The 72,089-nt window shown below is 37.3% G+C and overlaps 1 protein-coding gene across 1 annotated transcript; it reads left to right on the top strand.

Annotated features, from left to right (window-relative positions):
• Positions 1 to 41,465: 41,465 nt before the first annotated feature.
• On the top strand, positions 41,466 to 62,098 carry LOC128663758 (phospholipid phosphatase 3). Its single transcript, XM_053718243.1, has 6 exons — positions 41,466 to 41,763; positions 46,546 to 46,703; positions 53,139 to 53,410; positions 54,122 to 54,179; positions 57,100 to 57,276; positions 61,087 to 62,098. Exons 1-6 carry the CDS (start codon positions 41,604 to 41,606, stop codon positions 61,180 to 61,182), a joined length of 921 nt encoding a protein of 306 aa, XP_053574218.1. The 5' UTR covers positions 41,466 to 41,603; the 3' UTR covers positions 61,183 to 62,098.
• Positions 62,099 to 72,089: the final 9,991 nt, after the last annotated feature.

Here is a 72,089-nt window from a genome sequence, read left to right as displayed (position 1 = left end):
TGTCCGGTTCGGCAGATTAGGGGTTAAAATATTGATTTTAGTGTTTGCGATGTGGGGGGGACGGCCTCGGTTTAGGGGTTAATAGGTAGTTTATGGGTGTTAGTGTACTTTTTAGCACTTTAGTTAAGAGTTTTATGCTACGGTGTTGTAGTGTAAAACTCTTAACTACTGACTTTTAAATCAGTCTTGACAGGAGAGGGTCTACCGCTCACTTTTGGTCAGACTCGTAATACCGGGCTATGCAAGTCCCATTGAAAGTATAGGATATGCAATTTACGTAAGTGGATTTGCGGTATTTCCGAGTCTGCCCAAAAAAGTGAGCGGTGAGCCTGTCATTTCAAGACTCGTAATACCAGCGGGCGTTAAAAAGCAGCGTTGGGACCTCTCAACGCTGCTTTTTAACCCTAACGCACAACTCGTAATCTAGCCGATATTTCTTTATTTTTCAAGGAGAATCTAAATACCAATTTTCACATATGTAACATCTTTGTTTTTTGAGATATAGGTATCCTCATAAATCAGCCTCCCCCCTTTTGAACCCCTTTAAGTGGATTTTTTGGAAATTTTAAAACACATATTTCTTTATTTTTAAATGTGAATCTAAATACCAATTGGCACGTCTGTAATATCTTTGTTTTTTGCAATATAGTTATCTTCTTAAATCAGCCCCCCCCTTTTCACCCCCCTTAAATGGATTTTCAGGAAATGTTAAAACACATATTTCTTTATTTTTCAAGGAGAATCTAAATACCAATTTTCACGTCTGTAACATCTTTGTTTTTTGAGATATAGGTATCCTCATAAATCCGTCCCCCCTTTTGACCCCCTAAAATTGATTTTAGGGAAATGGGAAAACAAATGTTTCTTTATTTTTCAAGGAGAATCTAAATACCAATTTTCAAGTCTGTAACATCTTTCGTTTTTGAGGTATAGGTATCCTCTGAAATCAGCTCCCCACTTTTAAAGCCCCTTAAGTGGATTTTGTGGAAATGGTAAAACAGGAGTTTCTTTAGTTTTTAAGAAGAATCGAAATACCAATTTTCATGTCTGTAACATTGTCGGTTTTGGAGATATAGGAATCCTCAGAAATCAGCCTCCCCCTTTTGAACTCCCTTAAGTGGATTTTGGGAAAATGGTAAAACATGTGTTTCTTTATTTTTCTGTATATATTTTCTAAATACAGATATAGGTAACCTCAAAAAAAAATGCACACCCCCCCTTTTTTCACCCTCTTAGGGAAGTAATTTCCAAAAATCCTTCCTTAGTGGGTGTCTATGTCATAAAAACAATGTTCCTTCCAAATTTCACGTTCCTAAGTTAAATGATATGAGCTGGGCATTGATGAGTCAGTCAGTATTTCTTTTATATATATACAGGTAGCCCTCAGTTTACGCCGGGGTAAGGTTCCAGAAGGAACGGATGTAAATTGAAACCGTTGTAAATTGAAACCCAGTTTATAATGTAAGTCACTGGGAAGTGAGGGAGATAGGTTCCAGGCACCTCTCAAAATTGTCATAAGTAACACCTAATACATTATTTTTAAACCTTTGAAATGAAGACTTTAAATGCTAAACAGCAGTATAAACCTAATAAAATAATCACACAACACAGACTTCACTTGCATTTTTTCGTAAAAGAGTTCTTTCTATGCATTCCAATCTGGACTGATTTATAGACAGGAAGATCTTGTTCCTTTGAAATCTGCTCGATAGCTCAGGTCTGGTTAAACTGATTAATTTCAGCTTGCTTGGCTTTGCTGCAACACAAGCGGACAGCTCCACCTACTGGCTATTTTAATAAATGCACTGCTTCTCAATGCTTTTCAATAGCAGTCACATGACTGGAAAAAAAGGTTGTTATTCTGAAACGGTGTAAATTGAACCGTTGTAAAACGAGGGCCACCTGTATATGAATAAACCTTAAAAAGCAAATTATCATACATTTTATACTCTGCAACTCTTAAAAAAAAGTAATTGGAAACACATTAAGGGAATAACAAGTTTATAGTATGCTCTCCCTTTAAGGGAAATAGAGTGGTGCTACAGGATTGTTGTAATTCTAGAATGACATGTTTAGTAAATTAATTTAAACTTATTTCATTTTGCATGCTAGACTTAAAGAGCTCAAAAAGAAATATTAGAGAGGCTAATTTGCTGTAATGAAGTATATGGGAAAAAATTAAGAGGGAGAAGGGTGATCTCAATTCACAAAGATTTTGAAGGGTGTGGGATTCAAGATGAAAGGATCTCATTGTGCTCTTATCGCAAGGTTCTCTGAATTCAGGGAGATTTAGCAATAAACTCTGCTGCCAAGATGCAAAACTTCCTTTTTCAAAGTAGTTGGTTTATGTGAATGGTGTATTTCACAAACAGCCCTTATTTAGCATGACAGGATACAGCAATGTTAAATGCTTCCTATTTAAGATAATGCATCAGACCACCACAATCATATAATAGTCAATTTGTATTCATTGTTAGTGGCAAATCATTTTATGAGATCTTTGTTAAATATAAGGGCATCTTTGACTGGTCAAATGGATTTAGTATGACTAATACCAGTACCACTATAATTCATTTTTATGGTCTCTTTAAGAAACAGTAATTGCGCCAAAGTGATTTTTTTTTCCGGATTAGAAAGTAATTTAGACACAAAACGACATGACTCTCAATATATTTTACTTGTTTTATAACCAATAAAAATATTCAGAGGGAGATTTATAACTAACTTGCCAACTCTATAAAGAATTACTATAGAACAAGTATAGGTGCTTAAAAAAGTCAGTCTGGTGTGATGTTAATGTTGCAGAGAATGGCCAGTAAATGTTTTTTTTTAATTATTATTATTATTATTATTATTATTATTATTATCAATGGGAGTGTGTCTATGTTTTTTAATTAAATTTTATTGCTTTTTGTTTTCTTTTTTCATTAGGTAGAGTTGTTTTTTTCTTTTGTTCATGACTGCATACTTAAAGGGACATTGTACACAACATTTTTCTTTGCATGATTGTTTTGTAGATACAATTATATAGCCCATCTAGGAGTGTTTTTTTTAAAAAAATAATAGTTTTTCTTACTTTTTAAGAACATTGTGCTGATTTTCAGATTCCTAACCAAGCCCCACAGTGCCCGATGTATACACGTGTTTGCAGACTCCTGCTGGCTCCTGTTTATATTATCTGTCTTTTCATATGCAGGGAGGGGGGGGGGGGTCTGTTCTTTTTGTTTTCCCAGCCTCTTTCAGTGGGCGTCCCAGACAAACCTCTTCAACAGTGCTAAACTGGGAGCTTTTAAGTAAGTTTTTAAAAGATTTTATACTGGATTTTTATATCAGTATCTTCTTTATAGTAGTGTCTATTACATGCAGTTATATGAAATTTGGTGTATACTGTCCCTTTAAAGCAGAATACTGAATATTCGGTAGCATTTACATTAGTTTTCTAATGTAAATGTTCCTTTACTGCAGGTGAAAAAGTGTTACCTGTAGTTCTATACCTACCCACAGCACACTGGGGGAGTTGTGTTAATCTTGACCCTGGCTCTGGTATCCGTCACGCTAAGCCTCCTATTAGTGCGGCCTTGGACTCTGTGAAAAAGGGTCAGGCTTACTGTGGCTCCCCCACCTGCTACTGGTAGGTATTTTACTTTTTAAAGCTAATTTAAAGGAAACTAATATATACTAATGAATAGTTAGTACATTCTTTCTGATATACGTTTTGTTTTCATCACGAAGATGCATTTGTAGCAAACGAATGCACATGTCTACTTTTTATTGTGCGTAGTGATGCTAATAAGGGCCATGTGTGCAATTAACCTGTTGTGCTCCAAAACTATAGAGCTATTTGTGTATGTCTATTTAAAGGTTTTGAATAGGGGCAATAATGATAAAGGGCTAGATTATGAGTGGAGCCCTAACTGCTGCGTGCAAGTGTTAAGGGGTATTATGAGTTGAAAGTAAACACACTCGCTTGAGTGCAATCAAATTCAGCGAGCATTGGGTTATCGTGACTTTTGAGCTCTGGTTAACTGAGTCAAAAAAGTTGCACAAAAAACATCAAAAATACAAATAACAGAACAGTTACATTCCTATAGCTATATATAGGTATATAGGTATAGATATGTATTTTAAATTAGAAGTATCAAATATATATAGAAATATATATTTAATAATAAAAAGTAAATTATTTTCTATGTGAAGAACATAGGAATGTATACTATGAATTTTGTGCATTGTGTTTCACAATTTAGGTCTTTACGCGGTTGGGTTAGTGCACATGAAAACTTACCAATCTTAAGGCAAATTATTGAAATATTACATATAAAATATTAAAAAATATTATTATAAATTATTCAAAATTATTAAACATACTGTAAAATATTCTAAATAATCCATAGAATGTATTTATACATTTTACACAGTATGTTTAATATTTTTTATTCTTTTTTTTAATATTTTATATGTAATATTTCGATAACACACCTTAAGATTACTAATTTTCATGTGCACTAAGCCTACTGCGTTAAGATCTATATTGCGATTTAAAAAAAATATATTTTATATGTAATATTTCAATAACGCGCCTTAAAGTTACTAAGTTTTCATGTGCGCTAACCAGACCGATTAAAGATCTAATCGCGAAACACAATGTGCAAAATGATACTGTTCATGTAAAATACATATCTATGCTCATATATCATGAGGCATATATGCACAGCCATCAATCAAAACGAAGAGAAGAAAACAAATTAGATAATAGATGTAAATTAGAAAGTTGTTTAACATTGCATGCTCTTTTGGATCATGATAGAAAAAAAATGGGGTTTGTATCCCTTTAAGTATTGAACCATTTTTCACTGAATCGATAACGAAAAAAGTGCTGCTAATATTTAATGGAAATGGTTGATTTTGATTGTGATTGAAAACAGCTTATTGGCAGCCATTTACATGACAATTATTATGAATTAATAGATTATGATCAGCCCAAAATGTCTTTTGGTGCTTATTTTTGTGGTTGTGACATTTCACAAAAAATAAGATGCCGTAGTAGAAATGAGGGTATCGAAAGCAGACAGGCATTTGAGAATAAAGCAGATGCAACGTAATTAAAGGTTTCGTTTGATTGATTAATCAGAGATATGTCTGATTGTCGGATACATTTGCATAGAAGAAATTCAGCCTGAGTGTGTGTTTTCCTTAAAGGGACAGGAAACCCCAACATTTTCTTTCATGACTTGGATAGAACATGCAATTGTAAACAACTTTCCAATTTACTTCTTTTATCAAATTTGCTTCATTCTCTTGTTATCCTTTGCTGAAGGAACAGCATTGTACTACTGGCAGCTAGCTGATCACATCTAGTTAGCCAATCCCAAGAGACAAATGTGTGCAGGCACCAATCAGCAGCTAGCTCCCACTTGTGTAGGATATGCATGTATTTTTTTTTCAACAAGGGATACCAAGAGAACGAAGCACATTAGAAAAATAAAAGTGAATTTAAAAGTGTCTTAAAATGACCTGCTCTATCTAAATCATGCAAGTTTAATTTTTACTTTCCTATCCTTTTAACCCCTTAACGACATACGTCGTACAGGGTACGTCTTGCACAAACTGGTCTTTAAAGACCAGCGACGTACCCTGTACGACTTTGGGGTTGAAAGCGTCTGGAAGCGATCATGCACGGGGAGGGAGTGGGTGGGAACCATTACACTATGGAACAGTTTGTGTAAATTTAGAGGGAGAGACTGGGAATAAAATGTTTATTATATATAATCAAAGTGATCTGGGAGGGGGTGGGGGTTTAGTCTTTGGGGGGGGAGCTACACTACAGAAAAGTGAGGGGAAAAATAAAAAATATATATTTTTTTGTAAACTGGGTACTGCCAGTACCCAAGATGGCTCCCAATAATGTAGAGGGGGAGGGTTAGAGAGCTGTTTGGGGGGATCAGGGAGGTTTGGGGCTAAGTGGGATCCTACACAGCAGCATATGTAAATATGCTAAATAAAAATAATAATAAAAAATAAAAGATACCCAATATTTTAGTACTAGTACTTAAGATGGCGGGGACAATTGTGGGGTGGGGGAGGGAAGAGAGCTGTTTGGGAGGGATCAGGGGTTCTGATGTTTCAGGTGGGAGGCTGAGCTCTACACTAAAGCTAAAATTAACCCTGCAAGCTCCCTACAAGATCCCTAATTAACCCCTTCACTGCTAGACATAATACATGTGTGATGTGCAGCGGCATTTAGCAGCCTTCTAATTACCAAAAAGCATCGCCAAAGCCATATATGTCTGCTATTTATGAACAAAGGGGATCCCAGAGAAGCATTTACAACCATTTGTGCCATAATTTCACAAGCTGTTTGTAAATAATTTCAGTGAGAAACCTAAAATTGCGAAAAAATTTAAGTTTTTTTTAAATTTGATCGCATTTGTCGGTAAAATGGTGGCATTAAATATACCAAAATGGGCCTAGATCAATACTTTGGGTTGTCTACTACACTACACTAAAGCTAAAATTAACTTTACAAGCTCCCTACATGTTCCCAAATTAACCCCTTCACTGCTTGGCATAAAACACGTGTGGTGCGCAGTGGCATTTAGCAGCCTTCTAATCAGTGGGGTCACTAGGGTTGGTGTCACCCGGTGCGGTAAGTTATGGTGTCACCCCCCAGTAAACAGACACACACAAAAACACAGCACACACACATACAAACACTCAGACACACTTAAAACACACTCAGATGCACACACAAACACTTGGAAACACACTCAGACACACACTGAGACACACACACAAAAACACTGAGACACACACACACAAAAACTCAGACACGCACACACAAAAACTCACACACACACATACAAAATATCTAAACTGCACTGCATTAAAGGGACAGTTCACCCAAACATTTTCTCCCCTTTAAATTGTTCCCAATGATTCATTTTACCTGCTGGATTGTTTTAAATTGTTTACAAGTAGCTCCTTTACCCCTATTTTGGCATTTGAAATAGCTGATTTATCCTGTGGTATCCCAACCTATACTGAAAGTTTCTATACTGGAGTAGATTCTATGGAATAGCCTAAATAAACACAGCCAGCAGAAGAGATTACACTCTCAGCGGGAGGCATGATAGTTAAGTAATAAAATGATAATTTTTCCATTCTTCTCTCTAAGTATTGAGCTTTGGTTTTCTAGACAAATATAAGATAAGGGAGCAAGTCTGTGTACATAAAAGTGATAACATAATGAGATCTGATATTACCTGAAGCTCAACCCATTGTAATAGGCTGTGGTTTAAAAGCACAAAACAGCTACTTCATATACGCAAATAAACCGAAAAATGCAATTTCTCATACATTTTATATTCTACAGCTGGTATAAGTCATTGAAAATACATTCATATAAAAACAATTTTACAGTATACTGTCCCTTTAATTATAAAGCTCATGCCTAGAGCTGCTCCCTGGCTCAGCAGAGCATCAAATGAAAGATAAACAGAGCACTCTAAAATAAATCACTGAAGAAAAGGTTTAGACGCGCAAACTATGAAAATTCTGCTCTCTGACTCTGTTCCAAGTGTGTCAGTGCACAGCCCCAGGCCGCGTGCCTACCGCTTCTTATGGCCAAGCACTTCTGCACTCCCAGACCCCCGCCCGCCCGCCCTCCCCTCCTACCTCTTCAGTGTGCACTTAGTGTACCGTAACCATACCGGTCTGGTGGGCATCTTTGATGGCTCCTTCACTTTAGAGACAGTGTCAGACAGTCATGCAGTTAGGTGCCAGGCATCCCCCTCACGATTTCCCAGTTCCCGTTTAGAGAGACAGCACAGCAGTGAGTGACTCCACTGCTCCACACGTCACTGAGCAGTGAGCACAGATAGGCAGGCAGGTTTAGGCTAGCAGCGCAACTTCGCAAGCCCCACGGCATGCCCACAACATTCATAGTGAAATTGGGCAGGGGAGGAGCAAAGTACAAACAAGCAAAAGCAGCCAGGAAAACTATTTGTTGAAACTGCAGCGCTGGCTCAAGGGGCAAAAAATTAAGTGTCTACAACTTCCCCTGTCCCACTAATGTTCACAAATGCCAGCCCCTCTAATAAAAAAATCTATGCATCTCAACATTGTATTTCTTTGAATTTCAATAAAATGTAAAAAAAAAAATATATAATTTTTTTTGTGGTGTCACTCCCTGGAGGGTGTCACCCAGGTCCGGCCCGCACCTCCCGCACCCCCTAGTGATGCCACTGCTTCTAATTACCAAAAAGCAACGCCAAAGCCATATAAGTCTGCTATTTCTGAACAAAGGGGATCCCAGAGAAGCATTTACAACCATTTATGCCATAATTACATAAGTTGTTTGTAAATAATTTCTGTGAGAAACCTAAAGTTTGAGAATAAATTTGTGAAAAAGTGAACAATTTTTTTTATTTGATCGCATTTGGCGGTGAAATGGTGGCATGAAATACACCAAAATGTGCCTAGATCAATACTTTGGGATGTCTTCTAAAACAATATATATACATGTCAAGGGATATTCAGGTATTCCTGACAGATATCAGGGTTCCAATGTAACTAGCGCTCATTTTGAAAAAAAGTGGTTTTGAAATAGCAAAGTGCTTCTTGTATTTATTGCCCTATAACTTGCAAAGAAAGCAAAGAACATGTTAACATTGGGTATTTCTAAACTCAGGACAACATTTAGAAACTATTTAGCATGGTTGTTTTTTGGTGGTTGTAGATGTGTAACAGATTTTGGGGGTCAAAGTTAGAAAAAGTGTGTTTTTTTCCATTTTTTTCTCATTTTATAATATTTTTAATAATAAATTATAAGATATGATGAAAATAATGGTATCTTTAGAAAGTCCATTTAGTGGCGAGAAAAACGGTGTATAATATGTGTGGGTACAGTAAATGAATAAGAGGAAAATTACAGCTAAACACAAACACTGCAGAAATGTAAAAATAGCCCTGGTCCTTCAGGGAAAGAAATTGAAAAATGGCCTTGTCCTTAAGGGTTTAAGATGACTAAGGTTGGGAAACTGGTATCACTTCATCAAGCCCATCCACCAGTTTTTGAACAATGAAGAGGAGAGGATGTTATCTCTTCTTTGGACCCTCCTTTCCCTGGCTTACCCCTGTAGTTCTACCTACTGCCGGGCTTTCCTTTCCCTTGTCCCATCATTCAGAGGTTTTTTGGATACCCCCCTGGCCTGCTACAGTGCCGGGAGTTCCAGAGTTACAGGGGCAGGTATCTCTTACCTCCCCTCAGGTGGTAGCAAATGTGGTGGTGTGGGATTCGGTGATGGTGTCGGGCCTGGTGTCATCGGAGGCCCTCTCGGACTTTAGTGAGGGCTTGTTTCTGCCCCATCCCTAATGGCGGCAGGGTAGGCCCTTGCAGCATGGCGGTGGTGGGTAGCAGTTTGTCACCCTCCAATTCTTTCTCCGCGTGTGACGTCACTTCCGTCATGGAGGGTGACGAGTGACATCACTTTATAGCTTGGCAGTGGCAGCGTAGGTGCAGCACAAGACATGTAGGATGGGAGCACCTTGCAGTGATACAGCAAGGAAAGCTTTAAAAGGTGCAACACAGATCCTTAGGAACAAGGCTAAGAGAAGTTCACAGGGCTCTGGGATTGTTAATGTGCCTGAATGGTCGTGTGGCAGTGCGGGTGTGTGCATTGTCTGGGACTGGGGACCCTAATTTTGCTTTCTCCATGAATGTGCAAAGTTCTGGGTCAATGGCTATGGGGATGCTTGAAGGTACTCCAGGGCAGTGTCCGGCGACTGCTCCTAGTGCTGTGAGTTATGGGTCTGGTTAAGGAGTGTTGCAGTTAGGGGATTCGGATGGTGAGTCACTGCTGGGTCTGGATGTGGAGCACCTACGAAGGTCTGGTGAGTAGGGTGTTGGTATACCTGGCAGTGGGCTGCAATACATCAGTAGTAAGACTCAGGGTGCTGCTACTAGTTTTATGGGTGCTCCCATATCTTTTTTGTCACCCTGCAGGTTCAAGGTGCAATAAGGACTCAATAAGCAGGGAGTAGCAATGTCACAGCAGGGATCTTCAGCCATGGCATCTACATCAACATCTGCAGATACCTCTGGTGGGCACATCTCCCATTTGATAGGGCATTGAGGAGCAGCTGGGACTGCAGGAGCATGTAGGCTAACACTTCAGTTACCTACACACATATTTGGGGACACAAGCAACAATTCTGAGTCAGATGGGGATCAAGTGCTAGGTTTAGGGAATAAAGGACAGAGGAGAATGTATAGGAAGCTGAAGTGCTTAGTGGCAATGCAGTCTGGGGGGTTGCTGTGGTAGTTTCTCCATGCACAGCTAGTACACCTGTGTCAAGGGCAGTTCACTCAGTTGCAGCGCCAGGTAGTGTAGGGATTAGCAGGGTGCAGATGCAATAAGTGCCTGACACCGCAGTGACGGAGCCTAAGGTTGCTGTTCTAAGGTATTTATAATAATAATAACTAGTGTTTATATAGCACCTTTCTCCCAGTGGGACTCAAAGCACTTTATCAGTGCTCACTCTCGGAATTAACTAAATTGGCAGCTGAATAGTAATAGTTGTTATTATAGTTGTATTTGTATCCTTGTTTTGTACATTCCCTGCATGCTCACTTTAAGAACATAAAACGGCCTGACATGTATGCGGAGTGGCGCAACTGTTTTAAGGTTTTTGCATTATGTTATTTGCAGCATAGGCCAGGTCAGTCCTTGGATATTTAAAAGTACATGGACACAATTGACTATATTTATAGTCACTATGTTGAAGGTACAAGGCAGAACTATGATATGGATTGTCAGCGCTGTCATGACAGTGGGGCGGGTAGAGGTTCTGGAAAAGGAGTGACTGCTGGGAAGGGCAATCACCCAGCTGAACCTGGACGCTCTTCGGATGTGGCTGGCAGCTTATCCGGATAGGGAATCATCAGAGTTGTTTGCACTGGAAATTCGGGATTGGCTTAGGATTCATGTGCAGGGTTAGTTGGTAAGTTATTTTGCCATAGAAATCTTAAATTAGACTTACAGCTCCCAAACGTAGTTAGTGAAAAGATGGCAAAAGAAATGGTGTTAGGGCGTATTGTGGGGCCTTTCAAGTTGATACCAGGTCTGGATTTGGTGGTCTCCCCACTGGGGGTAGTTTGAAAGAAGGAGCCTGCCAAGTTTTGCCTCATACACACCTGTCCTACCCATAAGGCTGGTTTATTAATGACGCAATTGAACCGGCGATTAGTTCTGTAAAGTATCAATCATTTGACCAGGCATTGGATTTGGTCAGGCAGGCAGGGCATTTCTGGTGAAACGACACTGTGTCAGTCTTTCTTTTGCTCCCGATTCACCTGTCATCCTATCAGTTTATGGGATTTAAATTTGAAGGTAGTTTCTATGTTGACAAGTGTTTTCCTGTGGGTTGCTTAGTTTCCTGTGCATACTTCAAGACTTTTAGCTCATTCTTGCACTGGACTGTTGCCACTGCAGCGGGTGGTGGCTTAATAGCTCACTTCTTGGATGATTTATTTTTGTTGGAGCTTCTGGTTCGAGAGAATGTGCTAGGCTGGTGGCCCTGATGCGGTCATTGATGCAGGATTTTAGGGTGCCCTTGGCAGAGGAGAAATCTCAGGGCCCTTGCACGAGACTGACCTTTTAGGGGTAGAAATTTATATGGTTGCTGGAAGCAGTTCCTGATGGGTAGGATATTTAACAGATGCCTGGATGGCCCTTTCAAAGGTGGTGGTAATCAATGTCATAGGGTGAGATAAATGCGGCTACTAGTGTGGCTGCATTAGGGTGGATGGCTTAGTCCATTAAGAAATTAGGTAGATGGAGATCGCAGCATTATAAGCTATATGTTCGCCCCTCAATTCAGAGTTAAGTGTTTAACTGTTATTGTGGTTGAGTTGGCATGATTTGGTTTGTTCAGTTCTAAGTTGTTGCATGCTTCCATTATTAAGTCTTATCATTAGTACATTTGTTTGTAGGATCTTCTGGGCCCCTCACTAGTATAAGGATAGTGGGACATTCCTTTGTGCATTAGGCATCCTTTCCTTCCTGTGGTGATCCTGTGGAAACAGAAAAGAGGCACCTCATAGAGCAATATTGTCTATCACTAGCACAAGAAAAGACAGACAAATGCCAACTCATATCAGTACAGGCACTCCCAGCACCATAAATAACGAGTCGAGACCTCTTAGTCGCCCAAAAGACTCATTTCCTATATTCAGCAGTTGATCAGGTGGTGTAGCGTCCAAAAATCAGGATTACTAGCTCCGAAGATGTCAGGAGATGTATCCCAGGTAAATACACCAATCAGCAGGAACAAAGTGGGGGGGTGTCAAAGACAAGGAATCACCTTGTACAGAAATATTCTCAGAGCAGGGGTAAATGGTTAAAACTGTTTATTTAAAACAAGTAAAAGACAGCAACGCGTTTCTCAGCCGACAGTGCCATTTCATCAGACTGTTAACATAAAATGATACCCCTAGCTCTATTTAAACCCCCTTAGACCAATCACTAATCAATCTAGCTACACACCCTTGGCGGATATCCCGACTCCAAGACTATGAAAAACAATTGTGATACATATACTGGTAGTCATGGCAACGATCTTAAAACTGCTGGAAAGTGCCAACATAATAGTAGATCTACTAGAATATATATATATATATATATATATATATATATATATATATATATATATATATATATATATACCAAAAAAATACAAACAAATACAAAGTACATATCATACATTTGTAGTATACCAACAGGAAATTTTGATATGCACATTAAACAAACAATACGGCAATAGAACATCAACATTGTAGCAAAACCCAAAAGCATGTGATATAATTGTGTCTATATTATAGATTGGGAAAGAACCGGCATAATCCCTTTGCTGATATAGTAATGTCAAAACAACTAATGGGGATATGTACAGAAATTTGTGACAATATAATAAGAATAAAGAAATCGATGTTTATACTGTAAGTTAAAACCCAAAGAGGATTTTAAAAGTTAACCATTAATTTAAATCATCAGAATATAGATTGTATCTATTCAACAATATACTAAGTTGGACGTTATATTAAAGAAAACATCTCTAACTGTGTGTTGAGGGCAACTATAAAAAATATATATGTATATATAATGATAATACTTCTACGTGATAATATCAATTGTGAATTGTGACCTTGGAGTGTTGGATGCCGCTAAAAAATAAAAAATCTAAATACTAAATAAATATAAAAAAGTGACAAAATATGTCTATAATAATAAATAATATCTATACATGTGGTGCAAATAACAATGACAACATATATGCCATAATGATATCATGGAATATGATAAAATAGTGAATGTTCACAATAGTCACATTATCACAATGTATGGTGAAACCCACTATCAATGTTACAATAGATCAAGGAACTATGTATATATACACAAACTGCTTTATATATCGGTACATACAAGTAGTAGGTCAGTGAAAGGCCGCCAGATCCACATTTATGTTAAGGCCAGATGGATACAAGGTCTGTAACTTGTGGATCCAGTAGGTCTCTCTCTGTCTGAGCCTAAACAATCGATTGTAAAGGTGAGATGCAGAATTAAGAGAAGCAAAATGTGTGCTCATATAGAACATCAAAAATGAACCTTCCAATCTTTTGTGACTAAGAAAACTTATCCCATAGTTTGTGGCATATCTTGTGCTTTCAATAATGTGATAAACCTTTTAACCCCTTAGTGACCAGAGCACTTTTCCATTTTCTGTCCGTTTGGGACCAAGGCTATTTTTACATTTCTGCAGTGTTTGTGTTTAGCTGAAATTTTCCTCTTACTCATTTACTGTACCCACACATATTATATACCGTTTTTCTCGCCATTAAATGGACTTTCTAAAAATACCATTATTTTCATCATATCTTATCATTTACTATAAAAAAAATTATAAAATATGAGGAAAAATGGAAAAAAACACACTTTTTCTAACTTTGAACCCCAAAATATGTTACATATCTACAACCACCAAAAAACACCCATGCTAAATAGTTTCTAAATTTTGTCCTGAGTTTAGAAATACCCAATGTTTACATCTTCTTTGCTTTTTTTGTAACTTATAGGGCCATAAATACAAGTAGCACTTTGCTATTTTCAAAACATTTTTTTTTCAAAATTAGCGCTAGTTACATTGGGACACTGATATCTTTCAGGAATCCCTGAATATCCATTGACATATATATATTTTTTTTTAGAAGACATCCCAAAGTATTGATCTAGGCCCATTTTGGTATATTTCATGCCACCATTTCACCGCCAAATGCGATCAAATACAAAAAATTGTTCACTTTTTCACAAATTTTTTCACAAACTTTCAGTTTCTCACTGAAATTATTTACAAACTGCTTGTGCAATTATGGCATAAATGGTTGTAAATTCTTCTCTGGGATCCCCTTTGTTCAGAAATAGCAGACATATATGGCTTTGGCATTGCTTTTTGGTAATTAGAAGGCCGCTAAATGCCACTGCGCACCACACGTGTATTATGCCCAGCAGTGAAGGGGTTAATTAGGGAGCATGTAAGGAGCTTTTTGGGGTATTTTTAGCTTTAGTGTAGTGTAGTAGACAACCCCAAGTATTGATCTAGGCCCATTTTGGTATATTTCATGCCACCATTTCACCGCCAAATGCGATCAAATTAAAAAAAACATTACATTTTTCACAATTTTAGGTTTGTCACTGAAATCATTTACAAACAGCTTGTGCAATTATGGCACAAATGGTTGTAAATGCTTCTCTGGGATCCCCTTTGTTCAGAAATAGCAGACATATATGACTTTGGCGTTGCTTTTTGGTAATTAGAATGCTGCTAAATGGCGCTGCGCATCACACGTGTATTATGGCTAGCAGTGAAGGGGTTAATTAGGTAGCTTGTAGGGAGCTTGCAGGGTTAATTTTAGCTTTAGTGTAGAGATCAGCCTCCCACCTGAAACATCAGACCCCCTGATCCCTCCCAAACATCTCTCTTCCCTCCCCTACCCCACAAATGTCCCCGCCATCTTAAGTACTGGCAGAAACTCTGCCAGTACTAAAATAAAAGGAAAATTTGTGCATTTTTGTGCATTTTGTTTTAGCATATTTACATATGCTTCTGTGTAGGATCCCCCTTAGCCCCCAACCTCACTGATCCCCCACCCAACAGCTCTCTAACCCTCCCCCTCTGACTTAATGTGCGCCATCTTGGGTACTGGCAGCTGTCTGCCAGTACCCATTTTAGTGAAAATATGTTTTTTTTATTAAAAAAATGTCCTTTTTCTGTAGTGTAGCTTCCCCCCCCCAATACCAACCCCCCACCCCTTCCAGATCGCTTAAATGCTTTTTTTTAAAAATGTTTATTTCATTTTTTAATACACTTTACTCTTTACTTTTTTTCTGTAGTGTAGCGGTTCCCACCCGCTCCCGCCCCGTGCACGCGCCCGCCCGCCACCCACCCTGCACGCGCGCGCGCCCCGGCGCGCCCCCCAAGGCTCCGCCCCCGATCCCGCCCCCCTCCACCTTCCAGATCTCACCGATGGCCGCCCACCCGCCTCCCAAGTCGGCTCCCACCCACCAACGATACCGGCCATCGATGTCCGGTGCAGAGAGGGCCACAGAGTGGCTCTCTCTGCATCGGATGGCCAGAAAGTGTTATTGCAGGATGCCTCGATGTCGAGGCATCACTGCAATAACCGGAAAGCAGCTGGAAGCGAGCAGGATCGCTTCCAGCTGCTTTCCAGACTGAGGACGTGCAGGGTACGTCCTCAGGCGTTAACTGCCTTTTTTTAGAGGACGTACCCTGCACGTCCTCGGTCATTAAGGGGTTAACCTGAATTTGTTGAATCCAGTACGTGGGTCACACGTGTAGGCGCCTCAGTACTAGATGGTCCAAACACAATCGGAATATGAAGAACAATTACAAATCACATAGTGTCCCCAGACACTGTCACGCCAAACATAATGGTGAATTACCATTGTTTTACAATTCTTCCAACCGGAAATTTTGATATGCACATTAATCAAACAATACGGCAATAGAACATCAACATTGTAGCAAAACCCAAAAGCATGTGATATAATTGTGTCTATATTATAGATTGGGAAAGACCCGGCATAATCCCTTTGCTGATATAGTAATGTCAAAACAACTAATGGGGATATGTACAGAAATTTGTGACAATATAATAAGAATAAAGAAATCGATGTTTATACTGTAAGTTAAAACTCAAAGGAGGATTATAAAAGTTAACCATTATTTTAAACCCTCAGAATATAGATTGTATCTATTCAACAATATACTAAGTTGGACGTTATATTAAAGAAAACATCTCTAACTGTGTGTTGAGGGCAACTATAAAAAATATATATGTTTATATAATGATAATACTTCTACGTGATAATATCAATTGTGAATTGGTTTACAATTCTTTCCATTTAACAAATACTAAAATCTCACCTTTACTATAATTTTTTTAGGCTCAGACAGAGAGAGACCTACTGGATCCACAAGTTAAGGACCTTGTATCCATCTGGCCTTAACATAAATGTGGTTCTGACGGCCTTTCATTGACCTACTACTTGTATATACCGATATATAAAGCAGTTTGTGTATATATACATAGTCCCTTGATCTATTGCAACATTGATAGTGAGTTTTACCATACATTGTGATAATGTGACTATTGTGAGCATTCACTTTTTTATCATATTCCATGATATCATTATGGCATATATGTTGTCATTGTTATTTGCACCACATCTATAGATATTATTTATTAATAGACCCGGCATATATACATATCTTGCCACTTTTTTATATTTATTTAGTATTTAGATTTTTTATTTTTTGGCGGCATCCAACATGCCAAAGTTACAATTCGCAATTGATATTATCACTTAGAATTATTATCATTATATATACATATATATTTTTTATAGTTGCTCTTAACACAGAGTTAGAGAATTTTTCTTTAATATAACGTCCAACTTAGTATATTGTTGAATAGATACGATCTATCTACTGAGTATTTAAATTAATGGTTACATTTTATAATCCTTCTTGAGTTTTAACTTACACTATAAACATTGATTTCTTTATTCTTATTATATTGTCACAAATTTCTGTACATATCCCTATTAGTCTTTTTGACATTACTTCCACTATCTAAGCAAAGGGATTATGCCGGGTCTTTCCCAATCTATAATATTGACACAATTATAGCACATGCTTTTGCTACAATGTTGATGTTCTATTGCCATATCGTTTGTTTAATGTGCATATCAAAATTTCCTGTATCAATCGGTTGGTATACTACAAATGTATGACATGTACTTCGTATTTATTTGTATTTTTTGGTATATATATTTTTTATAGTAGATCTACTATTATGTTAGCACTTTCCAGAAGTTTTAAGATGCCATGACTACCAGTATACATATCACGATTGTTTTTTATAGTCTTGGAGGCAGGCTATCCGTCAAGAGTGTGTAGCTAGATCAATCAGAGATTGGTCTAAGGGGGGTTTAAATAGAGCTAGGGGTATCATTTTATGTTAACAGCCTGATGAAATGGCACTGTCGGCTGAGAAACGCGTTGCTGTCTTTTACTTGTTTTAAATAAACAGATTTTACCATTTACACCTGGTCTGAGAATATTTCTGTACGAGGTGATTCCTTGTCTTTGACACGCCCCCACTTTGTTCCTGCTGATTATTGTCCTTATTAGAATTTTAGTAATTCCCCTAAAAAAAAGGGGATTTACGTTTGGGGACAGGTCAAAGTTTCCCAAAATATCCCAACAGGGTAGGCCTATGTATCCCTGGGGGGCAGTGCCTGATACCTGGTTAAATATCAAAGAAATATAAGGAAAGAAAAAGAGGTATCTTGTGGCACACTTAAATGGAAAACTTTATTTTCGATCTGATATTATAGAAAAGGCACTAAGGAGAAAATTAAAATATAACTTTTATTAATTTCTTTAAAACATTTAAATGACATGAAAACAAAACATATAAAATAGGGAGATTTGATGTTTTCAAAAGGTGTATCCCAAATGGTACTAAATTGTCATTTGTAAGTCACATAGGAACAGCTAGATAATTGCTGTTAATAAATAACCTCTATCAATCTGTATTTAGTTTTCCTATTACCATGGGAATTTACTTATACTCATTAGTGTCAAATTTCCCTAGAGATGATCTAAGTCATCAAACATAACTTGCTTATGGTAAAAATAGGTGTGAAAAACATTAAAATTGCTGTGTCAGGGATCACACAGGGAGATAGTGTATAACTTATTGGTGTAACTTGCGATCTCGACTTAATGGGGAATTATGTCAAATATTTGGTGTAACAATATATTCCAAACTTGTTGTTTATTACTGGTGGCTGAGTGAGGTGCTTAAACAATGTTGCAGCATTGCCCCAACCCAAAACTAACTGGTTTGGTTTGGACCACAAGATAGCATGAGTAATGCCTAATAAATTCTTAAATATAAGGATTGCCCCCAAAAATATACACAGTATTAAGTGGAAATACCCCCCTGAGAAGTTAAAGTATTATTGGAGACGTCTTCCAATAATATGTTAGTGTTCTGTGACACAGCTAGTTTTATTAAAATGATATATATATGCGCTTCTCGTTATACATAAGGGGAATAACCCCTAGATTAAAGTATTCTAAATCAATATATTTTAGCTTAGGACCCGTTAATGGGTGATGGACAGAGTGTCACTGGTTAGAGGTAGTAAATAAGGCTATCGTAAATAAGGCTATCAAAAAGTAGGAGCAATGTGGATACTCCACAATCCAATAATGACCATACACTACGATTTTACAATAATTCAACAGCAAGTTTTTTACCCGCTAACTACCCACCAAGTTTAAGCTAAATTGCCGACATACGGCCAACAAAATTAGGAGATTTCTATTTTAAACAGAGAGCATAAGGAGAAGCAGAGCGAACGTTACGTGTGCGCACCTCTTAGGGGTGTATTAGCCTTATTTGTTTGATCCTTTCCTTCCTGATGGACAGCAGCTGGGTTTTCCTTCGTCCCGTGTTTCCTTGAGGTGGCTTAGGCCCAGAGGCATGAGATAGCTGGAGATTCCTTCAGTTTTTCAGGAAGCTCATGGTTGTTGGGGCAAGCCACACATTATTTTTTGCATTTGAGAGGCAATGATCTAGGTTCCCTTCCCATTTTAGATTTGATTAACATTATGAAACCCAACATGCGTTGGATTTCCACTGTTTTTCCTGGAGTGAGAGTGGGATGGTTGAATATAGTGGCCAGGCTTTATTGGCGTAAATTTTCCATCTTCCAGAGCAGCTTATAGGGTGAGAAAGAAAATCATCAGAGAGCCAGAGAAGAGACTCATGGTCGTTGGTGGTTTTGTGGTTCGCCACAATAATTTGTCGGCTGACAAGCAGCATTTGTATCACCCTGATGAAGTACATCTGTCAGATGAAGGTTTGGGTTTTTACTTAGCCATTATTAAACGCTGTCAGCTCAGATTTAAATTGTTTTGTTGGTGGTGGCAATAGTCCTCCCTTACTTTAGCTAAGGTTGTTTCTCTTGTGGCGGGTGGTCAGGGACTACTTTTTGGTTGCAGAGTCTTTAAAGGGGCAGTAAACTGACAAACTAATATTATATAATTCTGCACATAGTGCAGAATTATATAACATTAGCTTAGTGGCAGATTTATACATTAAAGGATTGCAGAGAATCTTTATTTAAAAGCAAATTTTTCCAGAACGCCCCTCCTTGCTCTACTGAGCGGGTCTGGTTTTTCCTCAGCACTTTGCGGCAACACTGTCTAGTCACAGTGTGCCCATTCGTGCAATTAAACTGAATGTAACTCGCTCCCACTCTGGTCTAGTAGCAGGAGCGAGTAACATTCAGTTTAATTGCTTTGAAAAAACCAGACCCGCTCAGTAGAGCTGGAAAAATGAACTTTTAAATAAAAATTATCTGCAATCCTTTAATGTATAAATCTGCCACTAAGCTAATGTTATATAATTCTGCACTATGTGCAGAATTATATAACATCAGTTTGTAAGTTTATTGCCCCTTTAAGGGCCTGAAGGTTGAGCTATTGGATGTGGTGATGTCCCTGGGTTGTGCTGGCCTGAGAGCCTTTTACGCATAGTTAGGTTCCGACAGGGCGTCCTTTTCCTGTTTGGGATTTTATTCTAGGGACTCCAGCTGCTGCCACCTTGCGAAGAAGACTGTGATAAGTCTTAGTCATCAAGTTAAATTATTATTATAAATAAATGTGATCATGTTGGTCTTCACTCCAGCTCTTTGTGTGGTCTGACTGGTCTCTTATTTCAGGTATTTTTAGGTTAGGAATATCTGTTAGGGGTTTTATGCCTCATATATTATAAATGTGTGTGAATAGCGTTATACATTGCCACATGTTTGTTATCAGTGTTTAAATACTCAGCCTCATTAAACAGCAAAGAATGCTAGTTATTAATGTATAATAATCTGTGCCAATATCAAGGCACCATGCTCATGAGCCATACTACTCACACACACAGTGGCATCACTAGGGTTGGTGTCACCTGGTGCGGTAAGTTATGGTGTCACCCCCCTCCCCCCAGAAAGCAGACACACACAAACACAAAAACACAGACACACACACATACAAACACTCAGACACACTCAGACACACTTAAAAACACACTCAGATGCACACACAAACACTTGGAAACACAGTCTGACACACACACAGAAAAACACTCAGACACACACACACAAAAACACTCTGACACACACACACACACACACACACAAAAAACACTCAGGCACACACACAAACACTTAGACACACACACAAAAAACTCAGACACACACACAAAAGCACTCAGACAGACACACACACAAAAACACAGACACACACACAAAAGCACTCAGACACACACACACAAAAACTCTCAGACACACACACACACACACACACAAAAGCACTCAGACACACACACACACACACACATAAAAAAACTCAGACACACACACATACAAAATATGTAAACTGCACTGCATTAATTATAAAGCTCATGCCTAGAGCTGCTCCCTGGCTCAGCAGAGCATCAAATGAAAGATAAACAGAGCACTCTAAAAATAAATCACCTAAGAAAAGGTTTAGGCGCGCAAACTATGAAAATTCTGCTCTCTGACTCTGTTCCAAATCTGTCAGTGCACAGTCCCGGGCCGCGTGCCTAACGCTTCTTATGGCCAAGCACCTCTGCTCTCTGCCCACCCCCAAACCCCCGTCCGCCCTCCCCTCCTAACTCTTCAGTGTGCACTCAGTGTACCAAAACCATACCGGTCTGGTGGGCATCATACATGGCTCCTTCACTTTAGAGACAGTGTCAGACAGTCATGCGGTCAGGTGACAGGCATCCCCCTCATGATTTCCCAGTTCCGATTTAGAGAGACAGCACAGCAGTGAGTGACTCCACTGCTCCACACATCACTGAGCAGTGAGCACCGATAGGCAGGCAGGTTTAGGCTAGCAGCGCAACGTCGCAAGCCCCACGGCACGCCCACAACATTCATAGTGAAATTGAGCAGGAAAGGAGCAAAGTACAAACAAGCAAAAGCAGCCGGTAAAACTATTTGTGGAAATTGCAGCACTGGCTCCAGGGGCAAAAAAATGAAGTGTCTACAACTTTCCCAGTCCCACTAATGTTCACAAATGCTGGCCCCTCTAATAAAAAAATATATGCATCTCTACATTCTATTTCTTTGACGCCACTGCACACACATATAGAATGAGGGTTACACACATGCATTCAGATCATACTGGGGTTAAGGGTCATATTAGTACAGCATCGAGGTAACAAATATTTTAACTAGACATGCGCAGACCAAAAATTTATTTTGTATGAATTAATCAACACATACACAAATATGTATGCAGACATCCCAACTCTCCCTGAAGTTCAGGGATTCTCCCTGATTATAAAAGTGCCTCCCTGATGCCAGCAAATGGAATGCAATCTCCCTGAAACTCCAAGTACCATGAGCCAATGTGGCCCAAATCCAGAAAAGTATTTCTTTAAGGAATGCCTTTAGTTGCTGGGACGTTATAGAACCCTCAAAGCATCAGTAACCAAAAAGCCCCCAGTGATTTTAATAAAATAAAACACAAATGCTACCTTATTTGCTGCACGTAATTAAACTTCCTATTCTAAAATATTTTAGCATTCAACAAGCATACGATCACTGGAAAATAGGTTTATTGTATGTGGTTGCGCAATAAAAGCTACTTTTTTAAATGTGACTTTAGTGGGAAGCTACTTTAATGATAAGTCTCTATCTTATTTAGGGTTTCAAGGTGTCCAATATATAACTGGGACGGGGACGTCTGTGTATGTATGTTTTTTTTGTTGTTTTTTTTTTTACGGGTCAGTACTGACCAAGAACAAAAGTAAAGCTTGTATACTTATAGGACACCGGCAACATTCAACTGACAATGATGTTGCTAAATTGTTATAGAATAGTATTCATTTAAACCTTTAAAGACTTTTCCAACTAAGGGCTAGATTACAAGTGGAGCAGTATTTTGTGTTGCAAGGATTTTCATTTTTACGCTAGTCGGATTGCACTGGTATTACAAGTTGAAAGCACACAGTTTTCTCTCTAGTGGTAACCCAAATTGCTACTAAAGTCGAAATTCAAAAATCGCAATCATGTTCATGCATACCCCCATAGAAGACAATGAAGAAATAAAGATGAAAGATGGGGGGGGGAAACACCCCACAGGGCAAAGGTTTTACAAAAAAAAATAACTTTTTCTTTCTTTTTTTCCGTTTTAGTAGTGGAGTTGTGTTGGCTGTGGTTTGTAAACTGTTGAGTTGTGCTTAGGTCTGATAACCTTATTATAAGACCAACATTTAGTTTGGTAGCCACTTAGCTTCATTACCTTCAGCTGTTCCACAGAAAATGAATCCTTGTTTGTTTGAGAGGTAATATCACTTTTTGTCCATGCTTGGGGTTAGTAATATAATTATGTTTTCAGTGGAATCTGTTTAGGTTTCATAGCATGCATATGCCTAGGGTCACAAATGTCCACCTTATCTCTGGCAGGCGGTGATTGCTGAGTAGTTGCACAAAAACTGATGAAGGATAATTGGCACTTAAAAATTGGAACTGTTACCACTGGCATTGGCATTTGTGTGAGAGGGAACAAAATTTAATGGAATTTCAAGTTCATAGAGAGCTGCTGAAGTCCAGCTTTTTCTTCTGTGGTTTTCAGGTGTGCATCAGAGAGGCATATGACTTGGGTGATAGGTGTCAAGTAGGCTGCAGTATCTATCTTCTCAATGCTGACTTTATCTGGTAATTTCTGGTATGTACAATGGTTAAAGGCATACAGAAGTATGGACACTAGAGAGCTTGTTTGAAGACTAGACCTGCAAAGGAATTAAACACACAATTATATGCAAGCATAAGTGCAATAATGAAATTGCCTAACACCTTAGAGCTGTTTTTGCAACTTTTATATTCCTTTAAGATGTTGCTACAGTGAGAGTTCTGCATTCTACAGCACATGATAGCAACAGTCATAAGATACTGGCCATTATTATGCTAGTGACAAGCCCCTAAGAATGGACTCCCTGAGCATTTGTAAGGTGAAAGAGGCTTTGTGTGTGTATCCTTGAGCCAAACACTTTTACTTCTCATTTCCAGACCTTTCCTCCTTTCCGTTTGCTTGCTCATATTGGGCCAAAATACAAGTGGAGCGCTAATTATTGCTATTGCTCGAGCATAAAAGTCTGCCTTTTTGCGTTCGTTGGGTTGTGCTGGTATCATAAATTGAAAGTAAACGGCTTTCACTTGCGCGCTAACCCAACAAGAGCAAAAAGCAGAACATAGAATATCACATGCGCTTTAATGTATTCCCCCATATGTTAAAGCTCTTTGCAGACATTTTTTTCGAATACCTAGGCTCACTTGTAATACTAGTGCACATTGACGTGCGCCGGTATTACTAAGTAGAGCACAAATATTGCATTTTACAGGTTTGATATTCTCTGATTGATTAGTCTCTCAAGAAATATTTTAGTATGTGCCGCATAGATAAGGTTGAACGTCAAAGAGATGTTCATGTAATATTTTCTAATCAGCTTTTTACAGATAAGCTGTACCACTTTCAAATGATTTAGGGTATGGGTAAAATCAACTTTTAACAGACAAGGAGAGTTTTAATTGTTGGGTTATGTAGAGGCTAATGAGATGCTGGTAGTGGTTAAGAATAATTAATTTGGGGACCTAGTGGAATGATTGTGAATGCTCAACAAAAATATTGTCTAACTGACAGCTAGATTACGAGTTGTGCGTTCGGGTTTTAACGCTGAAAAAATTGTCATTTCAGCGTTAAAACAGCACTGCAGCCATTACAAGTCTTGTCGGTATAGCTGTACCGCAAGCTTTTTAGCCTGTACTGCAACGTCAGTCCTGCACAGGTAAAAATTAATTTTTTTCATGGGAATTCCATAGCACTGCCATTACCAGTTTTGCAGTGAGGCTAAAAAGCTTGCGTTACAGCCTATACCGACAAGATCCATTCCTCCATCTGAGAGCAGTAGTTATGAGTTTTACGCAACAAAACTGTTACACAAAACTCATAACTAAACTGTTACAAAGTGCACTAAACACCACTACCTATTAACCCCTAAATCGAGGCCCTCCCACATCGCAAATACTATATTAAATTTATTAACCCCTAATCTGCCGCTCCCGACATCGCCACCACTAAAAATAATTATTAACCCCTATTCCGCCACTCCTCGACATCGGCACCACTATAATAAAGTTATTCACCCCTAAACTGCCGCCCTCCCACATCGCAAACACTATTTAAATATTATTAACCCTTAGTCTGGTGTGCACCCACATCGCCCCCACTGTACTAAAATTATTACGCCCTACTCTGCCGCCACTATAATAAAACTATTAACCCCTAAACCGCAAGCCCCCACAACGAAATATACTAAAGTAAACTATTAACCCCTAAACCCAAAGCCCCACATCGCAATAAACTAAATTAGTAACCCCTAAACCTAATGCCCCCTAACTTTATATGAAAATTACAATTTCCCTAGCTTAAATTAAATTAAAACTTACCTGTCAAATTAAAAGAACTAAGTTTAAACTAAAATTAAACTAATATAATTATTAAACTAAAATTAAACTAACAATTAAATAAAACTAAACTACACATTAAAAAAATCCTAACACTACTCTAAAAATTGCAAACTATCTAATTAGAAAAAATAAAAAAGACTAAATTACAAAAAATAACAAACGAAATTATCCAAAATAAAAAAGAATTACACCTAATCTAATAGCCCAATAAAAATAAAAAGCCCACCCAAAATAAAAAAAACCCTAGCCTACAATAAGCTACCAATAGCCCTTTTGTGGGGCATTTCCACAAAGATAACAGCTCTTTTCCCTGAAAAAAATACAAAGACCCCCCAACAGTAAAACCTACCACTCAACCAACCCCCCAAAATAAAAACAGAATTTATGCTTACCTGATAAATTTCTTTCTCTTGTGATGTATCGAGTCCACGGATTCATCCATACTTGTGGGATATTCTCCTACCCTACAGGAAGTGGCAAAGAGAGCACCCACAGCAGAGCTGTCTATATAGTTCCTCCCTTAGCTCCGCCCCCCAGTCATTCGACCGAAGGCTAGGAAGAAAAAGGAGAAACTATAGGGTGCAGTGGTGACTGAAGTTTTTTAATTAAACATATACTACCTGTCTTAAACAGACAGGGCGGGCCGTGGACTCGATACATCACAAAAGAAAGGTAAGCATAAATTCTGTTTTCTCTTGTAAGATGTATCGAGTCCACAGATTCATCCATACTTGTGGGATACCAATACCAAAGCTTTAGGACACGGATGAAGGGAGGGACAAGACAGGTACCCTAAACGGAAGGCACCACTGCTTGTAAAACCTTTCTCCCAAAAATAGCCTCCGAAGAAGCAAAAGTATTGAATTTGTAAAATTTGGAAAAAGTATGAAGTGAAGACCAAGTCGCCGCCTTACAAATCTGTTCAACAGAAGCCTCATTTTTAAAAGCCCATGTGGAAGCCACTGCTCTAGTAGACTGAGCAGTAATTCTTTCAGGAGGCTGCTGGCCAGCAGTCTCATAAGCCAAACGGATAATGCTTTTCAGCCAAAAGCAAAGAGAGGTAGCCGTAGCCTTTTGACCTCTCCGTTTACCAGAATAAACAACAAACAATGAAGATGTTTGACGGAAATCTTTAGTTGCTTGTAAGTAGAACTTTAAAGCACGAACCACATCAAGATTGTGCAACAGACGTTCCTTCTTTGATGAAAGATTAGGACACAGAGAAGGAACAACAATCTCCTGATTGATATTCCTATTAGAAACAACCTTAGGAAGAAACCCAGGTTTGGTATGCAAAACCACCTTATCTGCATGGAAAACTAGGTAAGGTGAGTCACACTGTAAAGCAGATAACTCAGAAACTCTTCGAGCTGAAGAGATAGCTACTAAAAACAAAACTTTCCAAGATAGAAGCTTAATATCTATGGAATGCATAGGTTCAAACGGAACCCCTTGAAGAACATTAAGAACCAAATTTAGGCTCCATGGTGGAGCAACAGGTTTAAATACAGGCTTGATCCTGACCAAGGCCTGACTAAACGCTTGAACGTCTGGGACATCTGCCAGACGTTTGTGTAAAAGAATAGACAAGCAGATATTTGTCCTTTTAAGGAACTAGCTGATAATCCCTTCTCCAATCCTTCTTGGAGAAAGGACAAAATTCTAGGAATCCTAATCTTACTCCATGAGTAACCCTTGGATTCACACCAACAAAGATATCTGCGCCAAATCTTATGATAGATTTTCCTGGTGACAGACTTTCTAGCCTGAATCAGGGTATCAATGACCGACTCAGAGAAACCACGCTTTGATAGAATCAGGCGTTCAATCTCCAAGCAGTCAGACGCAGAGAAATTAGATTTGGATGCTTGAATGGACCTTGGATTAGAAGGTCCTGTCTCATTGGCAGAGTCCACGGTGGAACAGATGACATGTCCACCAGGTCTGCATACCAAGTCCTGCGTGTCCACGCAGGTGCTATCAGAATCACCGAAGCTCTCTCCTACTTGATTCTGGCAACCAGACATGGGAGGAGAGGAAACGGTGGAAATACATAAGCCAGATTGAAGGACCAGGGCACTGCTAGAGCATCTATCAGTACCGCCTGGGGATCCCGGGACCTGGACCCGTAACAAGGAAGTTTGGCGTTCTGTCGGGACGCCATCAGATCCAATGCTGGTGTGCCCCATAGCTGAGTAAGCTGGGCAAATACCTGAGAGAGATTCCTCCCAAGACCATAAGCCCTGTGCTTTCAGGGATTTCCAGACTGCACCCCAGCCTAGCAGGCTGACATCTGTCGTTACTATGAGCCACTCTGGCCTGCGGAAACACATTCCCTGAGACAGGTGGTCCTGAGACAACCACCAGAGAAGAGAATCTCTGGTCTCTTGATCCAGATGCAGTTGAGGAGATAAATCTGCATAATCCCCATTCCACTGTTTGAGCATGCATAGTTGCAGTGGTCTGAGGTGTAGGCGGGCATAAGGAACTATATCCATTGCCGCTACCATGAGTCCGATTACCTCCATACACTGAGCCACTGATGGCCGAGGAATGGAATGAAGAGCTCAGCAAGTGATTAAAAGTTTTGATTTTCTGACCTCCGTCAGAAATATTTTCATTTCTACCGAGTAGACCCTAGCAAGGAAACTCTTGTGAGAAGGATGAGAGGACTCTTTTTTATGTTCACCTTCCATCCGTGAGATCTCAGAAAAGCCAGCACGATGTCCGTGTGAGACTTGGCTAGCTGGAAAGTCGATGCCTGAATGAAGATGTCGTCTAGATAAGGCACCACTGCTATACCCCGCGGTCTTAGAACCACCAAAAGGGACCCTAGCACCTTTGTGAAAATTCTGGGAGCCATGGCCAACCCGAAAGGAAGGGCCACAAACTGGTAATGCCTGTCCAGAAAGGCAAATCTGAGGAATTGATGATGATCTCTCTGAATAGGGATGTGTAGATACGCATCCTTTAAATCCATGGTAGTCATATATTGACCCTCCTGGATCAGAGGAAGAATAGTCCGAATAGTCTCCATCTTGAAAGATGGTACTCTGAGGAATTTATTTCGAATTTTGAGATCCAAGATCGGTCTGAAAGTTCCCTCTTTTTTGGGAACCACAAACAGGTTGGAGTAAAAACCTAGACCTTGTTCCGCTCTTGGAACTGGGCGGATCACTACCATGGTATGTAGGTCTTCTACACAGCGTAAGAACGCCTCTCTCTCTTTGTCTGGTTTGCAGACAATTGAGAAATGTGAAATCTCCCCCTTGGGGGGGGGGGGGGTCTTTAAAGTCCAGAAGATATCCTTGGGACACAATTTCTAAAGCCCAGGAATCGTGAACATCTCTTGCCCAAGCCTGAGCGAAGAGAGAGAGTCTGCCCCCTACTAGATTTGGTCCCGGATCGGGGGCTACCCCTCCATGCTGTCTTAGAGGCAGCAGCAGGCTTCTCGGCCTCTTTACCTTTGTTCCAAGCCTGGTTAGGTCTCCAGACTGATTTGGATTGGACAGAATTCCCCTCTTGCTTTACTGCAGGGGAAGCTGAAGCGGGAACTTTGAAGTTCCGAAAGGAACGAAAATGATTTTGTTTGGTCCTCATCTTATTTGTTTTATCCTGAGGGAGGGCATGGCCTTTCCCTCCAGTGATGTCTGAAATAATTTCTTTCAGTGTAGGCCCGAATAGGGTCTTTCCTTTGAAAGGGATGTTCAACAACTTAGATTTTGATGACACATCAGCAGACCAGGACTTAAGCCATAACGACCTGCGTGCTAAAATGGCAAAACCTGAATTCTTTGCCGTAAATTTAGCCATTTGGAAAGCGGCATCTGTAATGAAAGAATTAGCCAACTTAAGGGCCTTAATTCTATCCATAATATCCTCTAATGGAGTCTCCACCTGGAGAGCCTCTTCTGGAGCCTCAAACCAGAAAGCAGCTGCAGTAGTTACAGGAACAATGCATGCAATAGGTTGGAGAAGAAAACCTTGATGAACAAAAATTTTCTTTAGGAGACCCTCTAATTTTTTATCCATAGGATCTTTGAAAGCACAACTGTCTTCGATAGGTATAGTTGTACGCTTAGCAAGAGTAGAAATAGCTCCCTCTACCTTAGGAACAGTCTGCCACGAGTCCTGTATGGTGTCAGATATGGGAAACATTTCCTTAAAACAGGAGGGGGAGCGAACGGAATACCTGGTCTATCCCACTCCTTAGTAAAAATAGCCACAATCCTCTTAGGGACTGGAAAAACATCAGTGTAAACAGGAACCTCTAAGTATCTGTCCATTTTACACAATTTCTCTGGGACCACTATAGGGTCACAATCGTCTAGAGTAGCTAATACCTCCTTGAGCAATAAGCGGAGGTGTTCAAGCTTAAATTTAAAGGCCGTCATATCAGAATCTGTCTGAGGGAGCGTCTTTCCTGAATCAGAAATCTCTCCCTCAGATAACAAATCCCTTACTCCTACTTCAGAACATTGTGAGGGTATATCGGATACGGCTACTAAAGCGTCAGACGGCTCAGCATTTGTTCTTAACCCAGAGCTGTCACGCTTTCCTTGTAAACCAGGCAGTTTAGAGAAAACCTCTGTGAGGGTTTTATTCGTAACTATGGCCATGTCTTGTAAAGTAAATGAATTTAACGCATTAGAGGTACTTGGCGTCACTTGTGCGGGCGTTACTGGTTGTGACACTTGGGGAGAGCTAGATGCTAAACCCTCATTTCTTTCTGAGAATCATCTATTGCAATATTTTTAAGTGCTAAAATATGCTCTTTATAATGTATAGACATATTAGTGCAAGTGGGACACATTCTAAGAGGGGGTTCCACAATGGCTTCTAAACACATAGAACAAGAATTTTCCTTGGTGTCAGACATGTTAAACAGGCTAGTAATTAAACAGACAAGCTTGGAAAACACTTTAATCAAAGAAAATAACACTTTAAACAAAAACGGTACTGTGCCTTTAAGAGAAAAAAAACTGCACAAACTCTGCAAAACAGTGTAAAAAAGCAGTAAACAAAACAACATTTTTACAGTAGCATCATAAAGCCTTAGTAACTTTGCACCACTATGCAAATAAACAATTAACCCATTAATGTAAAACCGGATTGAAAAAACTTCAAAATCGGTAAAATAACATTCAGCACCTTGCCACAGCTCTGCTGTGGCACCTATCTGCCCTTTAGGAACGATTTGTGGGGAAAAAAACCTTTTTACAGCCCTCAAATACAGCAGGAATCTCTGGAGAAGTAGCTGGATGCTTCTGAGGTAAATAAACTGTGCAACTGAAAATAGGCCCCTCCCACCTCACTCGATGTTATGGGGCCTAAAAGAAACACCACAGAGTGTTTCTTAAACTAGCCATGTGGGTTAATAACCCTTAAACAAGCCACAAAGACTCCTTAAAGTCCCTCAAAAAACGTTATATTTGTAATTAAACCAAAACGTTTTTTCCTATTAGTGTCACCAGTAACTATGAGCCCTTTATGCAAGCTTGGATTCCTCTTTTACTGAATACAGCTTACCTTTCCCTCATGGGAATATTGCCAGCCTTTTCTAGAAATTACACAGTCTGTCTAGAAAAAAAAAAGACTGAACATACCTTAATGCAGTTTAGCCTGCAAACTGTTCCTCCAACTGAAGTTTTCCTGTACTCTTCAGCCCTTGTGAGAACAGCAGTGGATCTTAGTTACAAAATGCTAAGATCATCATCCTCCTTCCAGAAATCTTCATCCCTTTTCTGCCAGAGAGTAAATAGTACACACCTGTACCATTTAAAATAACAAACTTTTGTTTGAGAAAATAAAAACTAACATTTTTGTCACCACACTCACCTTACCCTTCCTAGCAGTTAAGCAGGCAAAGAGAATGACTGTGGGGTGGAGCTAAGGGAGGAGCTATATAGACAGCTCTGCTGTGGGTGCTCTCTTTGCCACTTGCTGTAGGGAAGGAGAATATCCCACAAGTATGGATGAATCCGTGGACTCAATACATCTTACAAGAGAAAAACCTAATTCTAAAAAAAAAAATCTACCCATTGCCTGAAAAGGGCATTTGTATAGGCATTGCCTTTGAAAGGGCATTTAGCTCTTTTGCTGCCCAAACCCTAATCTAAAAAAAAAACCTTAAAAAACCTAACACTAACCCCCAACAATCCACTTACAGTTTTGAAGTCCCGCTTGAACGATCTTCATCCAGGCGGCCTATTCTATCTTCATCCAGGCGGTGAGAAGTCTTTATCCAGGCGGCCTCTTCTATCTTCATCCAGGCGGCATCTTCTATCTTTATTCCGGCGGCGCGAAGTGGGTCCATCCTGAAGACATCCGGCATGGAGCTTCCTCTTCATACGGTCGCTGCCGTACACTGAATCTTCAATGCAAGGGAGCCATTTCAAAATGGCGTCCCTTGCATTCCTATTGGCTTAACATTTTGAATCAGTCAATAGGAATTAGAGCTGCTAAAGTCCTATTGGCTGTTCAAATCAGCCAATAGGATTTAAGCAGCTCTCATTGTGTAAGTGGATCGTCGGGGGTTAGTGTTAGGTTTTCTTTAAGGTTTTTTTTGTTTTTTTAGATTAGGGATTGGGCAGCAAAAGAACTAAATGCCCATACAAATGCCCTTTTCAGGGCAATGGGTAGATTAGGTTTTTTAGATAGTTTTTTTATATATTGTGGGTTTGGGGGTTGGGGTTTGTAATGTTAGTGGGTCTTGTAAAAAAATTTCAGTTGGTAGTTTATTCTAGTTTAGGTTTTTTATTTTGGGGTGTTGTTTTTAAATGAGTATTATAATAGGAATATTTTTTATTATTTTTGATAATGTGTTTGTTATTTTGTGTAATGTATTTTTTTTTAGTTTTGGGGTGGGTTTTTATTTTTAGATTAGGGCTTCTCGCTGCCTGGATGAATATCGTTCAAGTGGGACTTCAAAACTGTAAGTGGGGGGGACTTCCGGGCGGCGGCCATGCTTGGACGCAATATTTTGAGCTGCTCCAGTTATCCTACTAATTCCAACTAAAGTCTCAGCTTAGGAACTCCATCTGAACCTCAATTTGATAGCATTTTGATCTGCGGAGGATTCCCTTTCAAGAGATACTCGTATTTTCAGGATTACTGCCTGCTCTCAGAATCCGGAGCATTACTCTGAGGTTTACGCCTCAATACAACCCCCCAGGGATTTCCCCCTGTGGACTTCACTGTCGAGCAGTGCCTATGGTGCGCTGTTTAATACCCACATACCTACATAAAGTCTACCATAGTGGCTTACCGTGGAGAATACTGCCTGCATCTTAAAAGAACTGAGTTGTTTGCTTGATGGCTATCTAATCATATTAGAGGAGAAGCTACAGATGGCGTCTAACCCATCTGGCAATTACACCTTTAAGGGACCTCCCCAACAGGAGCCTGTGTAGGGTGGAGGGGGAGAGTGATGTAGTGTAGTGATGTCGCAAACTTAAAATTTTTCGTTCACGAACGGCGGACTCGAACTTCCGTGACTTCAATAGGCAGGCGAATTTTAAAACCCACAGGGACTCTTTCTGGCCACAATAGTGATGGAAAAGTTGTTTCAAGGGGACTAACACCTGGACTGTGGCATGCCGGAGGGGGATCCATGGCAAAACTCCCACAGAAAATTACATAGTTGATGCAGAGTCTGGTTTTAATCCATAAAGGGCATAAATCACCTAACATTCCTAAATTGTTTGGAATAACGTTCTTTAAAACATCAGGTATGATGTTGTATCGATCAGGTAGTGTAAGAGTTACGCCCGCTTCACAGTGACAGACCAAACTCCCCGTTTAACGCACCGCAAACAACCGCAAACAGTCCATTTGCACAACCACGAGATAGATAGATTTGATAGATACATAGATACATAGATTAGATAGATAGATCAATAGATGCAATATACATTTGACAGATACGATAGATAGATAGATAGATTTGATAGATAAATAGATAGATTTGATAGATATATAATTTCCCAGACACAGAATTACAAGACGTGCGGTCTGGGACCCATGGTAAGGTTCCCAGAGGCAGTTGTGGTGCCAGGGGACGTGTATATGGCATGGATTTTAGGAACCGGGAGATGGAAAAAGATGCTTGGTCGGTCCTCCTACTTCAAATTTGGGGCACTGGGCATGCAATCTACTGTGCCACCAGATATGAGTGGTGTGTTAAGTAGTACTATTCTGATCAGTTTAATACCTGTTACTCTTCCTATTGGGGGAGGTGTATATGGCATGAATTTTAGGAACCGGGAGATGGAAAAAGATGCTTGGTCGGTCCTCCTACTTCAAATTTGGGGCACTGCGCATGCAATCGTGGCCGGACTTTTAGCCGATGGCCATTTGTCCAATGGACATTTGTCCGAAACACAAGTGACTGTCACAAAACAGTCCGGCCACGAGATAGATAGATTTGATAGATAGATAGATACATAGATTACATAGATCAATAGATGCAATATACATTTAATAGATACGATAGATAGTTAGATAGATTTGATAGATAAATAGATAGATTTGATAGATATATAATTTCCCAGACAGAGAATTAAAAGATGTGCGGTCTGGGACCCATGGTAAGGTTCCCAGAGGCAGTTGCGGCACCAGGGGACGTGTATATGGCATGGATCTTAGGAACCGGGAGATGGAAAAAGATGCTTGGTCGGTCCTCCTACTTCAAATTTGGGGCACTGCGCGTGCAATCTACTGTGGCACCAGATATGAGTGGTGTGTTAAGTAGTACTATTCTGATCAGTTTAATACCTGTTACTCCCCCTATCGGGGGAGGTGTATATGGCATGGATTTTAGGAACCGGGAGATGGAAAAAGATGCTTGGTCGGTCCTCCTACTTCAAATTTGGGGCACTGCGCATGCAATCGTGGCCGGACTTTTAGCCGACGGCCATTTGTCCGATGGACATTTGGCCGAAACACAAGTGGCTGTCACAAAACAGTCCGGCCACAAGATAGATTTGATAGATAGATACATAGATTACATAGATCAATAGATGCAATATACATTTGATAGATACGATAGATAGTTAGATAGATTTGATATATAAATAGATAGATTTGATAGATATATAATTTCCCAGACAGAGAATTAGAAGACGTGCAGTCTGGTAACCATGGTAAGGTTCCCAGAGGCAGTTGCGGCGCCAGGGGACGTGTATATGGCATGGATTTTAGGAACCGGGAGATGGAAAAAGATGCTTGGTCGGTCCTCCTACTTCAAATTTGGTGCACTGCGCGTGCAATCTACTGTGGCACCAGATATGAGTGGTGTGTTAAGTAGTACTATTCTGATCAGTTTAATACCTGTTACTCCCCCTATCAGGGGAGGTGAATATGACATGGATTTTAGGAACCGGGAGATGGAAAAAGATGCTTGGTCGGTCCTCCTACTTCAAATTTACACTACTGTTACAACAGATATGAGTGGTGGCACTGGTTGGCAAGTGGGCCTGGCACACTTGTTGGCAGGCAGGCAACTGCAATTAGATTACACTAGCAGACTGATGTTTCATAGTCAAAAAAGTTTTTTTTTAAAAAAATTACACTACTGTTACAGCAGATATGAGTGGTGGCACTTAGCAAGTGGGCCTGGCACACACTCTGGCAGGCAGGCAGGCAACTGCAGTTAGATTACACTAGCAGACTAATGTTTCACAGTATATAAAGTTTTCTTTTACAAAATTTACACTAGTGTTACAACAGATATGAGTGGTGGCACTAGTTGGCAAGTGGGCCTGGCACACACGCTGGCAGGCAGGCAACTGCTATTAGATTACACTAGCAAACTGATGTTTCACAGTCAAAAAAGTTTTTATTTTTTAAATTTACACTACTGTTACAACAGATATGAGTGGTGGCACTAGTTGGCAAGTGGGCCTGGCACACACGCTGGCAGGCAGGCAGGCTTAGATTACACTAGCAGACTGATGTTTCACAGTCAAAAAAAGTTTTTTTTTTAAATTTACACTACTGTTACAACAGATATGAGTGGTGGCACTAGTTGGCAAGTGGGCCTGGCACACACGCTGGCAGGCAGGCAACTGCAATTAGATTACACTAGCAGACTGATGTTTCACAGTCAAAAAAGTTTTTTTTAAAAAAAATTTACTCTACTGTTACAACAGATATGAGTGGTGGCAGTGCAGGCAGGCAACTGCAATTAGATTACACTAGCAGACTGATGTTTCACAGTCAAAATTACACAGGCAAAATAAAAAAATAAAAAAAAAAGATGTTCTAGCCCTAAAAAGGGCTTTTTGGGGTGCTGTCCTTACAGCAGAGATCAGATGAGTCCTTCAGGACTGTAGTGGACACTGAATACACTAGCCTAGCTATGAATTTACCTATAAAATCAGCAGCAGCTACACTATCCCTCCTCTCACTAACAATTATATGCCTGATGAAACGGTGCAAAACCGAGAAATGCCTTGCATTATTGGGGTAATTGTTAACCCCTTTTTTATCCACACAACACAGCAATTGTTTTGTTGTGTTTTTTAACTTTTGTTTTTAATAAATATTTGTATTTTTCTGGAAATATGCCTTTTAGTGGATATCTTTACCTACCTACTGCCCTGCTGATACATAAGAGTCTCTCTACCTTTTTGGGACTTTGTGTTACCTATTGGAGCCATTTGATTACAGCATCAAGAAATCTGATTTGGGGTGAGCTGCTACACCTGCCTAAAATTTGCAGCTTGTTTCTACCAGCACATAAGTGTGCTCATGGAGTATGTGAGTAACCATCTGTACCACTGAAAATATTGTCAGTTATATTTTTAACAGTCTGCACATGTAGTGCTTTTTTTCTCTGTGTCTCCTATTTCATCTCCAGCATCACAGTACTACCTGAGAGGTGAGCTGCCGCACCTATTTGAATCTGCAGTCTGCTACTACCAGCACATTGGTGTGCTTGTGAAGTGTGTGAGTACCCATTTGGCTCTACTACTATTATTACTGGCTTTTATATCTGTTGATCCTACACATGAGGCGCCCTCTATTTTCTTCTATTCCTCATAGTTATACCCGGACCAGTTGGCGAGGAGGAGGCAGCCACCACAGGGCTTTTACACTTGGTTTTGAAAAGGACTTATTTTTGCCTTGATTTTGTAATTATATTTAGATTTCTCTCATTTAGAGAGGATTTTATTTTGTTTTATTTTATTATTTTTTAGCTATTTGTATTGTATACACAATTACTAATTTGCATTTTTTAAAGAGTATATAGATTAACATTACTATCTGTATTATCACTAGCGCCCCCTGTATATATACACATTATCATTTGTATGTAGTGATTAAATTGTGAATATGACTGAAAGTAAGTACGGCATAGGTTGTAAGATTATCTTAATTAAACTGTATAAACTGTTCTATGAGATTGATCTAATAATAGATGTGTTGTGATGATATCAAATATTACAGGGAGAGGTTTCATCAGATGATGGCAATATTTAGACTTTCAAGGGTATGTTACTTATCAATTATATTCACTCTGGGAACCTACATTTAGCCACCAATCAGAAAGCACTAACCAAGTGCTTAACCAAAAATAGGCTTGCTCCTAAACTTCCTTTCCTGTTTTTCAAATAAAGAAAAAAATTGGGTTTCATATCCCTTTAAACACTTTATGGAGTAATTAACTTATTTTAATCTAATCTTCTTTTAAAATGCTCACCTTTCCACTTTTCTGCTTGGATTAAAGTTGATTCACTGGACATGAAAGTTAATATTAAACTTTCATGATTCTGACAGAGAGTAAAATAAAAATAAATAAAAACTCCTATTTTATTGTCAATTTTAAATTTAATTTGTTATCAATTGTTGATGCTTAGCTATTTCTATGATCGCATACCGAGGTAGGCTCAGGATCATGCACGTGTTTAAAACAAAGATTGTAACAATGTTGCGCATATAGTGCGCGACATGTGCACTAAGGATGTCAAAAATTTGATAACAGAGGCAAATTGGAAATTTGAATCATGAAGATTTAATTTTGTTTTTCATGTCCCTTTAAGGTCAACAGTTTAGAAAAAATATATTGTTTCTAACAGACAGCTGGTGGCTCTAAGAATCAGTAATATCTAATATCTAAAATAAAATATTAATATAATGGTAGTGCAGGGAGCTTGTATCCAGAAACAAAATTAAGGGCCTAGCTTCCTAGATAACATGTAAGCCCCTGGGGTGGTCTCCTGGTTGCAACATTGTTGCTTGTTAGTGGAAGGGGGTGTACTCATACTTAATGGGCACTGAACCCAATTTTTTTTCTTTTGTGATTCAGATAGAGCATGCAATTTTAAGCAACTTTCACATTTACTCCTATTATCAAATTTTCTTCGTTCTCTTGCGATCTTTATTTGAAAAGAGAAGGCATCTAAGCTTTTTTTTGGTTCAGTACTCTGGACATGACTTTTTTATTGGTGGATGAATTTATTCACCAATCAGCAAGGACAACCCAGGTTGTTCACCAAAAATGGTCCGGTATGTAAACTTACATTCTTGCATTTCAAATAAAGATACCAAGAGAATAAAGAAAATTTGATAATAGGAGTAAATTAGAAAGTTGCTTAAAATGTAATGCTCTATCTGAATCACAAAAGAAAAAATTTGGGTTCAGTGTCCCTTTAAGTGAAAGGAGAAGGCCTCTCTTCCTCTTTTTGTCTGGATTCTGGTGGCAAGGTTTTAAGTCAGAGTTGCTTCACTGGTTATCTCCAAGCAGCAGGAGATCATGGCCCAATTTTTGGTAAAGGGTCCGCAGGGGTGACAGTCAAGCTAATAGGTGGGGTGATGTCCCCAGGTCATGCCCCACCCCACGGGCCTGCTGACTGAAGAACCCTTAGGCGTCTGATACTATAATATTTTGGGCCGTGATTCAGGCCAGCTCAGGCGTGAAGATGGGCCCTGACCTCTAGCTGTATGTGGTTTAATAGGGCCTCATATGCCGCCACCTACTTAAGTGACTTCAAGAAAGTCTCAGTTTATTTTGATTTATTATTGTTTAAATAAACGCAACCTTTAAAATTGTCTTTCACCCAGCTCTGTGTGTCTGTCGGTTTTTATAAGTTATGTTATTGGTTAGGTTATGTTAAAGAGTTTATGAAATGGGAGTTTAGCCCTTAAACATTCTTTTAAGCTACACTCACATATTGGGCCAGATTACTCATTGGGCTTACCCCTGGTATTTTACCCCTGGTATTATAAAATGAAAGTAAACGTGATTGCTTGAGCACTATTTACTCTAGAATGATTACTGTAACTTCAGAGCTCTGGTTAAGTGTTTCATAAAAATAAAAAGTTGCACAAAACAGATAAAAAATACATTACAAAGTATAGTTACACTCATAATAACACTATCTAATAAAAAATATTTTAAAAAAAATATTGCACATAAAAGTTATAAGGGCTCAAAGATATGAAGTCTCAGGTGTTAGAATAAAAGGAAGGGGAATGGCTTTAACATTGAGATACATACACATATCTAAAGATGTGTATATATATATATACTGTATATATACATATATGTCTATAAATATGTACATATTTATTTATGTGTTAATATGTGTAAATATGTCTGTAAAAACATATATACACATATAAACATAAGCATGAATGTTTTTTCTAAATATATATTCCTATATATACTGAATATATACTCAGTATATAATGAGATAGGAACAGGACAGTTATATGATTAAAGGGACATGCCACCCACATTTTTTCTTTTATGATTTAGAAAGAGAATCCAATTTTAAACATCTTTCTAATTCACTTATATTATCTAATTTGTTTTATTCTCTTAATATTCTTTGATGAAAAGCATATCTAGATATGCTCACTAGCTGCTGATTGGTTGATGCACATAGAAGCCTTGTATGATTGGCTCACCATGTGCATTGCTTTTTCTTCAACTAAGGATATTTAAAAAATGAAGCAAAATAAATAATGGAAGTAAATTGTAATGTTGTTTAAATTTGTATTCTCTATCTGAATCATGAAAGAAAGATTTTGGGTTTAGTGGCCCTTTAATTCTTTAAATAAGGGTTGAATAGGGAAAGGATAGTTATGTGACTAAGCAGAGAGGTGGTTGATTTATGGAATAAACCTCAGTTAGAGCAGGTAAAGACAAACACTGTGGGGTCTTCAAGAATGCATGGGATAAGCATAAGGGTCCTACAGACTAATTAAGCTTATACTTTATGGGAAATATGGACAGGTGACTTGTTGGGTCTATGGTTCCTATCTGCCATCAAAGTCCATGTTTTTATTTCTTTCTATGGACAAACAAAGATAATGGGACTGAAAATGGAAGGAGTATATAAGCAATTGAAAAAATGTTTTCTGCAACCAAAACTAATAAAATATTATATGTGAAAAATCAATCGCGCTTACAGCATATCCACTCAAACACTCTAAAATAACACCAAGGAATATAAATATAAATATGTAATATGTATAAGTAAATGGAACAAAAAATAAATAAAATATAAGGTCAATATAAGGTCCACCGGTGGAATGTATACCATAATTAAAACTCATATGATATAAAAAGTCCAAAGTAAATATTTCAATTAAATATCTTTTGAGTCAAGTATCTTTTGAAACTTAGTCTTAAAAAGTTCCAAAGGAATTTTAATCCAATATCTATCCACTAGCTTCAGTGTGGTAAAAATTGGACAAACAAATGCAATGTTCTGTGTTGATTAGATACAATATGTAAATGCTGAATGTCTCTTAGAAATCCAAAATGGACTTACCCCGGCCCAGCTGGACTAACCGTATCATGCTAATAGCCTGTGATGGAGATTGGTACAATTTTAAAGCCTCCCAGCTACTGCTAGCTCCGTAGCGCTAACTGAGGTAACACTATTACGTAGATGATACATTTTTTAATTTTCCTGATTTTGCATCATGGTTTTCAAAGCACAGTTAAAGTGATGGTAAATTCTAGCATTTTTGAAACGCTAAGATTTACCATTGGAACAAATAAAGGGGACTTTCAGTCATGAGTATATAATACTTCATGCTGAAAGTTCCTTTATTTGTTTGAAGCGTTCGCCACACCGAGCTCCTCAAGCAGCCCACAGCAGAACACTATATTGCTGAGAGGTGACATTTCCACCTCTGAGCTAATAGCAATGTACAGTATAAATATGGTTATAGATATTTTTCTTCTAAGAGCATTGGAATGGTAAAAATTCTACCTTTTCTTTAGCACAGTTGGTTGAACTCGGTGTTAGGTTAGTGCATGATCGATATGTGTTAGTTTTTTTTAAAGTGCGCTCTATTAATGCCTATGGGGTGAAGAAAATAATGCGGCTGCGATATTCAAAGTCCTCAAGTTAGCGCGTATCGAGTTTCACTTGCATGTTGCATTTTTACTTTCAACATGTAATACACGCTTACCCATCTGTATTAAAAGTTTACTTTCAGCAGTGTTAGCATGCAAGAGAAAAAAATATCTGGCCCTTATACTATTGAAACTACCACCAATACTGAAAATGTCAGCGCTGCAGTATTGGCTATAAAAAACATGTAAGCAGAGACAACAGTAAAAATCAATCTCCTAGTTTGGGAGTGAGAAAGAGAGCCCAGCCCATTAGAAAAGGTGTACCTGCAGCTGCTTTGAATACAGCAAACTCTTATCAACTGCTTGCTTAAGTACATTGTCCCTTTAACAAAGAATCTACAGACTTTATCTAAATCTTTTTAGACTTTTTGAAAGTTTTAGACAGTCATAGGATCTATTACAAGAATGACGACAGTATATTTCAACACTTTGAATGACTTTGTCAGTGTATAAGATAGTGACGGTGAGTATATATCTGTATTCACAGGTGTAATTCAGACTCTTTGCTCAAGTAACTGTCAGTTTACAATCACAGAGTGTTACTATTTTCAAGGATTTGAGGGTAATTTGATGGCCAATGTAATTTTAAAATATGTGCACTAAGTGTTGAAAAATGTCTTTTATTATCATCAAGTGGCATTTTATATATAGTCCCAAAAGTGTCTGATATACACAGTTTAGAAACGGAGAGGTCCTGGAAATGACAATTATAGGGTGGGGATTCTGCTTAGATTGTATTCATGTTATTCCCTTCCTTTTCCAGTTTATCTCTCTTCCGTTCTTTCCTTCCTTCCATGTCTAGCTTACACCCTCCCAGCCCCTCCCTCCCTTCCTCCCCTCCGCTCCCTCCTCTAGTTTTAGATTTCTTGTACTTTTACAAGCAAACTTTTGCAGCTCACTTTCTCACTCTGACAGAGAGCAGTGAGACAAGTAGGTGGCCTCCAGTACCATAGATATGAGTTCTTAGAAACTAATAGAGGGTGATCCTAACACACAAGGTGACTGTCTGTGGTTTCTTCACTGGTGACATGCATCTCACTCCGGGTGGAGGTTCGGATTGGTGCCCAGACCCCCGAGCTCTGAAAGTGACTGTTGGGGGGCATTGTGTCCAAAGAGAGACAAAGTCCTCAGTTAAACCGAGACCCAGGAGGTCACTTATCTGTCTAGATCTGCTGTGTCTCTGTGTTGGTAAGTTTATTTTACATCACAAAAGTTTATATGAATAAATATGAGTTATTTTATGGCTATGGGCACTTGCTTGTGCTATATGTAAATGTTAGGTATTTATATGTGTATTTCAAATATCATTGTATCACAGTCTTTGTCATAATTCTCTTTTTGTGCTGCATGGGTATCTATTCTATAAATATGCAAAACAATTGTCATGTCACTGCTTTTGTGTACATACAGTTAAACTGTTGCATATCACTGATTTATTGCATAATTAATATAATTGTCATGTCGCTGCTTTATTGTACATACAGTTAAACTGTTGCATATCACTGATGTCTTACATAATTAATATAATTGTCATGTCACTGCTTTATTGTATATACAGTTAAACTGTTGCATATCACTGATTTATTGCATAATTAATATAATTGTCATGTCACTGCTTTATTGTATATACAGTTAAACTGTTGCATATCACTGATGTATTGCATAATTAATATAATTGTCATGTCACTGCTTTATTGTATATACAGTTAAACTGTTGCATATCACTGATTTATTGCATAATTAATATAATTGTCATGTCACTGCTTTATTGTATATACAGTTAAACTGTTGCATATCACTGATGTATTGCATAATTAATATAATTGTCATGTCACTGCTTTATTGTACATACAGTTAAACTGTTGCATATCACTGCTTTATTGTATATACAGTTAAACTGTTGCATATCACTGATTTATTGCATAATTAATTATTGCATAATTAATATAATTGTCATGTCACTGCTTTATTGTATATACAGTTAAACTGTTGCATATCACTGATTTATTGCATAATTAATATAATTGTCATGTCACTGCTTTATTGTATATACAGTTAAACTGTTGCATATCATTAATTTATTGCATAATCAATATAATTGTCATGTCACTGCTTAATTGTATATGCAGTTAAACTGTTGCATATCACTGATTTATTGCATAATTAATATAATTGTCATGTCACTGCTTTATTGTACATACAGTTAAACTGTTGCATATCACTGATTTATTGTATATACAGTTAAACTGTTGCATATCACTGATTTATTGCATAATTAATATAATTGTCATGTCACTGCTTTATTGTATATACAGTTAAACTGTTGCATATCACTGATTTATTGCATAATTAATATAATTGTCATGTCACTGCTTTATTGTATATACAGTTAAACTGTTGCATATCATTAATTTATTGCATAATTAATATAATTGTCATGTCACTGCTTAATTGTATATGCAGTTAAACTGTTGCATATCACTGATTTATTGCATAATTAATATAATTGTCATGTCACTGTTTTATTGTACATACAGTTAAACTGTTGCATATCACTGATTTATTGCATAATTAATAGAACTGTCATGTCACTGCTTAATTGTATATACAGTTACACTGTTGCATATCACTGATTTAATACATAATTAATAGAATTGTCATGTCACTGCTTTATTATACATACAGTTAAACTGTTGCATTTCACTGATTTATTGCATAATTAATAGAATTGTCATGTCACTGCTTTATTGTATATATAGTTAAACTGTTGCATATCATTGATGTATTGCTTAATGAATAGAACTGTCATGTCACTGCTTAATTGTACATACAGTTAAACTGTTGCATATCACTGATTTATTGCATAATTAATAGAACTGTCATGTCACTGCTTAATTGTATATACAGTTAAACTGTTGCATATCACTGATTTATTGCATAATTAATATAATTGTCATGTCACTGCTTTATTGTACATACAGTTAAACTGTTGCATATCAATGATTTATTGCATAATTAATATAATTGTCATGTCACTGCTTTATTGTACATACAGTTAAACTGTTGCATATCAATGATTTATTGCATAATTAATATAATTGTCATGTCACTGCTTTATTGTATATACAGTTAAACTGTTGCATATCACTGATGTATTGTTTAATGAATAAAACTGTCATGTTACTGCTTTATTGTATATACAGTTACACTGTTGCATATCACTCATTTAATACATAATTAATAGAATTGTCATGTCACTGCTTTATTGTATATACAGTTAAACTGTTGCATATCATTAATTTATTGCATAATTAATAGAATTTTCATGTCACTGCAAAGCTTAATTTTTCTTACAACCATAACATATATCATCACTTTATTTTTCTAAACAATAAAAGTGCTAAATATCACATTTATTATATTCTCGATAAACATGTCATGTCACACACATGTATTCAATAAATTAATCATATATCACTTATTAATTATATATTCTATTAGCTTCATGTACTGTCAATACTGATATATTGTATATTCATATATTGTTATATATCACTGGTTTATTGCATGCTCAATAAAAGTGTCCTATAACACTAATTTATTGTAAACTCTATAAAAAACTAGGATATTGCTTTATTATGTTTTCAATAAAATGTTATTTATAATTGATTTATTGTATATTCAATATACATGTATAAATACAATATATCACTGATTTATTATATGATCAAAACATATCATCAATGTTTTAATACATTTTAATAAAGATTTCATACACACACATATAATATATATATATATATATATATTAGCTTCATCATGAAACTAATTCTGCATTTCTATATTTATGAGTGTCACTGCTTATAAAGACCAAATGTCCAAATGTAACAGTGATTTTACATTACTGTATATACAATACAAAGGTCACTATGTAACTTGATATATACACATAACACTGTGCTGCTATATATACACACTGTGTCACCATGTTACTGTATTACACCAGATTTAAAACACTCTGTAGTGGTAAAACAGCACATAAGATACTTCTTGAACCTAATAATATTATTGATTTCTTTATTGTCTATTTACATTACTACTATAGAGTTTCACTAAATAATAGTATCCTGGCTTAAAGATCATTCCAAACAGCTATATTGCTTTTTTATATTTTGTTTGATTTATTCTTTGTGGAGTAAATGATAACGAGGGAAATGTGATCACAACATACGTTAATTTATAGATAGATGAATGATAGATGATAGAAGATAGATAAATATATAGATAGATAGAATGGTAGATACTGTAGATAGATGAGAAATAGATAGATACACAGAGGATAGAAGACATATAAATGATAAAAAGATAGATAGATGATAGAAGATGGATACATTGATGATAGATAGATATATGATAGGAGATAGATATATAGATAGATGATAGAGAGAGAGAGAGATAATAGACAGATAGATAGAAGATAGAAAATAGATAGAAGATAGATGATAGATATATAGATACATAGATTATAGATAGATATATGATAGATAGATAGATAGATAGATAGATAGATAGATAGATAGATAGATAGATAGATAGATAGATAGGTAGGTAGATGATAGACAGATAGATAGAAAGATAGATAGATAGAAGATAGAAAATAGATAATAGATAGATAAATAGATTGATAAATGATAGATAGAAAATAGATAGGTAGATAGATATAAGATAGATTGATAGAGAGATAGATAGATGATAGATTATAGAAGATACATAGATGATAAAAGATAGATAGATTATAGAATAGATACATAGATACATATTTAGAATATAGATGATAGAGATAGATAGATAGATAGATAGATAGATAGATAGATAGACAGATGATAGAAGATACATAGATGATAAAAGATAGATAGATAGATAGATAGATAGATAGATAGATAGATAGATAGATAGATAGATAGATAGATAGATAGATAGATAAATAGATGATAGATAGATAGATAGATAGATACTGTAGATACTGTAGATACTGTAGATAGATAGATACTGTAGATAGAGAAGTGTGTGTAATTTTACAAAAATATTTTAATTTAACAATACATTTTTGATTTATAGCTAAAAAGCTTTTTGGTTTATTAGATATTTATTCCAGTATCAAGAACATTGATATTAAAGTCTGAATCATTATATACATGGAATTTTAATGGGTTTTCTTAAACAGTGTTTCACAATAATCATTCAGCGACCAGTGTCAGTGACTAACATAGCAGTGGTGGGGCTAGAGTCTTAAATTCTTAACCCTTTACCTCCTACTGTCCTACATGATACACAATGATTGCATGAGCATATTTATATCTGTCTCTAATTGGCTACAGCAAAAGGGATGAGCTAGACAATGCTCAAAATGATTCTCAAGGGGTGTTTCCCAGAACTGCAAAATTAATGACAGTACTTTAAAATGTTTTAAAACATTAATTTTGCAGATCTTTTTGCATGTCAGCGATTTAATGCTGATGTATATAAAAAAAATACTTTAATGTCACCATTTAATATTGCACCAATGTTTGTAAATAACCTTGTTTAACCCCTTCAAGGATTAGCACATAGCTAAAGTCAGCTGTAGAGCACCAATGCACTATTGGGAGCTAGCTGAACACATCGGGTGAGCCAATGAAAAGAGACAAATGTGTGTAGCCCCAATCACTAGCTAGCTCTCAGTAGTGCACTGCTGCTGCTGAGGATATGTACATAGCCACCAATCAGCAAGCCCTACCCAGGTGCTGAACCAAAAATGGGCTGGCTCCTATGTTTACATTCTTGCTTTTGGTAAAAGGAGTAAATTAGAAAGTTGCTTCAAATTGTACGCTCTATCTAAATCATGAAAGAACAAAATTGGGTTTTGTATCTCTTTAATGTACTTTATAACCAGAACACATTTATACAGCCTTACACTTATGTCTCCTGCAGTGTCTGCGCCTTTCCTTATCTGTGAGTTGGGGCTGGTCACTCCGTTTCATCGTGGATTTTTCTGTGATGATCTTTCCATCCAGTACCCAGCTATATCAGAAGAAACTGTGAGTGATACATTGCTGATTAGTGTGGGAATTCTCATCACAGGATTTGCTGTAAGTACCCAAAAGCCCTAAATATACATTTTGGCCAGATTACGATTGGCGCGCTAACAATAACTGGGAAGTAAAAAGGGTTCTAGTGTGGGTGCTTGTGCGTCAGGTTTAGCGCTCGTATTACAAGTTGAAAGTAAACGCGAATGCGTGAGCGCAATTGTTATTTACACTAGAATGATCACTGCATTCTCAGTCAGTTTAAAAACAAATTGATCAATAAAAGAAAAAAGGCTTAAAGATATGAGGTCCCCAGTGTTAGATGAAAACATGAAAAATCATATTTATGCAATATTCATATTTAATAAAGTGCTATACTGTGTATTTTTGGTAAATATTTCAAATTCCAATGTTCTGCGCATAGAGGTTCTAAGTATTTATAAATAGATGTTCCTATATTTATCTGTATATATCTATACCTATATATAATCATCTGTATATATATATATATATATATATATATATATATATATATATATATATATTACAATCATATGCAAAAGTTTAGGCACCCCAGACAATTTCCATGATTTTCATTTATAAATAATTGGGTGTTTGGATCAGCAATTTCATTTTGATCTATCAAATAACAGAAGGACACATTAATATTTCAGTAGTGAAATGAGGTTTATTGGATTAACAGAAAATGTGCACTATGCATCAAAACGAAATTAGACAGGTGTATAAATTTGGGCACCCCAAAAGAAATTTTGTATCTATACTTAGTAGAGCCTCTTTTAGCAGAAATAACAGCCTCTAAACGCTTCCTGTAGCCTGTAATATTGTTTGGATTCTGGATGAAGGTATTTTGGACCATTCCTCCTTGCAAAACATCTCCAGTTCAGTTAGGTTTGATGGTTGCCAAGCATGGACTGCCCGCTTCAAATCACCCCACAGATTTTCAATGATATTCAGGTCTGGGACTGGGATGGCCATTCCAGAACATTGTTCTTGTTCCTCTGCATAAATGCCAGAGTAGATTTTGAGCAGTGTTTTGGGTCGTTGTCTTGTTGAAATTTCCAGCCCCGGCGTAACTTCAACTTTGTGACTGATTCCTCAACATTATTCTAAAGATTCTGCTGATATTGAGTGGAATTCATGCGAATCTCAACTTTAACAAGATTCCCAGTACTGACACTGGCCACACAGCCCCACAGCATGATGGAACATTCACCAACCAAATTTTACTGTGGGTAGCAAGTGTTTGTCTTGGTACGCTGTGTTCTTTTGCCACCCTGCATAATGCCCCTTGTTATGACCAAATAACTCAATCTTTGTTTCATCAGTCCACAGCACCGTCTTCCAAAGTGAAGCTGGTTTGTCCAAATGTGTGTTTGCATACCTCAAGCGACTCTGTTTGTGGCGTGTGTGCAGAAAAGGCTTCTTCCGCATCACTCTCCCATACAGCTTCTCCTTGTGCAAAGTGCGCTGAATTGTTGAACGATGCACAGTGACACCATCTGCAGCAAGATGATGTTGTAGGTCTTTTGAGGTGGTCTGTGGGCTGTTTTTTACCGTACTCACCATCCTTTGCCTTTGCCTCCCCTATATTTTACTTGGCCTGCCACTTCTGGCCTTAGCAAGAACTGTGCCTATGGTCTTCCATTTCCTCACTTTGGTCCTCACAGTGGACACTAACAGCTTAAATCTCTGCAAAGCTTTTTGTAGCCTTCCCCTAAACCATAATGTTTAACAATCTTTGTTTTCAGGTCATTTGAGATTTGTTTTGAGGTCCCCATTTTGCCACTCTTCAGGGGAGACTCAAAGAGAACAACAACTTGCAATTGACAACTTTAAATACCTTTTCTCATGATTGGATGCACCTGTCTATGAAGTTCAAGGCTTAATGGGCTCACCAAACCAACTGTGTGTTCCAATTAATCAGTGCTAGGTAGTTACAGGTATTCAAATCAACAACATGTCAAGAGTGCCCAAATATATGCACCTGTCTAATTTCATTTTGATGCATATTGCACATTTTCTGTTAATCCAATAAACCTCATTTCACTACTGAAATATTACTGTGTCCTTCAGTTATTTGATAGATCAAAATGAAATTGCTGATCCAAACACCCAATTATTTATAAATGAAAATCATGGAAATTTTCAGGGGTGCCTAAACTTTTGCATACAACTGTGTGTGTATATGTGTGTATGTATGTATATATATGTATATATATGTATATATATATATATATATATACACACACACACACACACACATATAGTACCAAAATGCCATCAGATATATGAAAAATGTGAAGAACATTGGAATGTGAAATATTTATATTATCATGTCAGGTTAGCACACTGGAGTATATGTGATTGGGTTTACACAAGAGTAGGGATGTGCTTTTTTTCTGGTTTCTTTGCTCCATTGGTTTCTACTCTGGAATACATTAACACAACCGCGATATTCAAAGTTTGCCTTTTTGCATGCATCGTGCATTCATTACCTCGCATAAAATATTACCAAATTAACTGTAGATGAATGAAACACAATTTTTTTTTCTTTCATGATTAGATTGAGCATAGATTTTTAAACAACTTTCCAATTTATTTCTATTATCAATTTTGCTTCATTTTAATAAAAGAAGCTGCAATTCCTACTGGGAGCTAGCTGAACACATCTGTAAGCCAATAACAAGAGGCATATATATGCAGCCACCAATCTGCAGCTAGCTCTCAGCTCCTGGGTATACCTAGGTATGATTTTCTACAAAGGATACCAAGAAGAAAAGCAAAATTGATAATAGAAATAAAATGGAAAATTGATTTAAATTCTAATCTCTATATGAATGCTGGGTTGTATGTCTGTTTAGCACAGCAGGCAGCTGTGTATAGCTAACAATGATGTCATTGTATAAACTTTGTGAAATATGATTGATCATACTGTCAGAGCATTATTTGGGTAAAATTGATAGATCACTAAGATACTGACAGATGGCACAATGTGTAACACTGATTGGCCGTGAGCAATGGCAGCTGTCACGGATATGCTGCATTTATTATGCAATACCATTTATTATTGTTGATTCCCAAACCTCAAAGGTGCTGGTTGTCTTCTTGAACAGAAAAAGTGATGCTTTTTTTATAGGTCCAGTGCTGTATAGAGAGCAAGGCAAAATAAAGAAAAATCGCAATAGCGAGAAGCGAATGAGGTTCCCACCAGTACCCTCTTCTCTCTTAATATTCAGCTTTATGGTTAGCTTTTAGCTCCCCACATAGAGCAAGGTGCAGCCCCTCTGCGTCTTGGCTACCACCATATGTTTGGTTTCAATAGCTGCAATTGTAGTGCTTAAAAGTGCATAAAACACAAAGAATTTATTTCATGAATCAGATAGAACATACAATTTTAAACTACTTTCCAATTTACTTCTAGTAGAACATTTTATTTGTTTTCTTGTTAGCCTTTGTTGAAGAGCAAGAAAGTAAGCTCAGAAGTGTGCACGTGTCTGCAGTATTATATCGCAGTGGTTATACATTAGCGAAAACACTAGATAGCAGCACTATTTCCTGTCATGTAGTCCTCTAGACATATGCATTGCACACAACCTATCTAGATATATATTCAACAAAAAATAACAAGAGAACAAAGCAAATTTGATAATTGAAGTAAATTGGAACCTTTCTTAACATTTTAAAATTGTATTCTCTATCTGAACAATTAAAGAAAAAATGTAGTTTTAATGTCCCTTTAATGCATTCTTTTTCTTATTGAATCCATGCTATAAATCAGCAGTTAAGCTTTAAAGGAACATTAAACCGAATTTTATTTTTTCATGGACAGATAGAACATGCAATTTTAAACAACTTTCCAATTTGCTTCTATTATCAAATTTGCTTCATTCTCTTGATGTCCTTTGCTGAAGCTAGCTAAACATATCTAGTCAGTCAATTACAAGATACAAATGTGTGTAGCCACCAATCACCAGATTGTTCCCACTAGTGTAGGATATGTACATATTCTTTTTCAACAAAGGATACCAAGAGAATAAATAACATAATTTGAAAATAAAAATGGATTTAATAGGTTCTTAAAACTCTATCTGAATCATGCAAGTTTAATTTTGACTTTCCTATCCCTTTAACTGTATATTTTAATGTGAATTTAAAGGGATAGGAAAGTCAAAATTAAACTGGCATGATTCAGATTGAGCATGTCATTTCTTTTAAATTTACTTCTATTTTGAAATAGTGTTTTATTCTCTTGGTATCCCTTGTTGAAAAAGAATACGCACATATCCTACACTAGTGAAAGTTAGCTGCTGATTGGTGCCTGCTAACATTTGTCTCTTGTGATTGGCTAACTAGATATGTTCATCTAGCTGCCAGTAGTGCAATGCTGTCCCTTCAGCAAAGGATAACAAGAGAATGAAGCCAAGATGAAAATAGAAGTAAATTGAAAAGTTATTTAAAATTGTATGTTCTATCCAAATCATGAAAGGAACTTTTGGGGTTTCCTGTCCCTTTAAACGTATAAAAACAATCACCATCGATAGTCTAGAACTATTAAAGGTTGTATGTAATAAAGTCAGCTCCAGCTTATTATTATTATCAGTTATTTGTAGAGCGCCAACAGATTCTGCAGCGCTATAAACATAGGCTGTATGCAAGGTAACATTTATAGGGATCAAATAGGTAGAGTGCCCTGCCAAGAGTCGCACTGTTGTAGTCAGCTCTTATGAAGGTTGGGCTCTCAGCCTTACATGCTAAGGGGGTTCAATAGGATAGCAATGGAGGAGAGGAACTGGTATAAGGAAAGGTTAGTGTAGGTTGTATGCATCCCTGAACAGTAGAGTCAATAGGGAGCTCTTGAAGCTTTCAAAACTAGGGGAGAGTCTTTTGGAGTGAGGAAGAGAGCTCCACAAGAGCCAGTCTGGAGAAGCCCTGAAAACAGGAATGTGAGGAGGTAACAAGAGAGGAGGAGAGTACAGAGGTTGTGAGCAGAGTGAAGGGGACGGGAGGGATAGTATCTGGAGACAAGATCTGAGATGTAGGGGGGAGCAGTGCAGTTGAGGGGTTGAGGGCTTTGTATGTCAGAGTCACAATTTTGTGGTTAATCCTGGAGGCAAGAGAAAGCCAGTGAAGGGATTGGCAGAGAGGTGGAGCAGATGAAGAACAATGTGTAAGGAAGATGAGCCTGGCAGAGGCATTCATTATAGATTGTAAAGGAGCTAGGCAGCAGCTAGAGAGACCAGAGAGGACAGAGTTGCAGTAGTCTAGACGGGAAAGGATGAGAGAGTTGTTTAAAATCTTGGTTGTGTCTTTGGGAAGGAAATGTCTAATCTTAGAGATGTTTTTAAGGTGGAAGCGGCAGGATTTAGCCAAGGGCAGAATGTGAGATCTGAGCTAAATGTGACCCCAAGACATTGGACATGCAGGGTAGGGGTAATGATGGAGTTGTCAACAGTTATAGAGAGATGGGTGGTGGAGATTTTGGAAGAAGGGGGGGAAATAAGGAGCTCAGTTTTGGAGAGATTTAGCTTAAGGTAGTGAGAGGACATCCAGGAAGAGATGTGAGAAAGACAGTTAGTGACACAGGCTAGCAATGCGATCCAGGGATGATCATAGCGCATATGTGTGTATCTGACAAACACCAGCTGTGTTCGAGATCAGCTGTAATTTGCTGGATCGGGCTTTAAGTATGTTTTTATCTCGATGTGAGGATTTAACAAATATTTCTGTCCAACAGATAATAATATGATCCAGCACATTTGTTATTACTACTTAATGACCCTTTAATATGCATGTTAAATATATTAAACAACGCAGGTACTGTACTAATAACTGAGCATGTCACTATACTACTACTAGTATACTTTAAATATACTTCAGCCAACAGTCTACTCACTCAGCTATATATTCAGTGTAGCCCTATATAATGGAGTTTACAAATTAATTGATAGCATAGGACAGGGCGCTATATTCACTAACAACTTAACCAACCTCTCCAGTTCGAGTATTATTTTGTGGTAAACTATCTCTAAAAATACCTCAAATGTCAAACTACTTCACATCTAGATAAGCTATATCTTTTGCTTTACCCAAAAAATAAACTAGACTAGTCTTTTATCTTCCTGCAGTTTTTGTTATTTTTTTGCTGTTATTTAGAGGGGGAAAAAATTACTTTAAAAGAGTTCCCATAACTAATTTTTTAAACTTAGGCTCACAGGGTTGTAGTTGCCTGAATCTTCTATACTCTATTTTATGTAATTATGGTTTTTACATGATTGTTTATGTATAAAGGTGGCTGCTAGCTCTACAGACCTATATGTGTTTGGCTCTAAAAGTAGAGAGTTGCTTCCAAGGCCGTATTGGCCTGAGAGAGTTTCTTGTATCATAACAGTGAAAAATATAACACTGACAGTTGTTGTGCATGTAACACGGAGACACTTCTATGCTTATAAAACAAACCAATTTTTCATGTCTCCTCAGATTGTACTGGGGGAGTGTCTTCGTGTCAGCAGACACCGCAGTCCTCTGTCTTGCCCTAGAGAGGGTTATTTATCAGCCACATATCGCCAGCTGCTTCCCTTTCTATTTGGATCAGCTCTTGGACAGTCTCTCACCAACACCGCTAAACTGAGTGCAGGGCGTCTGAGGCCAAACTTCCTTTCGATATGCAAGCCAGAGTTTCTCAATTGCACAATAGGATACATAGAAGACTACACATGTACAGGAAACCCCAAATATGTGGAAGAGGCCAGGTGAGTGTATACTTAATTTCTAGACATACATAAAAATGCATAGCAGATTATATTCTATATTACTATGAGATGGTAATATAAAATGATAAATTTTATATATATATATATATATATATATATATATATATATATATATATATATATATATATATATATATATATATGCAATATAATTTCCTAATTTATTTTGTCCATCTTTCCTGTAATTCCATTCTGAAATTGTGAGCTTTTCAGTTCCTGTTAGAAATGGAAGTGCAGAACACTGTTATATTCCACACAACCATTGGCTGCACACTGTAGTGACCTATTTATAACTGTCCCTAATTGGCCACAGCAGATAAGGTAACCTTAGTTACAACATGGCAGCTCCCATGGTTTTAGACATTAAAACTTTACACTTATTTTGTCAATAATTTAACAACCAATTTAACTTTAAAAAATACATCTACATATTAGTCTGTCTCATTCTATTTAGCATGTGTTTAGTGTTTAATGTCCCTTTAACAAAGTTTTATCTTTTGATGTACATTTGCTAAAGCAAAACTTAATATAAGACAATAAAGATCTCAAAGATGTTTTTAGAATTTTCTTTCCCAAAGAATCTATTTTTAGTTCTCTGGATGACTAAGAAATCATTTGATACATCTGAACATTAACTACAAAAACAGATACACATAATTGAAAGCTGTTTTTTTTGTTGTTTGTTTTTAGGAAATCGTTTTACTCTGGGCATGCCTCATTTTCAATGTACTCTATGCTTTACCTTTCTGTAAGTATATAATATAAATTTGTTAATTGCATGCATAATGTGGTGGAGAGTTTTGTCCAATGTACCTGGATTTACTGTTCCATTCACTTCGTCCACATTTAAAGAGATTTATAGCCCCTACATTTTCTCTCATAATTCAGATAGAAAATACAATTTTAAACAACATTCAAATTTATTTCTATTATTTAATTTGCTTCATTCTTCAGACATCCTTTGTTGAAGAAATAGCAATACACATGGGGGAGCCAATCACACAATGCATCTATGTGCAATCACCAATCAGCAGCTACTGAGCCTATTTATCTATGCTTTTCAACTAAGTATATCAAGAGAATTTAACAAATTAGATAATAGAAGTAAATTGTAAAGTTGTTTAAAATCTTTGGGGCCCATTTATCAAGCTTCGTAGGGAGCTTGTGGGCCCGTGTTTCTGGCGAGTCTTCAGAAACACAAGTTATGGAGCTACGGTCTAAAGACCGCTGCTCCATAACCCTGTCTGCCTGCTCTGAGCATGCGGACAGGAATCGCCAGAAATCAACCCGATCGAGTACGATCGGGTTGATTGACACCCCTCTGCTGGCGTCAGATTGGCCGCGAGTCTGTAGGTGGCCACGTTGCACCAGCAGCTCTTGTGAGCTGCTGGTGCAATGCTGAATATGGAGAGCGTATTGCTCTCCACATTCAGCGAGGTCTTGCGGACCTGATCCGCAGTGTCGGATCAGGTCCGCAAGACCTTTCTTAAATAGGGGCCTTTGAATATCATTAAAGAAAAAAAATGGTTTTCGTGTCTCTAACATTTAAGTGATTTACATTATTACAATAAAGTGATTTACATTATTTAGAGGCATTGTATATTGGCAAATAGCTGGACTGTGTACATTTCCTCAGCCTGTCTGTTGCATTGTACGACAGACCACTTTCAAGCTTTCATGTGGTCAAAAAGCCCTGAGAGCCAAACCACAGCCGATGAAGCACAGATAAACTAGATTTTGGTTTAAAGAAAAAAACTTTATCTTTTAAATCTGAATTAAACTCCCTATATCATCTGGGTCTGTGCCTTGGGCAGCAGGTTTGGGGGGGCAGCATATTGTGAGGGGTAGTTTAACAGCATGATGTCTTCCTACTCATATGGTTTTTATTACTTATATAACAAATCAATGACTCCTGTTTGTTAAGTGGAGGATGCACGACCTCCGTATCCATCCCTGACCTCCAGTCGTCAGAAATATGAGGACAAATAATTGTGGTGGGTTTTTAGTAGATTTCCAGGTTCCTAGGGCAGCATAAAAACTAAATACACCACTAAGCATGATTTTAAAGGGATATAAAATCCAACATTTTTCTTTCATGATTCAGATAGAGCAAGCAATTTTAAACAGATTTCTAATTTACTTCTATTATCACATTTTCTGTGTTCTCTTTTGTTGAAAGGCGTGGAGGTAGGCTCAGGAGTGTGCTTATGTATGGAACACTATATAGCAGAAGGTTTGAAAGAATGTTATTTATATGCAAGAGCACTAGATATCAGCACTGCCACTTAGTGCTCTAGAGAAAGGATACCATTTGAACAAAGCAAATTTGATAATAATAATTGAAGTAAATTGGAAACTTTTTATAATGTGTATGCTCTGTCTGAATCACAGAAGAAAATATTTGGATTTCATATTCCTTTAAAGGGACATAAAACCCACATTTTTTCTTTCATGATTCAGATAGAGCATGCAATTTTGAGCAACGTTCTAATTTACTTCTATTATCTAATTTGCTCCAATCTCTTGATATTCTTTGCTGAAAAGCATATCTAGATATGCTCAGTAGCTGATGATTGGGTATTGCACATAGATGCCTCATGTGATTGGCTCACACATGTGCATTGCTATTTCTTCAACAAAGTATATCTAAAGAATGAAGCAAATTAGATAATAGAAGTAAATTGTAACATTGTTTAAAATTGTATTCTCTACCTGAATCATGAAAGAAAAATTGTGGGTTTAGTGTCCCTTTAAACAAAATTCCATGTTAAACCTGTAAAGATTACTTACCTTTCCAATAAAAAATACAGCATTGCACCTTTTTAAAGTGGTCTCCAGTACTTTCCACTTTGTTCCAGTGCATTCTATGATGTATTACTCTGATATCAGCTTTGGACACAAGCACTTTCAGCCAATCCAGACCTAATACCGAAGTAACTCATAGTAGCTCATATTTGGAGGTATATTGAAAAGAAAAGGCTTTAAATGCTTTCAAAACGATGGTAGACGTTTTAACAAAGGGTACATCATCATTATAGGCTTGAAAGATGACTTTCTGTAAAATCCTACAACTCTATAGGGTCTTTGTATCCCTTTAAAGGGACACTGAACCCAAATGTTTTCTTTTGTGATTCAGATAGAGCATAACATTTTAAGCAAGTTTCTAATTTACTCCTTTTATCAAATTTTCTTCATTCTCTTGGTATATTTATTTGAAAAGCAAGAATGTAGGTTTAGGTGCCGGCCCATTTTTGGTGAACAACCTGGGTTGTCCTTGCTGATTGGACAGCACCAATAAACAAGTGCTGTCCATGGTTCTGAACCAGAAATTTACTGGCTCATTAGATTAGATGTCTTTTTCAAATAAAGATAGCAAGAGAACGAAGAAAAATTGATAATAGGAGTAAATTAGAAAGTTGCTTAAAAGTGCATGCTCTATCTGAGTCATGAAAGAAAAAAATTGGGTTCAGTGTCCCTTTAAGCCAGACAAGACATGTTTGGAAAAACGTCATCTGGTTATTATTATTATTATTATTATTATTACTGGTTTTAACTGTTGGGGGAATTTATTTTTGTATAAAATACGGATTATTATATATATGCTATTTGTTTAATGTGCATAAAGAGTATTGCTTACTGGTTTTACCATCTCTTCTCCCCTCCTGCAGTTTTACCTACAGGCGCGATTCACGTGGCGCGGGGCTCGCCTCTTACGTCCTCTTCTTCAGTTTGTTCTGATCCTTGTGGCTCTATACACAGGACTCACACGTATTTCTGACTACAGACATCACCCCTCAGATGTTGCAGTGGGATTCTTGCAGGGAGCGCTGGTTGCTTTCTGTGTGGTGAGTTACAGTATAATCAAATATTATAGGGGACTGCACTAATCATTGGTTAGCACAAAATAAATACTTACCATAATATAATAGAGATATCTGGACTTTATCCAGAAGAGTATATACTAATGTTTATATCCCATGTTCTGTTGAGAACTCCAGTACATTGAAAACTCCAATCTGACGTCACTTCTGGTATTTCCATACATCTGATTGGTCCGTGTCCAGTGAGTGACAGGATTACCAACCTATCAGATAGGCCCTGTAATCACCTATCTTCACTATCTATTTTGTCTCCACCCCCCTTGTAAACCTCAATCCCCAAGGTTTACTTGGGGTGTATGCCAAAGGGTCTGCAGTGGCCCCCCAGACAGAGGCAAAACAGATATTAAAATAAAAGAGTCACCGGAAGTGACGTCAGATTGGAGTTTTTGATGAATTGGAGTTCTCGACAGAACACCCATCCAAGAAATGACTGGATTCATTTTAACATAATTTCCCAGAAGTGGTAACAATAACAATTTGTTGTATACATTTCTTCATCAGTTACAAAGAATTTTACCCAAAAAGTGTTTACATTAGTAATTAGAAGTGGCTGATGTGTATATATATATATATATATTATTTTTTTAATATTCTTTTTTCTTTAGCTATATTATGTATTATTATTATACCCTTTTTTATTTAATTATATCTCTCTCTTTAGTGTCTCAGCTATTTTAGTCTCTATCTGCAGAGGCAGAACTACCATTGGTGTAGCAGGTGCAGTGGCAACAGGGCCCTAGTGCTGGAGGGGGCCCATAGCAGTTATTCTATACATAGGCTTGTGCAGAATGTGTAAAATCCTAATGCAGGGGAACCTTTTATTAGTGCAGGTTGATCTATTTATCTATCTATCTATTTATCTATCTATATATCCTCAAAACATTATACAGAGCAGCATGTACATTATAACTATTACCTACTACTGAGTTCCCATTGGGGGCCCAATTTTGTTTTTGCACCAGGGCCCTCTGTTAAGTAGGTCCGCTACCATCTATCTATCATCTATCTATATGTCTGTCTATCTATCTATCCCTCTATCTATCATCTATCTATCTATCTATCTATCTATCTATCTATCTATCTATCTATCTATTATAGTTAGATAGATGATAAATAGTTGATAATAGATATACAATAGATAGATAGATAGATAGATAGATAGATAGATAGATAGATATATGTAAATAGATAGATAGATAGATAGATAGATGTAGATAGATAGATATAGATAGATATGCTTGTGGTGAATTCCACTCTAAACAGATAATATGTAAAGTAAATATCTCTTGCATAACTCAGTTTAAAATGGGTGAAGCATTAAACAGATTACCAAAATAAATAAAAGTGTATAATAATTATATATCAGAAATAAATAAAAGGGAAATACATGCTGTTACGAAAATAATCACCCACAGATAAAAATATACAAAGATCTAAAAATAGATACATGTGAGATTTATCGAAATTGCTGCTGCCCTCCTATTCTTTTCCTTGTTTTTGTGGGATTGTGGGAGAGAGGAAGTGTTAAATAAACGAAGCAGAATAGATTTGCACCCCCATCCCCCCAAATAACTGCAGAAAGGTCTTGTTTTCAGGAAACGTCTGTGTATCCTGTTACATGCACGCAGGATGTACACTGACAATCACACACACACATTGTGACTTAGCTCTGGGGATCAGACAAAGAGGGGAAAAGGCAGGGAAGGGGCAGCTTGAGATAGGGTAGTTCATAAAATAATTATTTAATTTACTGTCTTAATATATACTATCTACTGTATTTAGGAAGCCACGGTAGTCCATAGTTAAAGGGATATAAAGGTCAAAACTGAAATGTGCATGGGTGCATTTCAATTTGAAATAGAAACATTTTTGCAATATATTTCCATTAGCAAATAAGCTTCAAGTAGCAGTTATTACTGTTTGTCAGCTGCATATGTGCATATGCTGTGGGGGCCTGTGTGTGCACCAGCATTCGAAAACTACACCTTCTCAGAGAGTCAGCAGCAGCTTGTATTACACAAATAAAGTCTTCAATTACAATAACACACCACCGTCAGCTCCCTGAGCTTGAATACTAGTGCACGGCCCTCACAGCATACGTGCGTATCCTGCTGAAACTGTTATACATTTTATTAGAAGCATTTTGGCTAAATATTTTGTACAAATGCTTCTATTTCAAATTGAAATACACACATGCAGATTTCAGTTTTGACATTTCTATTCGTTTAAGGGCAGACATACTAATATGGGGACATTTCAACGGCTATTTAGTATTTTGCAGGCAGGTTAAAGGGACAGTCTACACCAGAATTGTTATTGTTTTAAAAGATAGATAAACCCTTTATTGCCCATTCCCCAGTTTTGCATAACCAACACAGTTATATAAAATATACTTTTAACCTCTATGATTATCTTGTATCTAAGCCTCTGCAAACTGCCCCTTTATTTCAGTTCTTTTGACAGACTTGCAGTTTAACCAATCAGTGCCTGCTCCCAGATTACTTCACGTTCACAAGCACAGTGTTATCTATATGAAATACGTGCACTAACACCCTCTAGTGGTGAAAAACTGTTAAAATGCATTCTGAAAAGAGGTGGTCTTCAAGGTCTAAGAAATTAGCATATGAACCTCCCAGGTTAAGCTTTCAACTAAGAATACCAAGAGAACAAAGCAAAATTGGTGATAAAAATAAATTGGAATTTTTTTTTAAAATTACATGCTCTATCTGAATCATAAAAGTTTATTTTGGCCTAGACTGTCCCTTTAATTGGATAATTTCATGCCCCTGTTCAGCCCACTCACCAAACCTCCAAGACTCATTTTACAATAGAAATATAAGGAACCATTTTAATTTTGACTTCTTAATTACAATTTCAGGACTGTTTTCAGAAAACACTATTTTTTTCCCCTCGAAAGATAAACAATAATTTTAACAGCTTAATTTAAATTGGCATTTTGTTGCAGGTTTTTAAAACAATTGTCAATGTAAACTATTAATACTAGTAATTTGATCATGATTTTTACGACTTACATTTAATACGCATTTAGGAATGATAATTGCATTGAGAACTATACTGTATATATATATATATATATATATATATATATATATATATGTACTGCTCCTTCACAAAAGTATGTTATGCCCATTTACGAGATGCACAGATCTTGTCAAGAACAGAGATTTAGAGAATCTTGCCTGAGCTGTTTACAGAGGTAAAGTTTCACTTGGGAGAATCCCTTGCAAGACATGACAGTTCAGCCAATCAAGGGTGGCAGTGGCACATAGCCAGTATCTAGCTGTGACTTGCTTGGGAACTCTCTTGAGTTGAGTTTATCAACATCTTTAACCCTTTGTGTGAGTTCAACACATAGCAATCAATAAACACTAATTCAAAATTTACCTGCTTAAATAAATTGGAGCATATCATTTTTATATTACGTCTCTTAAAAGGTTACTTTTTTTAAAGTATATATTAATGCACAAAATTAACTGCTTTAAGTCACAAAGAGGTTAAACACATGGCTAAACTCTTGCTGACAAGGCCGTTATTAAGTCAGAAGCTTCAGTTGTGTTGTGGCTTAGAGCAGGACATTAGCTTTTAATAATATCTTGTCGGGGATTAAACATGCAGTTTTTGCTAAAATAAAATGTTCCAACAAATGACAGTATTTTATCTTTGCCTTAGGCTGTCTCTAATAATTCTTGCATTATTGGTATAATTTGCTTATCATAAATGAATTGATTGTATATTTTTTTGTTTCTTTTCCAGGCATTTTACATTTCTGATATGTTTCGGCAGAAGAGCCCACAATCTATTCCCCTCATTCCCCGAAATGACAGTCGTGAAACATTTACCAACTGTTAGACCTCAATAAACTGCTCATTATAGAGCAAGGGGGGGAGAATAAGAGACTTCTCAGGAACAGAATGTCTATGTGCAGGCACATATTAAATGACTATAGTAATGGTGGACATGACACAATGCAAGTGGAACACACATGAACATGAGAAGTTACTTTTCAGCACAGATGGAAATGGACAGTGCTACAGAGTCTAGATCCTCATCAATTCATTTACAAAAAAAAGGATTAAAGATTATGCAGTGCATAAAGGATGACTGCTCAATGTATTTATAGTGAATGCCAATAAAGTTATTGTTTATAAAAAAAAAAAAAGAACTATACAACAGTAAAACCTTACATTTCATTTGCACTTTAAAATTTAGCATTCACTCTTCTGAAGTAATAAAGCTGATTTCCTGATGTGGGATTTTTTTTTTATGGGTTTCCTGTATAACATTGTCAAATGTCTAGACCTCAGCTGAAATGAGATGGGTTTAAACCTAGTAATAAATAACCAGTTAGTTCCAGATGATATAACTTTCTTACACTTCTGTTGAATCAGAAAAATATTTTATTAACAAAAAAGTTTATCATTATTATATTGTAAATGTTTAAAAGAAAATCTATGTTACAAACTTTAAAGCACATTTTTAAAGGGACACATTGGTCAAACTTTAAATGCACAGTCATCAGTACATTTCAATATAGAAACATTTTGCAATGTACATGTATTATAATATAAACATGATTCTATTGAAAGTTATGATTGTGAGCTTTATCTGAAATTGTCATTTTGTTGCATATATATATATGATCCAACTGAGGGTAAAACACTCTCAAAAATTAGAATGAAATCCTGAACCCTGTTGTTGACCAGGGGTGCACTTCAATGTGGTATAAATAACTTTACTTTAAAATAAAGTTATATATATTGGTCAATCCAGGTGAGTGCCTTCTCATTTCAGTATACAGTTTATATATATATATATATATATATATATATATATATATATATATATATACACACAGTATATTCAGCATTATATATATATATATATATATATATATATATATATATATATATATATACACTCAAATTAGATTCAAAATAAATCTGTAAAACTTAAAATATATTTAAAAAGAAACTTTCTTTAAAAACAAGACTTTGCTTACTTTGTTTAGGTAAGTGTTCATGGTAAATACATGTGTATTTGTAATATTTTGAAGCTAAAGTATTAATAATTAAGAGTATTATGTGTGTGTTTTGAATTAAATGCTTTTGTATCCAGATTATTGTTATGAAAATCATTTTTTAGTAGCATTTATATACCTCTATAGAACAAAAACAAATGGCTAAACAACTAGTGAATCCAATCAATCATTGGCTGTGTTAAGCTCTGGAACTGCAATGCTCACAGCTCCTGAGCAGAAATGTATCTGTGTGTTTAAACAAATTTGTGGGAGTTAAACACATAGAATTAATCAGAGAGTAGTGCAAATTATGGCATATACTTCTTGCACTACAATGTGCTTGATTTTTATGTATGTTCTATGCTTGGAGCATGCCTATCTATCAGTCCCGATTCTGGGGGTATTTGCATGTTCCTTTAATATGACATTTGTTTATATAGAACTGTGTTTTGCTTTGATTTATAGAACTAATAGAATATCTTAAATATCTACTTGTACGCACCATAAATATTACTGTGGTCCCTCATGTGAATAGATTACCACTGTAATACAATTCACATGTTTGTGCCATTAAATATTAGTAACAGAAACAGGAAACACACAGATTTCTGTTACTGCAAAGCAGCGCCTAATCTTTACTTGCACTTCTCAACACACTATGACTCACTCTTCTATTATATCCCTGTGGGTAAGTATGATGAGAATCTCTTGACCTTGTACATTTCTTGCTAAAAAGTGCAAGCTTCAACATGCAAAGCATAAGGGTGTAAATTCTTTATTTCTTTCATGCAACTACCTCTTATAATAAAGAAACACACCAGAGACTAATTTAACTTTATTGAACAATACATTAACTATTAAAGTAATATTACATTCTCTTCTTCACTGACCTTTAAGCGGAACCTGTCCTACAACCCAACTAAGGAGTGAGGATGCACTATGACAAAGGAGAACACCCTTCTTCTCCGGGACAATCATGCTAAGAGGGATTGTGCATGTGCAGAGGGCCGTTGGAGCGATTGACCCCGCTCTAGCGTTGTCTATGCAACCCTGTCCACCTTTCTACTGCTGGTTGAGCCTTAATTTTTAATATATTAATTTTTAATATATGCCGCACCCCATGTCGCTCTAACAGTAAGGTGACGCCACATTTGTCATCATGCTGTCAGAGGTTGAGGAGCCTCCGAGCTACTAGGGCTAACGGTCCCCCAGCAAAAAGACTGTTAGTTCTGAAGAGAGGCTCCATTTTACCAAATAGGGATACTGAACCCAGTTTTTTTCTTTCATAATTCAGATAGAGCATGCAATTTTAAGCAATTTTCTAATTTACTCCTATTATCAATTTTAGACATTTAGACACCAATCAGCAAGCACTACCCAGGTGCTGAACCTAAGATGGGCCGACTTGTAAGCTTACATTCCTGCTTTTTCAGATAAAGATACCAAGAGAATGAAGAAAAATTTACAATAGGAGTTAATTAAACAGTTGCTTAAAATTGCATTCTCTATCTGAATCATGAAAAAAAAATATGTTGGTTTAATATTCCTTTAAGGCACCCTTGACTTACAAGAGATCCGAACGAGTAGTTAGCCCCCAGCCAGGGTGAATTCTAAGGTCAGCTACCATCTTCTGCGAACTATCCTGGATCTGCAAAAAAAATACTAAACACAACGGTCAGATGGGAGGAAAGACAGAAAAAGAGGTATTAGACAGACTTCCTGCTTACATAGCCTTAAGTACCCCTACAATTCCTCCCCTCCAATGTCTGTCTCAGGAAAAAGGAATTAACCCTTAAGGTGCAATGTTCCTAAACGGCTCTCCACATACCTTACTTTGTTTCATCGGGAAAAATATCAGCATCAGCAATAGAATAACTGATGTCATTTATTAAATCAGCATTAGCACCTTGCCTAGAAGTTTTTTTTTTTGTATCTATAGCAGTGATGGCGATGTTTCAGAACTACATTTTCCATAATGTTCGACGGGACTTCAGAGTGCCTAAGCATCATGGGAAGTGCATCTGGAGTGCCAAGGTTCACCATCGCTGATCTATAGGGTTGTAAATATTAGACATGAGCACAGAAAATGGTCATGAAAAAAATAAATACAAAATTATTTGTCTTGATAAGAAAAATTATTTCACCCCTTATTTCATATAGGGAACATCCTAAAGGATGGGCAGTAAAGGAGCATCTAGTCAAAAAAAAAAAGTATTTATGATTTCAGATAGGGCATGCAATTTTAAACTGGATAATTGAAAAAATGCCCAGGGAGCTGATATAAAAACAGTTCTTTATTCACAAGTGGCACACACACAGGTTCTCGGCAGCGTCACGGGTCAGATGACGCGCTTCGGCAAATCACTGTAGTCAAAGCTGTATGACCCATGCACCACACCTCCATACTCTTAAAAGTGGAGCGGAGCTCCCATTGGTTACAAACAATTGACACTGCCGTGAAAATTCATTCACAGATTTTAAACACACTTATTGCTGAACATAATTAAGTATCATACATTTTTACATGTTAAAGTGAAGCTCAATTTAAAAAAACTATTAAAAACAGGGGCACTTTCATTTATTAAAATTGACATAGCACTGTATTTTAAAAATACTTAGCTTGTTCTTCTGAAATGCCAGATCGCCGCTCTGAAACTATGCCCCACCTGCTTCTTCCTGGTTTACTTACCTAGCAATGACGAAACCGGCTTCCTCCAATCACGACGTTGCCTCAGGAAATGATTACCCCGGGGGGGAATGCCGTAATTGGAGGATGCCAGAATCGTCATTGCTGATGTATGAAGAGGCTTGTGACGGGCTGGTGAAGCACTGGAACAGCTTCAAGAAGAAAAGGTAAGTATATTTTTAAAAAACGGCTGAAATGTCATTTTTCATGAATGAAAGTGCCCCTGTTTTTAATAGTTTTTTTTAAAAACCGGGCACTTTCACATGAAAATTGACCTTTAAGTTCATGTTGCACGCCAAGAGCGTTTTACTCCTTCATAGATCTGTCTATAATCTTGCTGAGACCGACATTTTTACATATATACATGCATTTGTTACCAAACATTCACATACACTGCATCTTTCTATTCTTAGCTCCATCAATAGTTATTTGTATGTATATATGGTATCTACTGTATCTATACACGATTTGATTACTGACTTTTGTACTCTAGGGCTGATGTTTGTGAGAATTTATTTCCCTAACATTTTTTTACTTACATTATTATGCCATATTTTCTCGGTTTTTCTTTTTTCCTTTTTATTTTCAAAATCTAATTATGGCTGATGTCTACACCCTGTCTATTATTTGTATGTTAGATTGATTCTTAACTATTACTCGTTCTGTTCATGGACTATGATAAGAACATTGTGTATATTTGGAACAAAAGAGAAAGGTTTCAGTATAGAAAACTTTATGATACTAATAAGGGAACTAACAACTCCAGAGGAAGAGTTTTTAGGAGACAGGCAAATCTAATGATAAAGATAAAAACAAAAAGGTGAACTTTTCAGAGAGTGAAGCGGAGTCTTGAGGAGAGGACTCAGCCTCAGGTGGAGCGGAAAATAGGATCTTAATTGGAAATAGGAACGGATATCTAACTATGAGGTAGTTAGACCCAAAGCAAATGAACCCCCCAATGTTTCAATTATGAGAAAAACTGGTCAGGAGACAACAAACAAATACATTAATAATACACCAACACTTTCAGATAGGGTATTTGAGGAGAAGGATATTGAGCATGTTTTTCCCATGCCACAGAGAAAACACAGAGGGGGAGGTCGAGGCAGAGTGGGGCAGATAGAAAAATATATACAAGTTTGTAGCAGATCCAATTACGACCCACCACAAGGGAGATATCAGCTGCACAGGGGCAGAACATATGTGCAGACGAATTGTCATCAATTTGTTGAGTCATCAATTGTCAAAAGAGGAACATAAAGTATTTTCATTAGGTCTTGGTTTTGCTCCCTCTACCTCCTTTAACTTGTTTCAAACACTGTTAGATGTGAATGGCCTAATTAGGAACCTAACACTAAAAAAACATTTTTCAGGGGGTGGAGGAGATGCACCTTCTGATATAAACCCCCAGAGAATACAAGGAGGGAGAAAACTCCTTTCCTTTATGGAAACATGTGATGTAGTATCTCTGGAGGATTTACTCTCGGGAAGTGCATGTGCCAGCCAGGAACATCTAGAAAATAAGGGAAGATTGAAAGAATTTAGGAAGCCTTCAAAATTCTATCCTATACAACAGAGAGGATCTATCCTAGTTACATTTCAGAAGAGAGTGGAGAGGGACCTATTTGAGTTAGCAAACAAAGTTAACAGCACAAATAAGAGAGGGTATAACCTCACATTTAAAGAGAAACAGGCACTCCAAGACTTAAGTTCGAATAAAAACATCACTATATGAAATGCAGATAAGGGAGTATCGATAGTGGTCATGACCAATGTTCCCTCTAAGGCCAGTTTTGTGTGTGGCCCAGCAGTGAAACAGTTAATTAGGTAACCACACCCTGCAATTAGCAAACACTGCACAATTCAGATGGGAAGGTATGGTTCTCTTGTTAACTGTTTCACTGCTGGGCTGCACACAAAACTGTCCTTAGAGGGAACACTGGTCATGACTAGGGTATGGTTTACTTATGAGGCTCTTAGACAACTAGAGGATGGAACTCAGTGTTTGGTATTACAAAGTGATCCCACATATATATTTAATAGGGTATTAAAACATTTGGTAGATGATGGTAAAGAAATGGGTTTGTTTAATCAGGACACAGCAGAATTTTTGGTAGTGGACTATCCTATTATTCCTTTTCTTTTACCACCTACCAAAGGTCCATAACTCCCTTGAGGAGGTGACTGGCAGACCGATCGTGAGTGGGATTGGTTCTTTAACAGAACAACTTTCACAATGGCTAGATGCAGTTTTGCAGCCAATAGTGCTCACCCTGCACAGCCACTTGAAAGATACCAAAGATCTTCTAAACCTAATGGCAGACTTCCAATTGCAGAAAGAATATGAATGGTTGACAATAGATGTGAAATCCCTCTACACATCTATACAGCATGAGGAGGATTTAAAAGCGACTGTGTTTCTTCTACAATGAACAGGCAATTGCAGTAGTGTGTTTATTAAGTTTCTTATAAAAGTCACAAAATTGTTACTAACATACAATTATTTCCTTTTTGAGGGCAAATACTATCTCCAGAGATGTGGAACAGCTATGGGGGCCAAGTTTGCCCCCTCCTATGCCAACCTCTTTATGGGTTGGTGGGAGCTGTTCCACATCTTTGGAGATGGCAAACCCCATAGAAAACAAATTAGATTTTTCAGACGCTTCATTGATGATTTGTTGATTGCGTGGGAAGGCGACAAATTATCAGCAAACAATGTTGTATACAAGTTGAATAACAATAGTGTGGGCATTAGTTTCACACATCACTATGAGAGAAGGAGTATATAATTCCTAGATATTAATCTATCAGGAATAGTAGGAGAAGGGGTTAAAAGTACAATCTACAGAAAGCCCATTTCAGGGAACACAGTCCTTCACGCAAAAAGTTGTCATCTCAGAGGGGTCTTAAAGGCAACATCAAAAGGGCAGTTTGTCCGGTTAAGACAAAATTGCACAAGGGTTGAAGAATACAATTTACAAGCTAAGGACCTAGAAGCAAGAATAAAAAAAACGAGGGTATTGTGACTCCCTTGTACTGAATATGAACAGGCAGGTACAGATTGTAAAAAGGGAAGTCTTACTAATGAACTCAGAAAGGAAACTAGGAAATTAAAACTTTAAAAAAGGTGTAAGCTTTGTGACAGACTATAGCGATCAATACCATTCAGTTTGTAATATTGTAAGAAACCATCTCCCCTTATTAAGTGCATATGATCTTTTGGTGAATACCATTAGGGAAGGGTATAGATTTTCTTATAGGAAAGCAAATACTGTGGGTAACAAAGTTGCCCCAACAAAACTGCCATCTGTGGAGAAAAGGAATAGCTCATGGCTCTCATGCAAAGGTGTATATCCCTGAAGTAGCTATTCCTGCAAGGCGAGTGAATCTTTGACACCAGAAAATCAGTTTATGAGTGAGGCCATGGGATAATCCTTTGAACATAGGGAATGCCTAAACTGTAGATCGACTTATTGCACCTACTTGCTTACCTGCCAAGAATGAAGCGTTCAATATGTAGGGTTAACGACCCGAGAGGTAAGAACTCGAATAAGGGAACATGTAACAAATATAAAATTGGGTAGTTTAACTACATCACTGATTGAGAGAAGGAGCTACAGAGGATCATGTCCGCCAGACATTGATAAATCAGCCCTAGTGTATTTGATTGTTTGGTAAAAAATGCATGTATATATGTAAAAATGTCGTTCTCAGCAATATTATAGACAGACCTATGAAGGCGTAAAATGCAATTAGCGTGCAACGTGAACTTAACATGTAAAAAATTATTATCTTTAATTATGTTCAGCAATAAGTGTGTTTAAAATCTGTGAATAAATTATCTCGGCAGTGTCAATTGTTTGTAACCAATGGGAGCTCCGCTCCGCTTTTAAGAGTATTGAGGTGTGGTGCATGGGTTATACAGCTTTGGCTACTGCGATTTGCCGAAACGCATCAGCTGACCCGTGCCACTGCCGAGCACCTGTGTGTGTGCTAGTTGTGAATACTATGTTGCCGTGAAGTTTAAACGCATTATGGAATAAAGGATTGTTTTTATATCAGCTCCCTTGGCATGTTTTCAATTATCCAGTCTATGTTGCCTGAGACCCGGGTTGAGCGGATGTTAAGAAGGCGGTATGTGGATCTACCAGAGTTTTAAAGGACAGAAAGCAGCACAAAGGAGTGTCTGGTATTGGGCTACCGAGGAGGGGAGGAGCAGTTTTTGTGATTGTGGAACTGTGTAAAATAAATCCTATATAAGGTACATGAAGGTGAGAATCCCCAGAGAGCCTTAATATATGCCCTCCCTGTGGACCGGAGTCTAAGATATCGAATTTGACTGCTATACATATAATAGATCCAAAAGTGTAGTTGCTTTGTGCAACCTGTAAAGGAAAATTTAGTTGAACAACCAGCGACTTTGAATGAGGGGTTAATTTGGGTTGGAATGCAATTTTAAACAACTCTCCAATTTACTTTTATCATCAAATTTTCTTTGTTCTTTTGGTATTCTTTGTTGAAAGCTAAGCCTAGGTAGGTTCATATGTTAATTTCTAAGCCCTTGAAGGCCAATCTCAGTGCGTTTCGACAGTTTGTTATAGCAAGACAGTGCTAGTTCATGTGTGCCATATAGATAACATTGTGCCCACTTCCATGGAGCTATTTATGAGTCAACACTGATTGGATAAAATGCAAGTCTTTCAAAAGAACTGAGATAAGGGGGCAGTCTGCAGAGGCTTAGATACAAGGTAATCACATAGGTAAAAAGTATATTAATATAACCATGTAGGTTATGCAAAAGTTTGAATGGGTAATAACGGGATTATCTATTTTTTTAAACAATAACAATTCTGGAGTAGACTGTCCCATTACGTAAAGCCAGCAGCAGCACAAAAATATATTTTTTAATGATGTGGATTGACCAAGAAAAAAGTGAAGCTTACATTCTGACTAATACAGGAATCAATCAAATAATATTGAAATTGATAGATATAAGGCTAGATTACAAGTGGGGAGCTGATGTCATGCTATACACAGTGACAAGCTTAAGGGGGGTGACACCAGGCAAGCCACAGGCACAGGAACTTAGCAGTGCTGGTGCCTTAACTTATTGGCTTTGCTTTGCAAATTTGCAATATAGTGCGCTGTGCGTGGCATGCATTCGACTCCCCCACCCCATGAACTTTCCCGCACTCCATCCCATTGCATGCTCCAGATTGACACGGACACTCTGCTTTACAGAGGGAACATGAATATTCATGAGGAGGCAGGAGAGTGGGAGTAGCTGCAGTGGGGACGTGTTGTCAAGGTGCAGGAGAAACGGCTGGTCATGGGGGAACCATTTTTTATACAACAACACCGGTAACATTTACATTACATATGATTGATCACTGAAGCCCTTTTGCATGGACAAATATTCAACTGCTTCATTAGGTGATGATGTGTTAATGAGAATAATTCTGCTAACACATCACCTAATGAAGCAGTCAATATTATTACTGTAAATTACTATGCTGTTAATTGAGCACTGGTGTTGTGAGTTGCATACATTTATGTTGAGGCTGTAAAACACTGTGCATTATGAATGTAATGAATTTGCCAAGTGATTTTTGTGACTAGGGCAGCACTATTTAGGGCAGGTGAAGTAGGTGCCTCACCACTCATAAATGTGTTTTTTTTCTATTTGTATGACATCCGGTTTTCAATTATGAGGGCATAACCCCTAATGCATCCCTGGCCTCTGGAGGAACATATAAAGCAAATATAAGCTAAACTTGTTTGGGCTGGAGGGTTACGTACCCTAACTATGCTACTAACACAAGCTTAAATGCAAGGTCAATTCTATTGGCTGATCCAATCAGCCAATGGGATTGAACTTCAATCCGATTGGTTGATTAAATCAACCAATCAGATTTTTCCTACCTTAATTCCGATTGGCTGATAGAATCCTATCAGCCAATTGGAATTCGAGGGACGCCATCTTGGATGACGTCATTTAAAGGACCAGCCATTCGTCGGGTAGTCGTTAGCCGAGAAAGATGTTCCGCGCCGGAGGTGTTCAAGATGGAGCCGCTCATCGCCGGAAGGCTGAAGATAGAAGATGCCGCTTGGATGAAGACTTCTGCCGGATGGAGGACCTCTTCTGCCCCGATTGGATGAAGACTTCTGACTGGCTGGAGGACCACTTGCGCCCAGATCGGATGAAGACTTCGGCCCGTCTGGGTGAAGACGGCTCAAGGTAGGGTGATCTTCAATGGGGTAGTGTTAGGTTTATTTAAGGGGGGATTGGGTGGGTTTTAATGGTGGGTTGTAATGTTGGGGGGTTATTGTATTTCTTTTTTTTACAGGTAAAAGAGCTGATTACTTTGGGGCAATGCCCTGCAAAAAGCCCCTTTAAGGGCTGGTAAAAGAGCTGATTACTTTGGGGCAATGCCCCGCAAAAAGCCCTTTTAAGGGCTATTTGTAATTTAGTTTAGGATAGGGAATTTTATTATTTTGGGGGGCTTTTTTATTTTATTAGGGGGCTTACATTAGGTGTAATTAGATTAAACTTCTTGTAATATTTTTTTATTTTTTGTAAATTAGTGTTTGTTTTTTTGTAATATAGTTTAGTTTATTTAATCATATTTTATTTTAGATAATTGTAGTTAATTTATTTAATTAATTTATTGATAGTGTAGTGTTAGGTGAATTTGTAACTTAGGTTAGGATTTATTTTACAGGTAATTTTGTAATTATTTTAACTAGGTAGCTATTAAATATTATTAACTATTTAATAGCTATTGTACCTAGTTAAAATAAATACAAAGTTACCTTTAAAATAAATATAAATCCTAAAATAGCTACAATGTAATTATTAATTATATTGTAGCTATCTTAGGGTTTATTTTATAGGTAAGTATTTAGTTTTAAATAGGAATAATTTAGTTAATAATAGTTATTTTATGTATATTTATTTAAATAATAATTAAGTTAAGGGGTGTTAGGGGGTAATACATTTAATGTAGGTGGCGGCGGTGTAGGGGGGTCAGATTAGAGGTTAATATATTTAAT

This window comes from Bombina bombina, chromosome 6, assembly GCF_027579735.1.
Source record: "Bombina bombina isolate aBomBom1 chromosome 6, aBomBom1.pri, whole genome shotgun sequence".
NCBI lineage: Eukaryota > Metazoa > Chordata > Amphibia > Anura > Bombinatoridae > Bombina > Bombina bombina.
Note: the sequence above shows the minus strand (reverse complement) of the source record. Positions and strands in the feature narration are given on the sequence as shown.

Excerpts from the sequence above, each read along its gene's own strand:
- LOC128663758 (XM_053718243.1), top strand. The coding sequence starts at position 41,604 with ATGCATCTCACTCCGGGTGGAGGTTCGGATTGGTGCCCAGACCCCCGA. Across the intron at positions 46,704-53,138 it reads TTCTCATCACAGGATTTGCT|ATTGTACTGGGGGAGTGTCT; the intron begins GTAAGTACCCAA and ends ATGTCTCCTCAG. Across the intron at positions 53,411-54,121 it reads AAATATGTGGAAGAGGCCAG|GAAATCGTTTTACTCTGGGC; the intron begins GTGAGTGTATAC and ends GTTTGTTTTTAG.